General features: G+C 39.9%; 1 protein-coding gene across 1 annotated transcript; it reads right to left on the minus strand.

Moving 5' to 3' along the window:
- Positions 1–10,376: 10,376 nt before the first annotated feature.
- Positions 10,377–40,960, minus strand: LRRC8C (leucine rich repeat containing 8 VRAC subunit C; the record flags this gene model as incomplete). The annotated part of the gene is made up of 2 exons (XM_082659627.1): positions 10,377–13,574; positions 40,823–40,960. The coding sequence occupies 2 exons, from the start codon at positions 40,958–40,960 to the stop codon at positions 11,304–11,306; spliced, it is 2,409 nt and encodes an 802-aa protein (XP_082515753.1). The 3' UTR covers positions 10,377–11,303.
- Between the last annotated feature and the right edge of the window lie 31,129 nt (positions 40,961–72,089).

The following is a 72,089-nucleotide window of genomic DNA, read 5'->3' on the forward strand; positions in this document are numbered from 1 at the left end:
CGTTAAACTGCCCGGTGCTGGAAGTGAGGAACTTGAGATTAGGGCTGTGGTGGAGCAAAGACCAGAGGGCTGGGGAGAGGGAACGATGGGTGTGGGGAGGGGGCAGGGGGAGGGGTGATAAGGGAGGTAGAGGGGATGGCCAAATCTCTTCGTAGACCGGCTGAAGGGCTGTTACAAAATTAGGGCCCTAAAGTGGCTTTCATGAATGCTCTGCATCTCTCCAAACCTTCCTTAAAATCTGAAATGCACCGAAGCCTGGTGTGTGCACTGGGGGAAATGAAGGAAAGTGCAGATTGTCTTTCAGGTGCAGGACAGGGATCAAACAGGGGGAACAGTGAGTACGAGTGGAAGACATTCTATAGAAACAGAGGTTCAGAGCCAGTGGCCTGAATCCATAACCATACCAGAAATTTGTGAACTTTGGGGAGGACACTGGACTTCCAAAGGGCATGGAATGGGGGCATAGCCAATTTCATCTAAATCTTGAGACATTCAGACTCCAGCTGACACCTGTGGTACAACCTTATGGTGGAAGACATGCCCTTCAATAGTTATTCCTTCTGAATGAACTAAATATGCTGGTGGATTTTAGAGAGTGAACCTGAGCGAGGAGAGCCCTCAGGGAACTGGTTTGGAGATTAAGTAGGATGCAGGGAGAACACAGATCTTAAGGCAGCATTACATAGACAGCTCACATCAGCTGTAGCAGGCAGGCTGCCCAGCTGTGAGTCATTAGTTTAAATTGTCTGCTGGAGAACATCTCTGGGACTTTTCTGGTCCATTTGCTCATGAGTAATTGTTTCCTAGAAAACTTTTCCAGCCCCCAAATGTTCTTCCTGAGCTAGAAGGATAGGACCTAACAGATAAGGCTGCTGCAAGCAAGGGGTCAGAGGCTTCAGAGATCTGTTCTTGCTGCCTGTCCTGCAGTCTCTGTGAGGGTTTGTCAGGAAGGGAGCTAGGGAAGGAGACAGCTTCTGTGCCTGGAAAAAACGGAAGCTGAGGAACTTGGCTAAGGGACCATGGCAGGGCTCTGCACTTTTCCCCACAGACACTGATAAGACTTTTCCTCTTATTAATCTGTGTAAGTAACAGACCCAGGGTGTATGCCTGTTTGTGTCCACATGCATCCCTGAGCAACTGAGGAAATTTTGGCTAACACTGGGAGAAACATATGATAATCAAATAAAATTTCTGAAAGCACCTTACTTATACCCTGTCAAAAAGTTGACGATTTTTAAGATGTGATTCAATAAAATGATATGATGGCTTTCTTCCAGTTATTTCATAATAGTTATTCTACCAGGCTCTCCCAGCTTGCCCAAAGAAATTAGGAACAAAAGGAGTGAAGAAAAGACTAGCTTTCTCAATTCTCTGGTTTTTTACAGTAATCACCAGATATGCTGAAAGATTGTATGAAGTTTGTGAGTGTACTTGGCCTTTATGGATTTTGTGTTTCTTAGCTACAATTGCTCGTGAACATCAGTTATGGAGAGGTGCTGCCCAGTGGTTGAAGAGGATGGTGTATATAGTGTGACAGATGATATTTTTCACAGGTGCCTCAACACTATCTCCGGCTCCACATATGCTTCTTACAATGTGACACGGACACTCCTCCCATTGAAAGGTGGGGGTCCGTGTCCCCTCTCCTCTGCCCTTGAACTGGACAAGATTTATGGCTATTTCAACCAATGGCAGAAGTGATATCATAAAGTGTGAGGCAGTGTACTTTCTGGCTGTTGGAATAGTCGCCTCGGAACCCTAAGCTATCATCTAAGATCTCTGACTACCCTGAAGCTGACATCCTGTGAGGAAGCCCAGGCCGTATGGAGAGGCCCATCTGAGGTTCCAGCCAACAGCGAGAATCAAATGCCAGACATGGGAGTGAAGATGTCTCCAGAAGATTCTAGCTTCCAGTCACCGAGTCTTCCCAACTGAGGTCCCAGACATCATGGAGCAGAGATAAGCTGCCTTTGCTGTGCCCTTTCCGAATTCCCTATCCACAGAATCTGGGAGTGTAATAAAATAATTGTTTCACCCTATTAAGTTTTGGGGTGGTTTGTTACAAGGCAATAGTAATTGGTACAGATATGAAACCAGGAGCCCTATGTGGTCCCCGAGTCCTCCTGAGATAGAGATCTGGGAGTGGCTACTTTGTGGAAGAGTTAGAGCTTCTTGGAATACTATTTGAAAACCTCTGGACTAACCAAGGGCTCCAAATTCTGTGTTTCTAAGAAACCTGGAATTTAATAGCTTTATCAAGAAAGAGAATTGTCTCGTTCAGTGTTATGAACTGAATTGTGTCCCCCTAAAAGATGAAGTCCTAACCCCCGGTACCTGTGAATGTGAACTTATTTGGAAATAAGGTATTTGCAGACTATCGACTTAAGATGGCAGCATCAGGGTGAGCTCTGATCCAATATTCTGTATCCTTATAAAAAGGAGAAGTTTGGACACAGAGACAACACACACAGAGATAACGCCATATGAAGATGAAGGTAGAGATTGGGTGCTGCATCTATCAGCCAACGATTACCAAAGATTGCCAACAAACCATAGACTTATGGAACAGATTCTCCCTCACAGCCCTCAGAAGGAACCAACCCTGCTTTCACTTTGATCTAGAACTGTGAGACAATAATTTTGTTTGTTTAAGCCACCCAGTATGTGGTAGTTTGTCACGGCAGCTCTGGGAAAATAATACATTCGAGAACCAGTTTGAACAGGAGTGATAGCCCTTTATAGCTCCAAGGTCCTCAGCTAATGCAAGTTAGGCCTCTTGATTCATTCAGCAATATCTTTTCAAGGTCCATCTCATAGAAGTCACAATGGGAAGCACTTTAGAAAAATACAAAGATAAATTAAGTCTTGGTTTCCACAATCATTGGAACACCAACTCTGGAAGGAGAGATATGATAAGTCCTAAAATAACCATAGTACAAGTGATAAGTGCCCTAGATGATGAGGCATGTAGAAAGTGTTAAGAGAAATTCTAAATAAGCCTTAAAATTCTTTTAAAAAGTCTCAGTGATCTTAGTATAAGTAGAGCCAAAATTAGATTTGGATGGACAGAGTTGAAGGTAGAAGGGGCATTTCTATGAATGTCTAACACTCAGTGGGTCCCTGGCTAATCGATTAAAGTACATAGGTAAAGTATAACTCCTTTATTGTCAGGTCTATTTAAAGCATTTATAGAGTCCTAGATACATTTTTGTATAATGATTGTTTCCTCCCTGTACACATGAGAAAAAAAATGTGTATGAGTCTAAACATTTTAAAACAACCTAGAATGCAACTTCTGTCTTACAAGCATTTACTACAAGGTTTTAGAGTCAACTTTCAGGCATTTTTGATGCAAGTTCTTTTTTTTTTTTTTTTTTTTTTAGTTTTTATTGGAGTATAGTTGATTTACAATGTTGTGTTAGTTTCAAGTGTACAGCAAAGTGACTCAGTTATACATATACATATATCCACTCTTTTATTTAGATTCTTTTCCCATATAGGTCATTACAGAGTACTGAGTTGAGTTCCCTGTGCTGTACAGTAGGTTCTTATTAGTTATCTTATATATAACAGTGTGTATACGTCAATCCCAATCTCCCAGTTTATCCCTTCCTCCATCTATCCCCTGATGCAAGTTCTTGATCAGATTTATAACTAATGCTCTCAAGAGTCACTAGTAGTGTCTTTTTTTTTTTTTTTTTTTCGCGGTAGGCGGGCCTCTCGTTGCTGTGGCCTCTCCCGTTGCGGACGTGCAGGCTCAGCGGCCATGGCTCACGGGCCCAGCCGCTCCCCGGCATGTGGGACCCTCCCAAACCGGGGCACGAACCCACGTCCCCTGCATCGGCAAGCGGACTCTCAACCACTGTGCCACCAGGGAAGCCAGTAGTGTCTTTTTAAAAAATTATTTTTATTTGTTTTATTATATCAGTTTCTGAGTTAGGAAAAGTTATTTGAAAATAATGGTCTAGTTAGTTTTCCATACTTGAGATTTGATTGTTTTCACATTGTTGGTAGAACTGAAGGGCAACAAATCAGCCTGAAGTTTAGAAAGTGCACTGAGCATCCTTTATCAGGAGGTTCCCCGTTGACTCACACCTCTACTCCCCATACTACCCCGCAACAAACAAAAGCCTTATGTAATATAAATCAGGTATTTAATCCCTCTGACATTTTTCATATTTCCCATTTGAAACCAATTCAGTTTCTTTAAGAGGTTATCTGGACTTAAAATATTTATGTAGCTAAATGTTTTGACTGAGTAGTTTCGACTGAAGCTGAATCTCTAGTTTTCAATTTCACAAGCAGAAACTCATTTTAAACACTTCCTCACTTCTCGTAATAACCTAGAATGGAAAATAATCTTAAAATTTTATATATATATATATATATATATATAAAGTACTTTCCTGTACACATGAAGCTAACACTACAACGTAAATCAACTATACTTCAATTAAAAAAAAAGCAAACGGGAAAAATACTAAAGTTAGGGCAGTCAACATCCTGTCTTTGTTTCTGGATGCATAAAACAACTACACCTGTTAGCCTGCTGATACTGTTAAGGCTTAGAATGTGACTCCCAAGAAAATTGCAAGTTGCATGACCAGAGGCTAGAACCTGGGGAGAATTAAGAAGAAACCCTGAATAAATAATAAGTCCTGAATAAAGTCTTCCTTACCATTCTAACAAGTATCAGATTAATTTTTTCTTTAACATCACTTAGAGGTCATTAATGTACATGGCCTCAGGTTTTTGTTGAGATTGGCTACATCATAAAGTATTTTTCATAAAGCAATTTAAATCATTAAGAAATATAATTTATACATACAACTCAATGGGCATAAATGGAACACATCAACTATTTCATAAACTTGTGGACATTTATTTCTCAAACTTACAATGATTGTAGCTTCATATTTTGCATTGATTTTATCTATACTTGGACTGAATCAGCCTGAGATGTTGAAAGCTGTTCAAATGTTACATATTTATTTTTTTTTTTTTTGCGGTATGCGGGCCTCTCAATGTTGTGGCCTCTCCCGTTGCGGAGCACAGGCTCCGGACGCACAGGCTCAGCGGCCATGGCTCACGGGCCCAGCCGCTCCGCGGCATGTGGGATCTTCCCGGCCCGGGGCACGAACCCGTGTCCCCTGCATCGGCAGGCGGACTCTCAACCACTGCACCACCAGGGAAGCCCCTAGAGTATGATTTTAACAAAATTATTCCACATAATCTATGTGAAATTAAAATGGAATCCCAAGAACCTTGTAATTCAGATTGAAGAAATGCAATTTTTTCCTATAACAAAATCTCTGCTGAATAGTTGATTTTTTTTTCTTAGAAGAACTATGGAGGAGATATAAAATGCAAAACTTGCATGTTGCCTCTTTGTGTCACTTTCCCCAAGATCTGTATTACATGAAACTAATAAGAATGGAACTAAATACTTTTTTAATGGTGCTGTCTAAATGTAACCTGAGTTGAAATAAAATTAATTCCACAACAAGGACCTACTGTATAGCACAGAGAATTATATTCAATATCTTGTAATAACCTATAACATAAAAGAATCTGAAAAAGAATATATCTGTATATATTTATATCTGTATATCTGAATCACTTTGCTATATACTGAAACTATCACAACATTGTATATTAACTATTCTTCAATTAAAAAAATTAATTCCGTAAGTGTTTAAAAAAATAAAGTCCATCTTCTAATTGTTCCCAAACTTTACAAAAGAAGAATCCCTGAATCAAAATAATCAGAATGGTCATTTCCGTTCAGATGTCTGGTAATAAAATCTTTGCCTAATGTTGTGTTTTTTATGCAAAATCTCCAAACTCTGAAAATACTTCATCACTTATGGTACGCCTGATCACATAAATGTTTACTTGTACCTTGCTTTGTTCAAAAATGTTTAAATATGAAATCTAAAGTATAGCCTGTATTCAAAGATTTACACACAAAAATAATGTAGCTTATGAAGAGCTTTTCACTTTTTCCTACTTGGATATTTAGGATGACATTCAAATGTATATTCAGAAATACGCAGGCCTTATGCTATGGCTATTTAAGTATCCCACTGAGTCTAAAATTGGCTTTAGTGACTACTCTCTTCATATACTTCTCCATCCAAATCAAAGTGCTTATCTTATATCTTGCTAGGCAACAATAATGAATAACTGAATCAAGCTAGTTAATTTCAGTGTTTATCTCAATATTCTGTACAAATGAAAGGACTGGAAGATGGGGCAGTGGAAGGTGGCAGTGGACAAGAGACTTTTTCTTATGTGCATATTACACTGAAATCACCAGATGTCTCTAATCTGCTGCCCATCTCAGTTCTTGTCTCCATAGTTTCTCCAGAGCTCTCACATACTCCCTCCTAAGTTTCTGATACACACATTCGCAAGGCCTCTCTCACCACACTCACAATCTTTCCTCATCTCAACAGTTCTTCTCCAAAGGATTATCAGTAAAATAACTGAGTCATAAATAACTATAGAAAAATATGTAAAGTGACAATTTAGCTTCGAAATTTACCCATCACAATTTTCTTATGCATAAGTGGTACATAAAGTTTTCTTATAAAGGGCTTCCCTAAGCCTGGGGTGTATGTGTTTAACTAGGGGAGGCCTTCTGGTTGTACAGAACCATTCTGATTTCTTTAATGACAATCATTACCATAAAAGTATTTACCGAAAGCTGGGCTGGACAGCCATGGTACAATGTGATCTGGCAAACGCACAGAAACTGCGCTCCAGATTACACAGTAAGGCACTAATTACCCAAATGAAACTCCAGGGGCACCTTGGGGAGATGCAGTACAGAGAATTAAGGAAGGAAATAATTAGTCACAATTGCAGAAACTAGCTAAATACAAAGTGAAAGAATGCATGCAGCCTATTTCCTGCAGAGTACAGGAAGCCTTAATAACAGAATATGCAAAAATACAAGAGAAATCCAAAAGAGAAACATGATTTCTACAAATGAATAAGAAAGGGACCAATCTCAATTTTAAATTACAAAAATGACTTTATTTTCTGTTCCTATGTACTACATAGCCAAATAACCTTAAGACATTGTATCATGAGTTTACACTGTGACAAATCAACTTTCAAGCATTTTCTTGACAGTCTTAGAGGTTTTGCCAGCATTTGACACAATCTGAACACATAAAGCGAGAGAAAACAAGCAGAAGGAAAACTAAGTAACCACGTAAGGCATTGAGTTTCAACCCTAGTAAAAATGTTCATTAAACAGGCAGAATCGTATGGGAGAGGGAATGGTATTCAGCAGAAAGCAAATTTATTCCACATCCGAAACCACACATAGGGACTGTTATTTAACATGGCCGAGAAATTAAGTTGTTCGAAGTTATATACCCCTTTTTAAGGTCTTCTAAATAAAAAAAAATTCCTTGGGGTGGGAGGAGACCCTCTTCCCTCACCCCAAAAGGAATTCAAGGATGTTACCTTTATCAGTGAAAGGCTCTGGGAAGATGGAGTAAGAGTGGACAGCTAGTTTGGAAGGATGGTATGTAACTGTATTAGAAGCATGTCACTGAGGCCTAAATCTGAAAAATCAATGGCACGTCTGGTCGAGACTGTCCAGGCTTTCTTACAATGTATCTGAATAGACAAGAAAGAAAGTGAGAAAATCTTACCGACCCTTGAGGCATTCCCCTCACTAATAACTGTGCTGTTTTGCTATGGAACCCTATGTACCCTGAGTTCTGGAGATCCTACCAAAAATGTGAATTGCTTGAATGGCATTATCACATTCAGGATTTATAGGAGAATGTAAATTGAATCTTACTTTAGTCTCTAAACACAAATGGAAATTGTTTTGAGGTTTATCTTATCTATTCACTACTACATATTGCTGACAGTTTTCATAAAGATGGATCATGAGTGTTCACTGTTTTAGTAAATATATCATTACTACTGATCAGGTGTTTGGTATGAAATTAGATTAGAGAGTAAAATACTCCTTAAAAAATGGACTTTTCTTAGAATTAGGAACATAAACAACAGCAAAACCCTTGGGGGAAATGATAACAAGAGATGTAAAGATTTTTTCTTCTCTTTCTTATAACAGAAATCATAAGATAGCATATTGCAGAAATGTGGACTTTCCTCATCCCAAGTAACCCAAGGAAGATTCCAGGTTGCTTAAGCCCCTCTCTATAAAGATGGCTTCAGAGGCAGATAAGGAGGCACCTCTAAATGACCAAAGTATTCACAGCAGGCTCATGTCCCAAGCCTTTCTGAAAAAGCAGTGCCTGCACACAGGATGCCATGGAAATTGTTAGAACTCATTACAATAGCTACATCGGAAACCTAAGGCAGAGAAAGTGGGTGAATGAACAATCAGAAAATTTACCAGTGTAAATAACAGGTTTCACTGTATCAAGAACATTTATATTAAAAGTGTTGTATTAAAAACAAAACAAAGTGAAAACCCAACATATAACTAGTTTTCTGAGATGTGGTCTTCTTAGGTGAGTTCCACTGGGATATACTTAGATGCTCTGTTTCAACCAGATCATCTCCGGACAACTGTCTGTTCTACACTTAACCATTAAAACTGACCAGAAAGCATACTCACTATGGGTGTCCAATAGCCATAGGATTTAAGAGTACATATGATGCTTTTATATTTACATAAGCTGTTTCTCATGAGTCTTATAGAAGTTGGAGAAATAGAGCTAGTTGTTCCTTTTTAGCAAGAGCACTTGTAAAAATACGAAAAGGATTGGGTTAATACCCCTTTTAACACTGAGTTGATTCATTAAGGAACTTTAGAAAAGTCAGCAGTTCATTTACCTGAGTTTCCCAGTTAAAGGCTAAAGAGTAATTTAATGCTTTTCACTTAAGAATGTGAACAAAAATATACAATATTAAAAAGGGTCAGGGTCAGAAAATTTAGACTCAAGATGAAGTTTGAACATTTTGAATTTTTATAAAATCTAACAGAAACATCTATGAATTTTCCTTCCTAGTTAAACCATAAAGTCATAGAACTATACTGATTTACTGGATGTTATTTAGAACTTAGGTTAGGGGTCAGCCTGTGAAATCATTAAGAAAGCGAATCAAATTCTTTTGGCATTTTGAGCAAACTGTCACAAAGACTAATTATTAGTTACTTCAGTTATGAACACATATGAGATTATGCGTTAACACCAGATAAAGATTTCAGCATAAATATGATTTTTAACCTGAATAGGTCCCTTTTAAGGGTGATACAGAAAACAACTATAAATTTTATCCAGAAAAATAGTGCACCTAGTGTTTTACCAGTAGTTATCAAAGCTCACCTTGCAACAGGGTCATGCTCAGCCATGGACAACCTTCCAGGTTTGTTTGTTTGTTTAAAACAGGTAGCGCTATGTTTCTAAATATAACACATCGTTCATAATCAGGATCCTAACAACATTCTAGAATTGAATATTTTATCCTACAAGAAATACAACCATGTTACTATTTTAAACATTTTGTTTCAATTCCAGGGCAAAATAAACCAGCTATACAAAATCACCATTGTAACACTTAAACACAGAGCAGAGACAGCAAAGCATTTTGGTCTACATGATTCAATTATTAAATAAATGAAAAGCATCTCTTCCCCAATCCTTTACCCCACGAAGTATCATAACATTTAAAACACAGTTGAGGTACATATATCTGCTGAGTAGTTCCCATAGCTGTGTTCCATGTATGACTCAAAGTAGCATTAAACAAAAGTCACCAGGATCAAGGGGTAGATTTTAAAAGCAGCATCTTGAAACCCCAAACCATCTTTCTATTTTTCTTCGTTAAGTCACAGAACTTCCTTAGGTCAGACTAGGGTTCCGAAAACAGTGTGAATTTGGAGCATAAAACAAAATTCCCATGATAGGTAGCACTGGTCCTGGATTGAGGGCACAAATAGTGCTTTCATTTTCCTGTTCTATACAGCTTAATAGTCAGTGAAAACTTGTGCCCAAGACCCATACTATGTTGGATGTTTAAGTACAGAGATAAATAAAACTTGGCTAACCACCAGGCAAAAATTATTTCTATCTACTTAGCAATTTATTCACACTTAAAAAAGAAAAAAAAAAAGGAACAGAACCATTTTAGATGAGATACTTTTTTTTAAGCCAAAGAGAGCAGACTTTCTGTGCTTGCATCACTAGCATTTGCAGCAAGGACAGGCTTGAGGGAGATAGATTTACATACGTACATATACGTGGATTATTTCGTGTAACAGGCAGAATTTGAATAGAGATCCCCACTTCCACACTACCCAGAGGAACCAGTGTGCCTGCCTGGAGTGCATCAGCTCTTTAGCAGAATGCTTTAGTAGCACATTTTTTTTTCTTCCATCGGATGTATTCACATATCAAGATATCAAAGATGATTGTTACTAAAAAACAGGCTTCTGATTTTTAAATTTAATTACCTATTTTAATTAAAATAAATTAGCATTTCTAAGGTTGTTCACCAGTACTACATACAATATTGATATTAAATGGGAGGAACCTCTGTATTTCCTTTTCAATGATATTTTTTAAATGTTGGTAAAAATGTAAATCAGTTAAATTATAAACGACCAATTCAAGCAAGCTGACCACGGGAGATTATTGTCTTTACTCACTTACAAAATCCTTGCCTAAGGATAAATAACTGTCAGGTATGTGAAAGAATAGAATTTAGGGTTCTGTTGGAGGCAAGGGGAAATTTCGAAAATAATAGTCTATGACAATGCCCTTATGTGAGTTTACACTCCAGAGAAGTGTTTCTATAGAATGAAATACTTGGCCAATGGAGAAGGCAGCTGGAATTAAAATAACTAGCACAGATTCCTTGGTACACATACAATGAAAACAAAAATAAGGACCCTGTACACGTGTAAACAAGCTAAAAATGACCTTGGCAAAATATCTTCATGGATTTAAAAAACACCAAAAGCATGCAACTTAAAGTTCCCTTCCCTTCACAAGAATGAACTGAAAAACCAAAACAAACAAAACAACCAAAACAAAAAAACAGACGGAACCATCTGTTTCTGTCAGTAGAAAACAGTAATAGATACATTAGGTTCCAGGACAAATAAACTTTAAAATATTAATATTGAAAAAATACAATTAACTTTTTATTAAAAATACATACTCCTTACTCAGTCTTTGTGTACATTTTGTTTTGTGTGAAAAAGAAAAAAATAATAAAATAGGAAAGGCATTAAGACTACCTAATTATTTATACTGTATTTGGTAGAAGCATGTTTCAGTCAAACTTTAAACAAAAATAAGTTATTCTGTTTTCATTTGCTCCCGGACATCAGAAGGCAGGGTTTCAAACAGAGCATCTTCTACAACTAAACCAGCTCGCTTCAGAGCCCGACAGTCGCCCAGTTCGGGAGGGAGAATTTCAAAGTGATTGCCTTTGACATCTAAATAGGAGAGAAACAGTAAATTTCCAATTTTTGGTGAAAGTACTGATAGGCTGTTTTTCCCAATCTTCAGAGTTTTGAGTTTCTTACAGAAATAGAGTTCATCTGGAAGGCTCTCCACTTTGTTACAAGTGATGGAAAAATACTGTAAACTTTGTAGAACTCCGATCTCAGGCGGGATAAATCTAATGTCATTGTAGGACAAGTCCAGGTATCGGATCTTGTTGCATAGGAAGAGGTGGGAAGGCAGCACCTCTATTTTATTGTGACTAAAGAAGAGGCGCTCCAGGCTGGTGAGTTTCTTTATGTGCTCTGGGATGTAGGTGATGCTGTTATGCCACAGTTTTAGCACTGTCAACTTTCTCAAGTGCTGGAAGCTAACGATCTCCTCTATAGACTTCAGATTATTTTCCTTGAGGTCCAATTCCTGGAGGCTCAGCAGGCTGAACACGGCGTGAGGAATGCGCTCCAGGTCACAGTGGACCAGCTCCAGCTCTGTCAGGTTGGTCATCTTCTTCAGATTGTTAAGCATCACCAGCTTGGTGCCATCGTTGTGTATGCACATCTTCTGGAGATGGCTGGAAACGTCAACCACTGCCTGTGGGATTTTGGAAACATTGCTTTTGATAGAGAGAATTTTAAGGCTTTTGAGATCCCGCAGAGACTCAAGGGTGATATTTTTGGAAATATCGTGACTTAGAGAGCCAACCAGGTAGAGCTCCTCCAGGTTCCGGAGGCCATACATCCAGGGGGGCAGCTCCCTCATATCATCAAACTTGACGCTCAAGACCTTGAGGTTCTCCTTCAGGAAGGAGAGCGCCGCGCTGTGGATTTTGACCGAGCACTGGTGCAGAGAGAGCTCCTGGAGATTGTCTAGCTGTGCGATGGTGGCTGGTATCATGACATTCTTAATGATTTCAAGTTTTAGAGACTGCAACTCCGTGATTTCAAAAACAGTGTCTGGAAGGCCAGAGAGCATGATGAGAGGCAACTCCAGGCGGTTATGGGCATTCGTCTGCAGCTTCTGCCTCAGTTTATCCGGAGTCCACTCGTTGTTTAAGTTCAGCTGCTTTAATTTGTTTTCACTCACTTCAGATAGGAACACTGCAAATCTCTTGGAATACAGAGGGTCGTACTGATCTATCATATGAAGCATAAAAGCAAAGTCATTTTTCACGTCTGGAATATCATCAATTCCAGTTTCCTGCCGGACGTACTCAAAAGAGTACTCCCTCAGAGAACGGTAGAACAGCCAGTATAAGGTATAAAGGCACGTCAATCCGTAGATACTTACAAAGCACAAGTAGCAAAAGGAGAGTTTCGAGAACAAGTGTGCCATGGTGTGATTGCAGGAAAAGTTCTTATATCCAGTCATGTCCTGAATGTCAACATTGCAGTCCACTGTAAATTGGACTTTGGAAACCAGGGCGCTATTATATGCAATGATGATTAGGAATTTTATAACCTTAAGTACAGTCTGACGAACATACATGGCGTATAATATATCACCTTCTTCTACGTGCAGCCTGAACTTCTTCACCTTCTCAAATAAAGCCTTCGCTTGCTCACCCTCCTTCTTATCTAGAGCCCCTGCAGTGGATTTGTCAACCACAAACTTCTCAGGAATTGACTTTAAAGACTGAGAGTTGACCAGGCCGCCTTCCGGACCAGACGGGGTGGCGTTGGACCTGCTCACGTTCTTCCTGTTGTCCTTTTCTTCTGAGTCCTCCCCAGACACTTCAGATAAAGCCCGTGTGGTCCAGGGAGAGTCAAAACACTTCCCCAGGATCGAGATGAAATGTTCTATTTTGGAGCTGGAACCGGGGAATTTGAACCAAAAGTTGCTACAGAGCATGAAGACCAGGGTATGGATGAGGACAAGGTAAGGGAAATACTTGGCGTACCAGTGGAGGGCTCGCTCATAGCACATCTGGTTAATGAAGCTGTACTGCTGAAGGTCCAAATCTGTCTTCAGTCCTTTCATTTCCACAGTGACTGGGTTAGTGGGAGACGGTTTCGGTGGAGGCAGTGGGGTGGTACTGGCCACTGCTTGAGAGACATTCGAAACGGAAGACTGGTTCTGAGAAGCCTGCACTCTTTTTGGAAGGCAGATTATCTTGTCTTGCATGACCTGAAACAAAGAAAGAATATTTTCAAATTATATTACTCAAAGAGCTTTCATAATGTCATTAGTGCGAAGAAAGCAGCAATACCATCCAATAAATGTCCATTTCCTTTGCCTGGAGAATACAATGTTCAATTCCAGCACCGAGATTTTTATTCCTAGCCCACATGTTGGAAAAATGAATTGTATCGATATATCTTTGTTCACCATGTCTAACTCAGGACACAAAACGCAGCAGTTTTTTAGGACACAGAACGATTCACAACAAAATAAATAGTTAAAGAACATTCATGTATTTAAAAAAATTTGCATTTCTTCTCTCACTGAAGCCTGGGAGAATCAGTCATTGGTCTGGGAAATACATCTTCTTATCAGACTCAGTCTTGAATTGGATGGCTCCCAAGACTGATATTAGTTTCTGTACGAGAAGCATTAAAAGGAGGAAATACGGGAGAAATTCCCGTCTTTATTGTTTCCTCTTTTCTTTCTATCCATATCTTAGACATGCATAGATGAACGTGAATGGCTTTAATAAAATGGGAATTTACTAAGCTTTTGTAAAAACTATTTCTTCAGAGAGAGATGAAAAAACACAGAAATGTTCGATAGTAAAATAGTTATGTCTAAACTTGCTGCTTTTCACACAAAATATTACATCAACTTCTATCCCTCTACCAATGCTTCAATTTGTTGAAAAGAATATTAAGCCCTAAAAATGTCCAGCAGTCTCATAAGATTGCAGTTTGGGTAAGAGAGAACACATTCTTTCTGAAGATGAGGTAGGATGAGGCAAAATACTCCTTGAATCAACCTGGAGGAATCATCCCCAGGAAGAAGTACACGTAAGTGGAATCATCTGGACAATAAGCAAACAGTTCAGAGAAAGAATAATAACCAAGAAATTGATGGTAATAACATGGAACTGATAATGCAGGGGAAGTCTATTTGTACCTTATTAGGTCAAATGGCTGAAAATCCATAGAGTATCATGATTTTGCAACAGCAAAGCTCTTTATGTTGATTCTAGAAGTAGAAACTGACTCTATTACAAAGTAGACTGCTATGGCATGAGAATATGACCATAACCTGGTGACATGGGAGATATAGCCCCATAGAGAATAGTATTTACAAGGTTTGACAATGCAGTGGAGCACCCAACCCTTAGTTGAGTGTCTGATACATAGGAGACCATCAGTATTTGCTGAGAAAGTGAATGAATGTAGAACTGACACTAGTCCTTCCAATTCAGAGTTGCATAGGTCTGGGTGTAGATCACACGTCTCCTAGGGATGAAGATAAGGATGGTGATTATAGTGATGACAGCAACAAACTTTCTGTTGTATTTAATATGCAATCCTGTTCCAATAATGTCATGGGTATTAATTATTTTAATTGTCACCTTCACCTGATAAGGCAGGCACTCCTTTTATCCCAATTTCACAGATGAGGAGACCAAGCCACAGAAAGGTTAAGTAACTTGCTTAATGTTATCAAGCCCAGGCCACCTGGACCCAGAGCCCACATTCTTATTTTATTTTATTGAATTTCTAGGATTAAACCAAAAAGATCTCAATTTGACTTTATCCTAAGTAACAAATTACCTTATATAAATTATACATATTTTAGGGAAAAGCTTATCTCTCCCCATATCCTATGCAGATAACAATGAAAGAATGAGGTTAGGGGAAGAGAGGAAGTTTCATTTATAAAGATTTATAAAGGCTCCAGCCTAAAAGATATAGCAGGGGGCTACTACTTACCATGTAAATCAAAAGAAGGCAGGGAAGAAAAACAAATGTAATTGCATTCAGAGGGTTCAGTGGCTACAGAGGTGTGAGAATGTTTGAGAATGCCTTCAAACATTTTAATCACTTACCTGATGTTAAACATGCCCACGTTTGTGGGCATATATATGTCTACTTATAATTATACCCATAAAGTATTGCCAATCCATATGTCAAATATTAGAAAACTTAATTATTTTTCCTTTAAGTTTAAAATAAACATAAAGCTTTCATTTTAATCTCATCTCAATGGGGCATCCTTTATATTTCTTGGAGGTCAAGCACTCTACCTTGGTAGTAAATAGTAAGGGAATAGTAAGAGAAAGTCTTGACAGATGCCGGATTATCCTGAAGAAATATCAAAGAGAAAAAGTAAGAAAGTCAGTGTTTGGGGCCATATTCTAGATGTTTTCTCATTCGTGGTCTCATTTAATGCCCCCAATAATCTGTGAAGTAGGCATAAGGTAGGGGCTAGAGACCAGCATGGAAAGAAATGCTTCCCCAGCACCTTCTCCAAGAGTGACACCTTTGAGCTAGTATGTGAATATGACATTGTTAATGGTGTGATGAAAATAGAGACGACCTAGAAGGTAAAAAGGCAGGCACCTTCTGGAGGTGCTACGTCCCTGCCAAGCAACCAGGCGGCCCCATTACTGCCCCCTGCCCAGCCCTTCTCCAGGCTTGCTCCTCATGGGGAAAGACGATAAACCTCTGGAGCTTGGCTGCTACAGAGGATTTAAGGTTATGTCCTGCACCAGGGTGCCCAGCTGAGGGGCAAGTGTGGGCTGAAATCCTGCTTCTGCCCCCCTCGGTCAGCTGTTCACCCTCATGGGATGCCTTTTTATATTCTGCACAAAGGCACCTGACTGTCTCGCATCTGCCACGCTAGAGAGGTAGGTCATTTTCTCCCCATTCTACAGAAGAACCCAACTAAAGTTCAGAGAAGTTCAATCACTTGCCCACGTTCACGTAGCTAGGAAACAGCAGAGCAGACTAGTATATTTCCACCATTCCAGATAGTCTCTGCATTCCTCCGAGTTTCTGCTACGATGGCTTTAAGAGAACAGTCCAACGTAGGAGGGGAACACGTAGACAATCTCCAGAAGTTCCTCTCCGCCTTCTGATGTCATATTTCTTTCAATCTTCACAAAGATGTAATTTTTAAAATGTGCCTATTTAAATCCCAGGAAGGTAAAGACAGTGCTCTATTTTCCAGAAGCTGTTAACTACTCAGAAATGAGCACAGAGTAGAAAAAGATGCTGGAATTTAGTCACCACGAACAATTGCTGCTCATGCTGCCAAGAGAACACATCCTAAGAAGACTCCAGCAGAGATACAGCTCATAGTTGAAGTCCCAAAGAATGTGATGGCTGGTTGTCTCTCCAGGACTACGAAAAGGAAGAGGGCAGGTTACGGAGTCCAACAGTAAAGAGTGTGAGGACTTAAACAGTGAAATAGCCACAGGAGAGAGGAAGGAAGTTATCTTCCGTGGTTAATGGAAACTTTGCAACACTGAGAAGAATTGGGAGAAGCATCAATATTTTCAAAGGTAGAGTAAAAAAGAGAAAGAAGACAGAAAAAAATAAGGCAGATAGGTTTCTTTTAAAAAAAGAAAAGGGTAAAGGGTGTTTCTGGGGGATATCTGTAAATAGCAGCTTGTAAGAACTTGAAAGTTTCTGCTTCACCTTTTCTGCTCTTTTGAGAAGCTTGTCTAATTAAACCTATACCTCACTTCTTTTTGCCTTTACCCAGAAATTTAAAGATTAAAGTACAAAACAAGCCTTAAGGAAAGGCTGCAAAACAAATTGCAAAGGCATAATGGTAGGGTTCCAGGCTGCCGGTGCAGGGCTAAGGGAGAGTGCTTGGGGTAAGACCAGGGAGAAAGCCACCGCCCACATCCCATCCTACAAACCATCGAGGCTCAGACCATCACCACCAGCTCATACACACACATGTCATTATGACGAGGAATCCCATCCTTTTCTTCTAGGGACAGCCCTCAGACTGCCTTTGGATGAAAAGGCATTGAGACTAGAGATACACAGAGTCTTTATATAGAGGGAGGGCGAGAAAGAGGGGAAAGAAATGAGGGTAGGGGGAAGAGAAAAAAATTTAAAAAACAAGATGAACAAGAGAATCTGATCCACAATATAGCAAGGTGAGAACGTTACTCTCCTAAAAGCAGATACGAGAATAATTCTTTAAAAAAAAATTTTTTTTTTTTGATGTGGACCATTTTTAAAGTCTTTATTGAATTTGTTACAATATTGCTTCTGTTTTATGTTTTGGTTTTTTGGCCACTGAGGCATGTGGGATCTTAGCTCCCCAACCAGGTGTCAAACCCACAGCCCCTGCATTGGAAGGTGAAGTCTTAACCACTGGACCACCAGGGAAGTCCTCCATGAGAATAATTCTTGAACGAAATCATCTACTTTCAAGAAAACATCTCAGTTTGGGAATGAGGAAGATAGGGATATAGAAGGAGGTGAGTCACTGAGGGCAAAGGTCAGGTGAAGCCAGGCAACAAAGATGCTAACCGCCCCCCACCCCCACCCCGCGCTGTATTGGGATGAACAGGCTTGGAGGTAGGAGGAGTGAGTCAGCAGAGCAGAGAGGGGCTAGAATCGAAGGAAATAGCTCAAGCAACATGGTAGGAGGCTGGGGTGTACACTCATTATTTCTATTTTGAGATGTAAATACCTTTCACTCTTCCCTAAACCTTTGGTAAAATCGGCTAAATGCACACATACACCCCTATTATGAATGAATTTTGTGGAAATCACAGCAAAAATAGGACTAAATTTCATGCTTGGATCAAAACTGAACAGACAAGGAGAGTTTGCCTGGGATGCTAAAAATCTATAAACTGTTTCCATGGAAGCAGGAACTGGGACCATGAGAACCTAATTCTTCTATGAGTCCGTCAGAACTTAGGCCATGGACTGGAATTTGATCCAATATCCTCTAGGTCCTACGGAGCTGCTGACATCCAGTAACATAAGTATATAAAATGCTCCTCAAGACTTTACAGTGAAAGTTCCTAGAGGAATAAAAAATATACATGTAAAATTGTTCCATGTCTGTCATAATATCTAGGTAATATCTCTGGAAAAGAAACACAAGGGTTGCAGTGATTGGAGAAATGGGCTCACTAAAGTTGGATTCATGAATTCCCATTTGCAAATTATTTTGAGATAACACCACAGCTGTTTTTGAAAAAAAATTCTAAGGTCAATGAAATCAACTGAAGTTCTTGCTTTTACTTTCTACAGGGGGATGTCTTTCAAGAGAAACGAAGTAAAATTCAAACTTCTTTAAAAAAGGAAGCAACCCATCCAAACTATGCCCTGAAACGCTGCTCAGATCTAGGAAAAGAAATCAAATATTTAAAATTGTAATTATCACATTTATACTAGCACAGAGATGCATTTTTAAGTAGAGTATGTACACTCTTGATCACATATTGAAATACCTCGCATGGTCAATGTAAACTTAGGGCCTTTTAATAGTAATCTTCACAGTTTTAAATCATTACTGTTCGTCTACATCTTTGATTGTTTATCTTTGATGATGGTTATTTGATTCTCAGTCCCTTTGTTAGAATCATAACACCCATTATTATAATGTAAAACTAAGATCTACTTAATTTAGGCAGTTTCCAGAAAAGGACTGCGGTGAGAAGCAGCAGGGAACAGTGGTAACATGTTGAAACAGTTTCACATTTGCATGAATGAGACACCAAAGGGCTGAGGTTCAAACCAAACCAAACCAAACCAAACCACTTAGCTTCAGAGAAACGGCTTGATATAACAAAAAGAGAGCAACATAAATAAAGGCCAGCTTATCTGTTACATGAGGGAGACATAAATGACATTGATGGCGGTGGTGTAGGATGTGTAGAACACAAGTGCTGAGTAGTTCTGCGTGTGCCTCAGGAAAAGTCAACCATTGTGGAGGCTCTGCTGTACGTCAGATATGTTAGAGATACCAAGAGCAATGTGCCCTTCCAGGTCAAGCACAGGAGAAAGACAACTGAATCAGTCATGAGTGTTGCAAGTGCTCAAATTCATGCTCGTCTTTCACAATGAACTTTATAATCAACTTTATAGTCTAGATCCAGAAAAAAAAAAAAACAACTTGGTGGTATTTTTATTGGGATTACATTACATTTATAAATTAATTTAAGAAGCACTGACATCTTTATGGTGTTGATTCTTCCTCTCCATGGTGTGTGTTTCCACTTGTTCAATCTAATTTTCTGTCTCCCAAGAGTGTTTCATAGCTTTCCCCAAATAGATTTTGGACATTTATTGTTAAGTTATGCTTAAACATTTTATTTTTTGCTATTATAAATCTTTTTTAAAAAACACACATTAAGCACAGAAGGGAGCATCCTCCCTTCACCTTTCCTACTCCCTTGCCATTCCTTAGGAAGCCCTGATAAGCTTGGTGCGCACTCTTCTAGATCTATATCTGTGCATTTACAGAAACATGACATATAAACACATGGGATCTTCCTACATGAGTTGTTCTTGCACCTTGAGTTTTTCACTCTCATAGTATGTCTTGGAGACCTTAACACATCGGCACATAGGGATCTACTTCATTCTAAGGGCCACATTATTACATGGTGTGGATGTGCTATAATTTATTAAAAACATTCCAACGACAATGTGCATTTAGGCAATTTATTAAAAACATTCCAACGACAGTGCCAGTCTCAAAAAAGTACATGCTGCCTGATTTTACATGGCATTCTGCAAATCAGGCCAGAGAACAGATCAGCGGTTGCCAGAGGTTCACTGCAAAGGTTCAGAACCAGGGAATTCCTTGGGGTGTTGAGATTCTTTTGTATCCTGCGTGGTGTTACAAGAATTTATGCATGTTTTAAAATTTAAATAGATACCTTGTTTTGATAAAGAGTGCATTTTAGAAATGTTGTCTAATATTAACAGAGCTCCACTGGCTTTTTTCTGTTTTTTAAATATCCTTCTTTAATCTCTATTTTGCACCTTTGTCTGTGATTTTGTTTTATTTTTTTAGGTGTCTGTTTTATGTATTTTTTAAAAAATCTAAACTAATCACCTCTTTCTCTTACAACTGAATTTAATCTATTACATTATTTTGCTAACCTCACTCATATTGGGATATTTACTGATATTTGGATTTATTTCCATAATTTTATTTTATTTTTTTAACATGTTCATTGGAGTATAATTGCTTTACCATGGTGTGCTGTATAACAAAGTGAATCAGCTATACATATACATATATCCCCATATCCCCTCCCTCTTGTGCCTCCCTCTCCACATTTTTATTTTTATATATACCATTTCTTCCTTCTTCCTGTTTTCTGTTGCATTGATAACATCTTCCACATCTCCTGTTTTCCATCCTGCTTCAGCTGGTTGGGAAGGTGAAGATTAAATTTCTGTAATAAAGGTTATCTATAATTTCTCAAAACGTATACACTTAAAGCTTTTCAGAATCCCTACCTCCCCTTCCAAGCATGTTTTAACTACCCGCTGAACCATCCCGTTTTGTTGCTCCCAGAGTTTGTTTTACCTTTCCTTTGAAACACACAATTAAAAAAAATAATCTACAGTTGCTTGTGATTATTTACATATTTATCATGTGCTCACCAATTTTCTTAGATCCTTTATCTTGCCCCTGGGTTCCTTTTCCTTTTGATTAAAGTATCTCCCTTAATAATTCTCTAGGGTAGCTTTGAAGATTTTACCTTTAACCCCAGATCTTCTATAGTTTCACTTTAATTTTAAGTGTATGTAGATGAACACTGCTTGGTATCTGTAGCTAAGGATTTGACTTTCTTCAATTTTGGAAAACTTTAGCAAAATCTCCTTAAATAATTGCTTCAAAACTTGCTTCATCATTTCTTCCATTTGTTTCTGCAATTCCTATTAGATGTACGTTAGAGTCTCTCAACTGATCTTCCACGGGTGTGTGTTTGTGCTTTTTAATACCTGTCTCTCTCTGTGCTGGCCTCTGGGTAACTCAGAACTCTTATCTAATTTATTACATCTTTCTACAACTGAGTACAGTGTCATTATTCTACCTATTGATATTTTAAAGTTCAGTGGCTTTTTTTTTTTTTTTTTTTTTTTTGCTGTACTTGGGCCTCTCACTGTTGTGGCCTCTCCCGTTGCGGAGCACAAGCTCCGGACGCGCAGGCTCAGCGGCCATGGCTCACGGGCCCAGCCACTCCGCGGCATGTGGGATCTTCCCGGACCGGGGCACGAACCCACGTCCCCTGCATCGGCAGGCGGACTCTCAACCACTGCACCACCAGGGAAGCCCCTCAGTGGCTTTTTTATTTCCACGATTTCTAAATTTTTTATATCCATTTGATCTTATGTCATATCTACCTACTTTTTAATGTTATTTCTTTGATCACTCTAAATCTATTTTTTCTGCTTTTTATTTTATTTTTTTTGAACTTTTTTTTTTTTTTTTTTTGGTACGCGGGCCTCTCACTGTTGTGGCCTCTCCCGTTGTGGAGCACAGGCTCCGGACGCGCAGGCCCAGCGGCCATGGCTCACGGGCCCAGCCGCTCCACGGCATGTGGGATCTTCCCGGACTGGGGCACGAACCCGTGTCCCCTGCATCGGCAGGCGGACTCTCAACCACTGCGCCACCAGGGAAGCCCTTTTCTGAACTTTTTAAAGTAAATGTATTTATTTTAACTTCACTGCTTGTTTTAAAACTTAGTTTCATCTCAAGTGGAGAGTATCAATATTCCAACTGTCAGTTCTGCTGAGAGAGTTTCTTAGCATAATTTTCTTCACGTGTTCTGGGTGGTAGGCTTGTTCTGAGATTGTTTTCTCTTGCGCACTCTTTTGTGGTTTCCTGCACCCAGCTCCCCAGTCCACCATTAGGGCTCGTCATGGTGTTTTGATGTTCCACTGTGATGTCAGGATCTCACAGTTCCAGTCAGGGAGACATGGGCAGGCTGACTCAGTTCCTGGTTGGGAGGCACCCCAGATGCACGGTTTCCTCTGAAGTACCAGCTCCAGCGGCCAGTTAATTGCCATTCTTTTTAGCTTCCTTTTGGGAGTGAGGACCTTTGGCTCCAAACAGTGACCAGGCTCCGGTCTCTTATCTTGCTTGGTGCATTTTTAGTTCCTTTACTGGCAGGAGCTGAGCTCCTGGCCGCTACTGCCTGCGTTTGGATGACAGCCCAGCTGTTGCTTCAGCCCCACTCAGTATTCCATTTGTGCTCCGCAGAAGTGTTTATCTTGTTTTTGAGTCCATGTATGCATTTTTGGTACCTCCTTTTATATTTTATCATGGCTATACCCGTTGAACACGGGGAGTGTTTTCAAGCATAACTCTTGCTTTACTATCTCTTCATAAGAGAGAGACAGTGTGCTGTAATATAAAACTAGTCTCAAGACTACCATTATGAAGAATCAACATTGCTTGGGTAGCGCCAAACAAGGTAAACCTGCAATGTCAAATTCCTCTCCCCACAAGAAAAGGCTGGATTTCTTTATACATCTCCCCCTAACAGCATATGAGAGTACTTATTTTCCTACAACCTCAACAATTAAGTACAATATTTTTTCTATGAACTGTAACCCCCAAATTATTTCTCTGGTTTAGACTTTAAATCTTAGTTATGACTCTATTATCACTGAAAGGAGTGAGAAAACTTGCTGCATATGGTGAAACAGCAGGCGTCGTTCCAATATGTTAATGTGTGACCCAGGGGTATTCTTTAGATTGTGATCTGTTCGTTTAAAAGATGGTGCTTTAACTTGGTTATGGCAAGTTGGATACAGACATGTAGACTGGAGCCACAAAGTGGCAGGTGGGCCAACAGGAAGGTGATTATCTTTTACCCTCCCTCCACTCCATAGATTCAAATACAACTGGTTCCAAAGGGTTGCACCCTGAAGCTGATTGTCCAGATTTGTCCACAGTCTGATAGAACAAAACAAGCTATCTCTGCTGATCTGAGAGTGACCTAGCAAGAAACAGATCCCAAAGACCTATTCCCCAGGGCTTGTTCGGAGAGATACTAAGGACAGACTATCCATATAGTCTAAAACTATAAGGACAGTTTATAACTTATTGAATATCTACTTTATGCTAACCATTATAGGAAAATCAAGGAGGCATAACTAACGTTCTAAAACTTACTGAATATCTACTTTATTGAATATCTACTAAAACTTATTGAATATTTACTTTATGCTAACCATTATAGGAAAATCAAGGAGGCATAACTAAAAGCACTTACAGTCTCGTTGGAGAGACATAAATAGCCACATGAAAAGTCAAACAACAGTGCACGCAAGGCTGTATATATACCATGTGAATGATGTGGTAAATGAAATAAAAGCTAAGGCTTGCAGTGAGCGGAGAAGGATTCATGCAGTAGGAGCAACTTCATTTGGGCCTTGAAGCTGCTGGACTTAGATAGGTTTTGCGGGGAGGGTAAGGTCAGAACCTTGTGGGTTCCAGAGACAGGAGGCAAAGGGCTGCATTTGGGAAGAACAAGGAATAAGATTAAAAAGATGGGACCTCCCTGGCGGTCCAGTGGTTAGGATTCCGAGCTTCCACTGCAGAGGGTGCAGGTTCGACCCTTGGAAGGGGAACTAGGATCCTGCATACTGCGCGGCGTGGCCAAAAAAAATTTTTTTAAAATAAATAAATAAAAAGATGGACTGTTGCTCTTCCTTTCTGAGGTAGACCCATTTCTCCTGGGAAAAGAGATGGAGATACAAGGGAAGGGAATTAACTTTCATGTCACTAAGTTATCAGTTAATGTACAAACTAATTATGTTCTCTCAGAAATAAGATGCTAGAAGACAAAGCATCTATCCTCAAGAGATGTGAGATTTACCTTCATCAGTGATAGGATTAACTCTGAGAATGCAGAATCTGTTTTAAGGCTAACTACTGAAAATATTTTAAGTACCAAAAAATCTTGTTGAGAAAGAAGGAACTGAAAAGGCAGGGAAGATGGTTTTAAAAGGGCGAAGATTTAAGTGATTTCATTCTCAGCAAATGTCATATTCAAAAGGCTTACTATTCTCCAAGTCCAATACATGTGTATTTGGGGGCAATCACCACTGGAGCACAAAAACAGGCATCCATGATCACCACACACACTGCATCACTCTCACTAACACAAACGAGTCCTTGTCTCCAGGGGAAATGGAAAAGCATAACTGCAAGGGTGTGGCATCATTTCCTGCCTGCTGTGCACATGGTATCTTTCTTCTTTAATGACAATGTTTAAAACTCATGTGTTGGTCAGGAAATAACACCCTGCGTATGGAGGAAGTTTAGACCCAGAGAGTAAAGAGAGAAAGAGAGCGAGCAGTCTAGAGATAATTGACAAACTTTCAGATGTATATTAATAAACACAAGGGCTGAGTAAAAAGTCTGTTTTTATTGGTTGCTCATTTCCTCAATAGCAACAGGAAAAGGAGAGGCACAAGATCATACCCTGGCACCTCTGGGGCATGAAGGCAATGTCCTAGGGGAAAAAATCGAAGGGGTTGGAGGGGTGAGCTGATTAAAACTTAGATTTTTGAATTAACGAATTCTCTTGGTGATAAGGTATAACAACACTACACTTGCTATAGGATTCATCTGTACATGATTAAAAACCAGACATCAAGCAAATCTTCTCTAGTGAAGCATCATCAGAAATTTCTCTGCTTGAGGAACATAAAATGCCACCAGTCTGGTGGAAGAATTAAACATTGAAAAAGTTAAAGCATAATTACCCGAGTCATTACTATACATTAACAGAACAAAAGTATACAGTTAACTGGAGCAGTTTTTAAGTACTGATTTTCCCTCTATCGTAGTACCTGTGGAAACACAGTGTAATTGGCTATTATCATTTTACCTCCTAGACCAATAAGCTCTCTAAAGGCAAGCTCCAACCTTGTTGACGCTGCCTGGCACAAAGTAAGTATGTACTAAATATGAGGCGAATAAACACATACTGTGCCCCCTCCCCAAAGGAAAACAAACCGCAACAACGGCAAGTACACACATGTATAAAATCAGATGCCAGTGAACATCTGGAAAAATTGGCCTTAGCTACCTTCCTCTGAGATGAAACAGCTCACTTCACACAACCTCCAAATTGCCAAGTGATGTCAGCCTAGTGATTCCTAAAGCCGGAGCTAAGTGCTGACTCATTGAAGGTACACAAAGAGAGTGCCAGATTTGGGAGGCACAACCTATTCATTTCATTTCCAAGTGAAAGAAGAAACCATCACACCTACTTTAGGATCCTGTATGCATTTTGATACCTCTCTTAATAAAGGCAATTCTCCTACCACTATGAATATACAGACACTGACTTTTCGAGGGTAAGGATGACTATACATACTATGAATGTGAATTTTTTTTAAACCCTTGGTCAGCCTGAGACTTTCCAGCCATCAAGGATGCTTTCGTTTCCTGTAGCTTGTATTTTAGTTGTATCTATGTTATGTTTTCGTCTCCTTTCTTTTGAGAAAAGCTTCTCCAGGACACAAAAAAAGAAAAGAAAAATGAAGGAGTGGATGAGATTCAAAACTGTCTTCATTTTGCTTCATGGCATTTTCCCATAAGCCAAGTAGACTAATGAATTATTTAATCCATGGCAATTTTTTTTTTTTTTTTTTTCGGTACGCGGGCCTCTCACTGTTCCGGCCTCTCCCGTTGCGGAGCACACGCTCCGGACGCGCAGGCCCAGCGGCCATGGCTCACGGGCCCAGCCGCTCCGCGGCATGTGGGATCTTCCCGGACCGGGGCACGAACCCGTGTCCCCTGCATCAGCAGGCGGACTCTCAACCACTGCGCCACCAGGGAAGCCCGATCCATGGCAATATAAGATCTAAGTGGAAAGCATCCATTTCAAAGTCAAACCATGCGAGAAAATTCAGTGCATATACAAAAACTATGGATAAACATTAGGAACATATTGTTAGTGATTCATAACCAAGACAATTTGTTTCTGGTGCTTAAAATTTTGAAATATTTATAATTATGCTCTTGAAATAAGAAAAAGCTCTGAAGCAACCCCCAGGGACTGAAACCATAGTTCTATACTCAACTGACTTATCTCTGGACACCCTGCAGTTCACTGATAAATCTGTGAGCAGTAGTAAGATAAAAGAAATTGGGAGAGTCCCGGAGAAACATAAATCCTCTGGACTATCCACACCAATGTACAAACAGCACAAAGATACAGAATTCTAACACTGGAATCACACAAATAAACAAAAAAGTATTAAAAGAATCTTTTTAAAAAAAGATCATTTATTTTAGAAATTTTCTATAGTAATCAAAGAATAATTTGCTCTAGTACTCGGCAAGTGAATGATGTCAACTGCCAGGCTGTGGTAGCTGTACCTTGTTATGACAAGAAGACTTGTAGGTAAGGTAAGAGTCATGACAATTTATCATTTAGGTGTGGTGGAAGGTAGGAGAATTTTTTTCCCAGCCATTATGCTTTTTGGAAGTTAAGCTATTCTGGACTGCAGAAATACCATTAATTTGGTTCCACACATTCCAAGCGAATAGATCTTTTACCATATAAGGTGAATTTCAGTTATGGATTTTTCCTTTTTTCTGACTCATCTAGATGGCTGATCTCTGGGCAGGACTCAAGACTCTTCTTTGTTCCTCCTTACTTCTTTCTAGAAGGAGGGCTAGTAGACATGGCAACATTTAAGGAGTAGTATTAAACCTCGGTGCTCATAAGGGGTTAAGGCTCTGAGTTCAAGCAGGGGATCTCTTGGAATTAGTTTGTTTGGAGTCTCTTTTTAGAGCTCCTCTTAGAAGCCATCACTTTGAAGTCTCTCTTCTTCCTTGAAGTTGATGTGATAGGGTGGGTCTGGAGCTGCCCCTCTCTTGGAAGTGGATTATACCCTAGGAGGGCCAGGGGCGGATAGCTCACATAAGCTCTCCTCTTGGCTTTAGGGAGAATCAATAGTCAATTTCCTCCTCCCCACCCCTTCCTCACCCTGTCTCTTCCTTGCCCAGGTTTCCCTTTTCTTCATCTGGGCAAACAGAGATTAAAGTACAGGGAAAGAGGGTAAGGAGGCTTCCTGTGCTTCCTCCAGCTTCTGGTCCAGGTCTTCAGCACTTAGGCAGAGGAAGTCCTTGTGACTTAAGCGAGTTCTGGCCTAGCTCACCAGGAGAGTGATAGTGAGGTTTGGGGCCAGAGCTTAGTTTTCATTAAATGTGCTTTTGCCTGTCTTGTCCTCTGTCTATATAGCTCCTGCAGATCCTCTGGGAGAGGAAGGCAGATAGCTGTGGGAGGGAAGAATTGGGCATGTGGACCTTGATCTCAGACTTCTCTCAATCAGAGGCCCAACTCATCACACCTGTGACATATGGAAATGCCCCAGATGAAGAGAAGGCATTTGAAGTCTGTAGTTTAAAAGACTAAAAATAATAAATTTCTATTTTACCATCATTTTTTTTCTTATCTGTGAAGTGGAAATGATGCCAAGCCTGCTCCTTTAATAAAACTGGCTCAGAAAGGCCATGTATTTTACCCAAAATCACATGGCAGAGTCCATGCTTTCTGCTTGAAGCTCTGGGGAAAGATTTAACTCTTCTCTTTAATTTACTTGACCTAGCTGAAGTTATAAAAATTAACCAAGATTTTATATTTCCGCTGAGCATATGAGGTTCCTTACAAGGTAAAATGATGATGTAGCTGATGGCCTGCTTATTAGACAAAAGATTTGTGGCGGATACTGCAGAATTTCTAAAAATATTAAGTTAAGAAACTGACCAGTACAATGATACACAAAAGTGATTCAGAAAGGGATCTCTACAACATTGTCTCGTCATGCATTAGGTATTTTCTGAGTCCAGTATCCAGCACCAACATTTTAAAACTTAACATCAACATCCCAAAACATAAGCTAATGTATTGGAATTTAAGATTACACAGCCTTAGCTTTAGGTATCGGTGCAAAGAATCTCACTAGCTCTTAAGACTAATATACCTTGAGTAGGGAGATGCCAACTCAAATTTAAAGTAGCTAACTCTAATATTGCCAGTTAGCATAGTTTATTTCTTAGGAGGGCTAAAGATTTAAACTTGCTGTTACATGATGAACAGTCATGTGTACATTTAAAAGCCTTTACTCCTTTATTCTTAGAAATAAAGTGCTGTTACATCTAAAAAGCTGAAAGTCTTATTTGCTAGACACGTCCATGTGGACATTTGCCCCACAAGTCTTATTCTTTGTAACACACCACAACACATTTTTTTTTTCAGGAATATAATTTAAACCATCCTACCTAGAATATCAAGAAACGTGATTTCCCCAGGTAGACTTCACTATCCTTCCTCTTTTGCAGCTATTGCAATATATGGTCATTGCAATATGAACACACACACACACACACACACACATACACACACACACACACACACCCCCCGCAGCAATTATCTTCTGTTTTAGAAGGATGTATGTGAATGTCCATCTTTGCAACAGTTTAAACAACTTCAGGTCCAAGACCAAGTTTTGTGTTGTCAGAACTTAGCACAGTGCCTATAACATCGCATACTGAATAAACTGGTACAATGAATGCATGTGTTATTTTGCTTCTCCAACTATTCCTTAAGCTCCTTTGGGGCAGAGATGGAGCCTTAAATTATTTTTTATTCCCAATAATACCTAACAGTGCTGGGAACCTAGTCAACATTCAATAAATATGCACTGATTTATCTGCAGTTTCATAGTAAAAATTTCATTAAACAGAACACTTCTTGCTATCACCAAATACACTCAGGTAGAAACTAGATATTAATCCGTCAAGGAACTATAAAAGATTTCTATACTGGATGAGAACTTATACTAAATCACCTCTAAATTCTTTTCCAATTCTGAAATTCTATTATTTTTATTTTTAAAAGACATTTAACTAGTGCAGGATTATAACCTTCTTAGATTAGAATAAACAAATATCATGAAAATATCACCATGACTCAGAAACCACTAAATTTTAAACGAATTTTTAAAAATCTCCAAAAGACTAAAGTATACTAAATAGTTAATGAACATTAGCAAGCCCTCAAAAGTTCATTTGAAAACTCATTGTTTAGAAAGAAGAAACCATTTTCCCACAAAACAACATGGAGGTTTTTAGACTCTCAGGGCAGTTCATAAAATCTATTCCATGGGTACAAGATCAAGTACTAATACTGTTACAGAACTCAATCAACACTCATAATGTGGTTTATTTGGGGATGCCCGAAATATTCTTCTCCATACGACATCTGTATGAATGGGCAATCATCTGGGTAAGAAAAACCTGGTTTTCACCATGGCATTCAACTTTATTATAAAACAACCACGTATGGCCAAAACATAAATTCTCAGTTCTGTAAAAATATACTTCATTGGTCTCACTGAAATGATTCTGTAACTTGCTCTACTGAGGTGCCTCAATGTCTATCGTTTCTTAAGTTTCTCTGTCACAACAGCATGATTTTTTTTTATACACAGATTTTGGCTGTAGTTTTCTAACATGTGAGGGCATATAACATATACAAGTCAGGAATTGTTGATCTATTATTAGCACATTTTTGCGGTACATTCTCAAAGGACTTTTTCTTTCAAGTTTATTGCTCAAGCATAAGGGCCTGTCTCCCTTCTCTGGCACTAGGTTTATGCTAATTATTCTAGAGAGGATGCTCCTAGTATTCCTGTCCAGCTCTGCAGAGTGCTGTGGTTAATCTCTGATGCTACTAAAGAGAGATCATTTGCTGCTGGCCGCTTTTTCTACTTTTTGCAGGGGAGATCTGATTTTTATCACCTTGTCGTTAATTATCCCACACAAAGCTTTCCTCCATCAGTTTATGATCCAGTTTTAAATGACAGTTTGTACAATTGTTTTTATTATTAAAAGAGTCAATGAATTCTTAGAGCTGCTGAAGCACATTGATGCATTCACTCAACACACATTTCTTGAGCATTAGGTCTAAGACACAAAGGTGGGTACAAAGATGTCTCACACACAGATCCTGCCTTTTAGCAACCTGAAGTCTTGAATGGGCCATGAGATATGTTCTTAACATTTGCTTCCACACACTGTGGTTAGTTAAGTGTCAACAAAGAGGTAATACTAATTGTTTTGGTAGTTCATAAGGTCCCAGGTTCCAGATACCGCAGGATTAAATTCTTTTTCTTAACTCTGGCAAGTCTGAAGCTTAAATTTCAGAAGGCTGACATTTGCAGTAATGCTCAATTTAGGTCAATACTGACTTCAAGTCTTACACAGTGGATCCTAGCAAGAAAACACTGCAAGGGGCTACACTCCCCCGTGCTGTCTCTATATCTGCCACACTGGCCTCTTGTGATTCCTTTGCCTGGAATGTTCTTCTCCCAGATACCCACATACCTCCCTCTCTCAGTTCCTTTAGTTCTGCTCCAATGTGACTTTTTCAGAGAGGACAACCCTACTTAAAGTAGGACCCCTGTCCCTCTCTCTCCTTACACTGCTTTTTCCTTACAAAGCACTTACATCTGACATTATATTTTAAATGTATCTTTATTTTTTTGGCAGGGCCTTGTCATTTTTATCACTGCCTAACCCCATTGCCTGGAACTATTTATTATATGTTAAAGACAAATGCGCATGGTTCTCTCTGAGGACACAGGGATTCTCCTTGTAGCCTCCCCTCCACCAGGCTATTCACTCTCTACAATGGGCATCTGCAATAATAGGAATCTCACTACCTAACATGACATTTTCAGAAAGTTGTTAACTTTTTGAAAGTTGAGTTTATATTGAGCGAAAATCTTCTCTCCTAAGACTTCTGTTGTTGATTCTATTTGGGGTTCTAGGACACGTGGAATCAGTTTAAAACATCTACACTTTCCACATGGCAGCTCTCTGAGCATCTCCTGTCTGTTTTCATAGTCCCATCAATCTTCTCAACTTTAGGCTATATATACCTTCAGCCAGGTCTCATATAAGGGTTTTTGGTCTCTCTTTTATGCTGGTCACAATCTCTTAAGTTATGGTGTAAAATACCCAGAAATTAGCACAGTATCTCTGTAATTCAAAGGTCTCAGTCCCTTTCCACAGCCGTTAAATGCTCACTGTACATTAGCACATGCCAAAAATGTCTCATCCACTTTTCCTCACTCACTCGTCCCTTCATTCCACAGAATGAACTCTGGTGAGCGCTTACACATGACCCACAGGACTGCTATTGTCTTTCATTCTGGGGATGTGGGAATGAACCCTACAGACGAGGCCTGGCCTTATAAAGTTTCTATTCCTAACAATTAGAGGTAATTCTTCCAACTAGAGTTTTGTTCTTGAAACAGACGGATGCTAAATCTTAGAGCTAACAATTTACCCACTTGTGAAATCTAGAGTTAGGAAATTTCCTGCTTGTGAAAGAGAATATTTGCACAGAGATTTATAAATTTACAACTGGAAAAGGGATGAGAATTAGATGGAGCTTCTGAAGAAATTAGTTCATATAGTCAAAGTGTTTTGTTGTGTGTGCGGTGGGATTGGGGACCCTCGGGGCAGAGGGCTGAACTCTCCATATTTCTCAAGGTACAGTATGTTATCAGGTCCTGCAAAACCCCTCCCTCCCCATCTCCTTCATCTCCTCTTCCTCCTCTGTTTCTTTTCTTTCCTTTTATCACCTTACACCATTCTATTCCTCTTCACCACCATAAGTGAGCACTCTTCAAATAAATTTTGGTATATGTTCACCAAGTTGCTTTTTCTTAAAAAAAAATCTAACTAGACTTTTCTTAATATTGCTTTGAATTTATAAACTAATTTGTGAGGACTGAACATCTTTGTAATATCAAGTTTGTGCCATCCAAAGACATACAATGTCTTTCCATTTATTCAAATTGTCTTATATGTCATTGACTAGGCATTTAAAAGTTTTTAAGTTCTTGTGTATTCTTTTTTTTTTTTTACTTTATAAACTTATTTATTTATTTATTTTTGGCTGCGTTGGGTCTTTGTTGCTGCGCGCGGGCTTTCTCTACTTGCGGTGAGCGGGGGCTACTCTTCGTTATGTGCGCGGGCTTCTCACTGCCGTGGCTTCTCTTGTTGCGGAGCGTGGGCTCTAGGTGCGCGGGCTTCAGTAGTTGGGGTGCACAGGCTCAGCAGTTGTGGCCCGTGGGCTCTAGAGCGCAGGCTCAGTAGCTGTGGCGCACAGGCTTAGTTGCTCCACGGCATGTGGGATCTTCTCAGACCAGGGCTCGAACCCGTGTCCCCTGCATTGGCAGGCGGATTCTTAACCACTGTGCCACCAGGGAAGTCTCTGTGTATTCTTGATTAGCTTAATTCCTAGATATCTGATAGTTTTTGTTGCCATTCTGAGTGGTATCTTATTTTTTGTTAAATCTTTTAGTTGGTATGTATCTTTCTAGTTGGGAGTGTTTTATTTCATAGTTTAAAAATTAGACACAAAACAATAACACTAGATTTAAAGAAAAACTATATGAAGGCCAGATGTCCCAAAACAATAGGGATTATAAAATAATAAAAATGCAGAATTTTACAAGAAAACAGTAGTATAGGGGACAAAGGAGCAGCGCTCATTATTTATATTAAATAGAAGACTCCAGATATAACCTAGAAACTTACTAGCCTTGTAATTAAAATGCAGTGCCAGTGTTGGCCTAATCCTTAGCACAGGGTCACTGTATGGTTGGGAGGATCCAGATGTGGTCAGTGTTCTCAGCGAAATGGGAAAGAAGGGCCTTGGAGAGGAACCAAGCGAGGACAGAAGAATTCAAGTGGATCTGTTCGCCTGATAGGATGAGAGGATCGGGGAGGGTCTCCAAATCAGGGGTCCTGATTAGAAATACAAGATTATCTCCCTCCATATCATGATAAACCCACTTAATAGAGATTTTTAAACATGGATTTTGGTGATTTACAGTACAGGATCCACAACAGAGACTAAATATACAGTAAATCTCATTTGCTTCACGTAGGAAAAAAATCCAGTACTCTGTCAGTGCTTTATTATTTGAGGGAAAAGATGTATTATTAAGCAATCAATGGCAACATGGTCATAACAATCCATAATAGTGAAATAAAAGGAAATGTTCCCCATTCACTGACTGGCATTGGACGGCATCCGATGATCTAAGAAAAGCATTTAGATTCATGCCCTGTGTTAAACCCAAGCAAGCGAGGTGAAAGGCACTCATATATTATTCTTGTGGCCAGGAATTCACTGCACATTAAGTTGTCAAGGTGATAGATGACAAGAAATAAAGTTCTAGGGAAGAAAAAAGTATCAGTTTGAATAAACCACCATAACAAGGAAGTCCTAACCGAGGCATATTTTTGTTACTAGATGTAACAGGGATTCTGAAGTAGTGTTTCTCTCACAGCATCTACCACCATCCCTACAGAGATGCGAAAGGTTTTCTTTAAAATTATGTTCACCATCAAGTGATTTTTGTTTCATATTCCCCAAAGACTGAAGTAGAATATTGACATGTCGTGGGTACACAGAAACTTTATAAAACATATCGTAGATGAGGTCTTCATTTTAAGCCTACCCATTGGTGCTATCTGCTGTTTCATTAGCATTCTGAATTTCACCTTAAACAACAGGCTAATCTAAGTACGAATTTCTGAGTCTCCATCTGTAAATTCGGATCTGGCAAAAGAAAAAGATCTACTAGAGATCCCGGTTAGTATGGGACAGGGGACTGGGGGAGAGAGGTATTATAGAAGCAAGGATTCAGGGCACATTATCAAAATGAACTACTCTGAAATCCCTGTGTGGTCTATAATTTTTACCACCTGTGCTTTCCAGTGAACTGCCTGTGAGCATTATCGGCTGAAGGCCATGTGCCATGGCGTTGATGCTGATGGTTCTAAATCAGAGAAGCAGTTGAGTATGTACCAAAAATAAAAGTGGGGATTAACTCCAACCAAGCAGCTCAGATGCACCAAACTCTTGTCCAGTGTGATCCTGCTGGCGCCAGCCAGTTTGCTCCTGGTGACTAGCTTAGTCCACAAGGAATTTTTTTTTTGGTAGGTGGTTTCAAGTCATTGAAATCATTCCCTTGGCTTCCCCCCCCACCCAATTCAGAAAGCAGGAAATATCTTTCCTGTGTAGCAGTCACAGAGCAGTCCCCTAGGGTTTTGAGGGGGCTTGTCTTCCAGTTCCTGCTTCTGGTTTCTAACTGTTAACTCTATATTTGGTAATGGCCTGACGATGGGCTGTTGTGGATTTGGTCATCATAAGATAACCTGGAGTCACGGAGCAGAGATCTAAAGCAATCTTATTTCTCCAGGAAGCAACGTGTTGACCTTTCAGGATTTCGTCTATTTTATTGAGTGTTTTGAGTAGCTGAATAATGTTGTCTATTTATAGCACAAGATTGGGTGTTTACGCTATGGGTCCTTGAGGGTCTGTGACTGTACAGAAATAGGATACGTACACTCTCCTGGTTTACAATGAGTTTATATTTGTTTCTTTGTTTCTTTCTGATGTAATCTAAGGAATGCTCTTTATGCATGCTCTTATCCCATGGCAGCCTTGAAAATAGCTACTTGCTCAGAAACGAATAAATATTTGTCAGATGAGTAAGACAAGTGTTGACTTTAATCCTTTTACATCAGGGCAAGAAAGAATCAACATCCCATTGACAGTCGATGACTTCCTCCTTCCCCCAGTATCTTTAAAGCTACATAGTGTTAAACCTATAGGCACACAATCTTTTAGGAATAAAGAGATAATGAAATAGTGTTTGCCATTGGAAGAAGCCATTTAGAAAAGAGTCAAAAACGATTGGATTTCTATTTTACCACCAGAGTGCTCTTCTAACCCTACTTAGATTTTGCTTTGTCGTGTTTTCAAACCCCAAGCGTTAACTTGTTTTGTAAGTAAGATCAGAATGACTGCACTTTCATTTCACAAAAGGAAAATCAAGGCATAAAAACATATTTTGATTATTGTAAGATCACCTTGGAAATGGGAAAGGATTTTGAGCTTCACAGAGAACCTTTTGTTTATGAAGTTATCAGTCATTAAACCAATTTCAGAGGATTATCATAAGAGAGCTAAAATAAGAGATTAAATTCTCCCCCTTGGAAACATTACTTTCGTTTGTAATATGAATACTGAGTGGTTTTACTTTCTTTAGTAATTTATATCTTATTTCTTGTCTCTTCAATGTTCACTATAGGTTGGAAGTTTTTTTTTTTTTTAATAGCAGGTGTATAGTGAATAATCTTTTAGAGAATCTAAGCTGTAATTCAGAAAATCAATTCTTTTTATAACTTCCTATTTTCTCTTTTAGTCATTTTGCACTTGTTTTTATACTTAAAATCCTGTTTTACGAGCCAAAATTTGGCCACAGGATCTGTGCAACTGTAATGATTCCATAATATCCCACAGCAGGGTGCACAGGGGTGAAAGCCACATGCTGGAGAACTGACCTGAGATCTGAACGCTCGCTGCATCCCTCTTGGCTTTGGGGGCATTGCGTAACCTTTCAGATGAGAATTCTCACCTGAAAGATGGGACTAATCTACTCCCCAAGGGTCCTTCTGGGAGCTAAATAAAGTACATAAGGATTCTACACACAGGTAGCACAGGTTCCTTACCAGTATCACTCAATGCGAGTGCTATTGGCATCCTGGATTCTGTGGGAATGCCCCACCCAGTGCAGGATGCCCCCGAAAATGCCATGAGGACCCATAATGAGGGCTTTGTGAAATGATCACACTAAATCTATTGCTGATTTTTTCTTCCATTCCTCTTTTTTAAAAATGTATATTTTGGATTTGTATACTCATTCTTTGAGAATTAGCTCAAATTCACCTCCTCAAGTCCCTAACTTCCAGTAGCTGAGATGACATCATATTTAATGCTCTTGAAATCTATCACCATAAAGGCGCTTACACACCAAATGGCACTGCTTCTGTATTTGTACAGTCTGTAGACTATTAGCAGTCTGACGGCAGGGGCTGTACTGTATTTCTCTTTCAGTGTTTCGAGCACCCCACATAATGCCTGACATATCTCGGGTGCTTAGGGATGTTTGTTGAACAAATGGTCCATCCCATATGAATTCTGAGCCTGGTAATCTTCATATTCTGATGGAATCTTCCTTTGGGGTATCTCACATTTTTTAGAATCTTGACATCTCATACTACACTTCCTGTACCCAGTCAACTGGCGTCCATATTCTTCTTAAAGGCTGTAAGGATAAAACAGGCCTGTGTGTGAGGTGTCCAGATTAGGTCACCCATCTGAGGAGCAGGTACTAAGCGTGCTGGGCAGGGTGCTAAGTGGGATGCTTCTGTGCAGCAGAGAGACATGATGGGGGCTGTGCTCCAGGAAGAGGGTTCTGACCAGGGCTCAGGAAGAGATGCTTAAGTTGTTCTTGAATCCCCTTCTGAACTCACTGTGGCCACATCCCTAAATGATGTTCATCATAGACATTTTCATAGGTCCACACTACCATTTTCATTTATTTTGTTCCAAGTTAGCTACTAGTTCTTATAGATTCTCTGTGTGGTTTCTCTTTTCTGCATTTCATCCTGCTATGAAATAAGTAAACAAGAGAAACGACTACATACTCCAATATAAAATTAAAAATTTAAAAAAAAAAAGGAGAAACGACTCCTGTGCTTGTTCATAAGCAGGTCCTGTGGCAGTGCTGGTGCTGCGCGTGGCACAGTAATAAAGACAGACACAGAGTCCTCCTGCAGATCTATGTCACCTCCCTCTGCTATTTCCCAAACTTGCCACTCCAAACTTCGCCCTTCTCTACTACCTACCTTGTTGCCCCATCCTGCTACCTCCCTTACCTCACAATCTCTCAGCAGATGTGTCACTTACTATTTCACAGAAGCTACAAGGCACACACTCCCGTCTTACTGTGCCTCTCCTCTCCTGCAATAAAATGCATCTGTAGCCATCGTTACTATTCTTGTGGAAGGTACACCCTCCACCCAAATCAAGGATAATCCCACCTGGATCCTGGATCCATCACATCCTTCCTCCTGACCATTCTTCTCTTACCCTGAACTACCGGGTCTTATATCCAACTGCTCACTTCTCCACTTGGATATCTAACATATTTCAAACTCAACAGGCTCAAAAACAAACTTTTTCCAAGTGGCTCAGGCCCCAAAATCTTAAGAGTCATTCTTGATTTCTCTTTTTCTCTCATACATATCACTCACGCTCAGTTCAATCTTCTAGCAAGTCTTAATGTTTTTTCCTTCAAAATATATCCAGAACCACAGCTTCAGTCCTGGTCCAAGCCATCTGATTCATATCTTCCCTGGATTATTGCACTAGCCTTCTCAGTAATCTCCCTGCTTCAGCTCTTGCCCCCCCCCCCCCCATACTGTATTCTCAACACCTAGAGTGGTCTTGTCAAAACCTAAGTCAGATAATGCCAACCCTCCAAACATGTCCCACCCTTGTCAGAGCAAGGACAGAACCTTTACAGGGGCCTCCAGGCCCTACATGATCCGGCAGCTGTTACCTCTCAGGCCTCATTCTTCTACCACTCTTCTCCTCACTCTGCTGTAGCCCACTGGCCACCTGGCTTTTCCCTCAACATGCGAGGAATACCCATGCTTCAGGCCTGCAACATCACCAGGGGTCTTCCTAGGATCATCTCAACATTCAAACTTATAGTATTATCATAAACCTCATTTGGTAACAGAATCATTGGAAAGAAACAGGATTGGAGTCACAGCTTGTCAGCCAGGCAGCATCAGACTCTCTCCCTTTGGGGGAATCTTCACAACTGCCTGTGTGGTGGTCCACACCGCTGCCCAGGAGCTAGTCTCTCCCTAAGCTTCTCCACGATCATCTCAGATGCAAGAAAAAGAGATCCACTGTAGGCAGATTCCGGATTTACTCTGGCTTTGATGCCTTATGCTCCAAAGGAGCCAATAGCTCTTGTAACTCAGCAGATACACCTTCCATATATCAAGGGACATGCCCAGTTACAAGTGTCACCACAGTCACAGAAATCCCATCTATGGCTTCCTACCAGGCGCTTATCATTCTCCCAGCCCAGATGCAGTTGACCAATCAGCAGCCATTTATGCCATAAGCAATGTTGCCTAGTAACACAGTTAACATTCTACCTTTATCAGGCTCCCAGGGAAGCTGAGCTAGAAAGCTGAGAAAGCCAAATGTCAAATTCTCCTGCAGAAGGGGAGGGGTCCTGTGACTGCTTTGTTCATCGTGTCTCTTACTCTTTCTGTTCCCTCTGTCTGGATGGCTCCTCCTGGGACATCTGCAAGGCCCGCTTCCGTGACATCTGCAAGGCCCGCTGCCGCACCGACTTCAGTTCCCTCCTCAAAAGTCACCTCCCAGTGAGGCCACCCTATTTGAGAACCACAACTCTTAATCTCACCTGCTGTGATCTCCTACCATCCTCGTATGCTTTATTTTCTTTTTCATTGTCCTTATTACCTTCTAACATATATAATTTACCAACTGATTTTGCTTATTTTGCTTGTTTTTTCCCCCACAGAATTTAAGTTCTTTAAGGCTGGGATATTTGTCTTTTATTTCTTTCCTCCGGCACTGATAATGCTTGGCCCCTAGAACAGTGCCTGGCACACAGTAGATTCTTCAACAACTATTTGTTTTATTTATGAATGAATTAATGCCCTTTCTCTCTTTCAAACTCTAGTTTTTCATTGGCATCCTTTTTTTTGGTGGGGGGAGGAGGGCAAGATATTTTCAGCCCACAAATAAAAAGCAGCATGGTGTTAGGGATTAAGGATAGGGACTTTGGGGCCAAACTGCTTGGACTTCAGTAAGGGTTTTGCTACTCACCTTGGAAGTTTCTCTAATCTCTCTGTGCCTTAGTTTTGCATCTATAAACGGGGATGATAATAGTATATCCTAGGGTTGGCATGAGGATGAAATGATTTAAAACATGTGTAAAGTGTTCAGAAGAGTGCCTGACACGTAGGAAGCACTAGATGTTAACTATTATTAAAATCAACATTAAAAAGGTCTTTATTTCTCCTCTGCACCACTTCTAGCTATTTCCCTCTCTCCTGGCTCTCCTTCCTCTCAGATGATCTACTTGAAAGTTCCATAAGCCTTTAACTCCAATTCACTTTTCCAACCAGTGACACTAAGATTTCTAATGCCCTATTTACTGCTTTTCTCCCCTTAGCCCGTGAGTTAGTTGAACCACCTGCCATCACTGACCACACCTGAGCCCCTCCTCTCTCTTGGTTTCCCCCCATCCTTATGGCTGCCCCTACTCAGCCTTCTCCAGAGGAGTCTCCTTTTCATTCATTCACTCTTTACTGTTATTCCTGACATCATCTCACCAACCACATTCTCCTGGGGTGACTCCATTCCCGGGCATGGCTTCAACTCTCATGCTGATGACACCCAAAGGGTGTCAATCCTAATGACTGTTTCCTAGAGACGTCATGTCCTTTCTCATAACCATGACTTGGAGCTTTCCTTCCTCTTCCTGGCACTTTCTTCATCCCCAGCTCCCTTTTCCTGACTGGTTCTCAAGTTTTAATATACCATTTCTCTTGTTCCTCTCCTTTGGACTTGCATAGAGCTTTTCAGAAAAAAAAAAAACAACTCTAGCACAGTATAACCTTTTCTGTTGTTTGTTTATTTAGTTTCCCCCTAGAAATGAACTGCTTACAGGTATATATGTCCTCAAAGTATGGTGCCTGATACATAGGTTTGCAAAAAATCTGGATTCAATATATGAATATACAGTATCTATATAGAACAATTTATGATTCAGGTACAATTTAACTCAAAACTAAGCATTGGGTAAGATAATATCTCATCAAAATGTCAGTCCTCCCAGAAAATCTTATCAGGGGTAAATATAAGAGATAAAGAAAAACATTCCATTTTAACAATATAAATGGCACTCTGGCTATACATAATATATTTTGCTATATTCTATATTTTGCTGTGGGTATAAAACCAACTTTGAAAGATAAAGGGCTCCCTTTGATGTTTGTGACATCAAATATTACTTGACTATAGTCAACTGCTCTTTGAGCTCTGTTAAATCTTACAAGTACCGTATTTACCTAATTAGGAAAGTTTGGGAAATCAGGCTTCAGGCTCCCTGCCATGATTACAAACACCATGCATAAGTACAGAAGAGCAACTAATACATACATGGTTAAAAATCACACACTCTTTTTAAAGAGGTTTCAACGGCTTAGTGACTTGCTCTGGCTCTGTTTTTTTTTTTTTTTTTTTTCGGTACGCGGGCCTCTCACTGTTGTGGCCTCTCCCGTTGCGGAGCACAGGCTCCGGACACGCAGGCTCAGCGGCCATGGTTCACGGGCCCAGCCAATCCGCGGCATGTGGGATCTTCCCGGACCGGGGCACGAACTCGCGTCCCCTGCATCGGCAGGCGGACTCTCAACCACTGCGCCACCAGGGAAGCCCCTGGCTCTGTTTTGACATGAGTCTAGGGACCTACCTGCAAAGTGCATCCGAACACACCGATCATCAGCATGGCCACGGACAAGTAATCGGTAAATACATCCCACCATGGCTTCAGAACCCGGAAGGCAGGCTGCTGCTCAGAGAACTGCCGGAACTCTGTCACCGGAATCATGTTTCTGAGAAAAGAGAGATTACTGGTGAATTAATTTATCCTTATGCACAACATACTGCATTGTTAACAGCATTTGAAATTCTGCTTCAACTCGTCGGATTCAGTGGTCGGAATCAGTCCAGGAGCTGTCACAGCACCTCAGAGTTTGAACAAGCTATTGAGAAATCCACCAATTGAGGAAATAAGGAGCCCCATGTCGAAAAATCAAGTACCTTTGCTAACTCTTGTCTAACCAGTGGGTGCCCTTTAGCTCCACATGGACCAGAGAGAGCATGACCAGAGCCACCCGTTATTTCCTGGTCTCCCTCCCCCTAAACAGAGCACAAAGATGGCAGAAAGAGCAGAGCCCATCCTTTAAAATGTTTTTGCTATTTATCTTATCATCTTGGGTTTTTGCTTCAAACTATTTTTTTAAGTGTATCCTCAGCATTGGTTTGTATTAATTATTTACTAAGCCCTATTTGTAAAGCCTTTTGCTTGCTCCCTGGGGAAGGCAAACGACTTTGCCACTGGTCCTCTTCTTGTAAAAGGGACAATCTCATTGTGGGGAGGAGGTGTTGGGGAGAACTTCAATTTTTTTTTTTGCCCTCCCTCTTTTTTTGGTTCCTGTGCTTTTGACTTGATTTTTTTCTCTATTTCCTAAATTTCACTGTGAACCTCAAACTTATCCTCTGACAGTTTTCTCTGGAAACACCAACTCTATCTAAATGACAGAGGATAAATGAATAAGGTGCACTGAGGCTCTGGGAAAAGGGGAAAAGAGACACATCCTTTTCTTAGCCTGTGTTGTCCTTTCTTATCGCTCAGTCCCACTGCCTGTATTATGATCTAAGACTTGAAGGTAACCATCCAGCTACAGGGAGAAGGAATATTCTTTCCTTATCTCATGGCAAGGAATAAGGATGGCCAGTGAGGGCCAAAAAGACAGTTTCTCTCCCTTTTGCCATCTTTGGATCCAATAATCTTGCTCTTTCCACCTGCCCTTGTTATTTAGTCTGATTAAAGGCAGGGAAAAGCTACATTTGGTGCTCATTCTTCCAAGCCTTTTTGTTTCCTGGATCTTCTCTTCCCTAATAGTGAATTAAAGGCTGTACAATAAACAGCCTAAAGAAAACCAGAGCCTCTTCTTTGAGTTCACTGCTGTTTATCTTTGGAAACTATTATAATGTGTTCCATTCCATCTCACTGCTTTATCTGACTTTTTCTTAAGCAGTCTTCCTTAACATGACGTTGAAAATTCAACCCTTCATGCTGCTTTCACCTATGACCTACCTACTCAACATCTTTGCAGCATTTGATATGATTGCCTCATTTTATTGAAACACAACTTTCCTTTTCTTCTTTTTTTTTTTTTTTTTTTTTTTGCAGTACGTGGGCCTCTCACTGTTGTGGCCCCTCCCGTTGCAGAGCACAGGCTCCGGACGTGCAGGCTCAGCGGCCATGGCTCACGAGCTCAGCCGCTCCGCGGCATGTGGGATCTTCCCGGACCGGGGCACGAACCCGCGTCCCCTGCATCGACAGGTGGACTCTCAACCACTGCGCCACCAGGGAAGCCCCCCTTTTCTTCTTTTTTTTTTTTAATGTTTATTTATTTTTGGCTGTGCCAGGTCTTAGTTGTGGCACTCGGGCTTTTCGTTGTTGTGGCATGAGGACTTCTTAGTTGTGGCACGCAAACTCTTAGTTGCAGCATGCACGCGGGATCTAGTTCTCCAACCAGGGATGGAACCAGGGTCCCCTGCATTGGGAGTGCGGAGTCCTACCCACTGGACCACCATGAAAAGTCCCAAAACACAACTTTCTTAACTCTACTTTGTTACCACCACTGGGCTGGAAGTTTCTTGAAGGGGGAAAACCTATATGTTATGCATATGTGTGTTCTCAAAACATATGTTGCAGGCAAGCCACCCAAGCTAAATGAAAAACTTCACTTATTCCTAGTGTTATTAGCATTTCAGATTAGTCCAAAGTTTGATTTTCCTGACCTTTCACGACCTTTTTCTTCTCAATGGATCATTATAATCTCATGGCCCCAAATGTTTTCTCGTCACAGCTATCCAGTGGCGGTCACAGACAGGCACGAACTCATCTTAACTTCCACATTCTGCCTAAAAGCTACTGTCTTGTTCTATTTTGCACCTCTACCACTTACCACAGTGCCTGGAAAACAAGAGGCCCTGAACAACTGTCTGTTAAATTGATGGGTGAATTCGGATGCTTGTTCGTGGAGCAATGCTCACTCAATCAGATTGAGGGGGACCCTAGCCAGCTACAGTGACAGCACTAACAAGTATGGTGCCTGTGCTGTAGTCTACATCCTTTGATAGATTTAGTTATTGTCTCCTTCATGATAACTTCCTGTACATCTTGGAGGGAATTGGGCTTGTTCTTTGAAGCAAGGAACAATTTCAGGAATAAAATATACCAATGTGTATTTTATTGAGAGCTGTGTTCTCAAACTTTTTGACCTCAGGATCCTTTCATGTTCTAAAATGTAGTGAGGAGGACCTCAAAGAGCACTTTTTAGGTGGGTGATACCTATCAATACTGGCCACATGAGAAATTAAAACCAAGAAATTTCAAAAATATATATTAACTCACTTAAAAATAACAAAACCATTACAAGTTAACATAAATTGTTATTACAAAAAATAAATATATTCTCCAACACAAAAACAATTAATGAGAATAATAGCATTGTTTTATATTTTTGTAAATCTCTTTAAAAGCTGGCTTAATAGAATATAGCTGGATTCTCATATCTGCTTATTCAATCTGCTGAGATTTTTTTTTTTTTTTTTGCTGTACGCGGGCCTCTCACTGTTGTGGCTTCTCCCGTTGTGCAGCACAGGATCCGGATGCGCAGGCTCAGCGGCCATGGCTCACGGGCCCAGCCGCTCCGCGGCATGTGGGATCTTCCCGGACCGAGGCACGAACCCGTGTCCTCTGTATCAGCAGGTGGACTCTCAACCACTGTGTCACCAGGGAAGCCCGAGATATGTTGTTTTGATTGAAATTTATGAATCAAATATATGTGCAGTTAGCAAAAGGAGGACTTCCTTAACAGACTTTTTATATAATTGGGGATATTAACTTTTGATAATATATCAAACTAACCTGGTTAGTTGCAATATGGAATCTGAAAACTATATCAATGAACTTTTCAAACTCCTTGATGTTAAAACTCATTCGTCAGGGAGGACCTTCAAGATGGTGGAGAAGTAAGACATGGAGATCACCTTCCCCCCCACAACTACATCAAAAATACATCTACATGTGGAACCACTCCTATAGAACACCTACTGAACGCTGGCAGTAGACCTCAGACTTCCCAAAAGGCAAGAAACTCCACAAGTACCTGGGTACGGAAAAAGAAAAAAGGAAAAACAGAGACAAAAGAATAGGGACAGGACCTGCACCAGTGGGAAGGAGCTGTGAAGGAGGAAAGGTTTCCACACACTAGGAAGCTCCTTCGCGGGCAGAGACTGCGGGTGGCGGAGGGGGACAGCTTCGGAGCCACGGAGGAGAGCACAGCAACAGGGGTGCGGAGGGCAAAGCGAAGAGATTCCCGCACAGAGGATCGGTGCCGACCGGCACTCACCAGCCTGAGAGGCTTGTCTGCTCACCCGCCAGGGCGGGCGGGGCTGGGAGCTGAGGCTCGGGCTTCGGTTGGAGCGCAGGGAGAGGGCTGGGGTTGGCAGCGTAAACACAGCCTGCAGGGGGCTAGTGCGCTACAGCTAGCAGGGAGGGAGTCCGGGAGAAAGTCTGGACTTACAGAAGAGGCAAGAGACCATTGTTTCCGGGTTCGCGAGGAGAGGGGATTAAAAGCGCCACTTGAAGGCGCAACAGAAACGGATGCGAGCCGCGGCTAGCAGCCGGGACCCCACAGACGGGCATGAGATGCTAAGGCCGCTGCTGCCGCCACCAAGAAGCCTGTGTGCGAGCACAGGTCACTATCCACACCTCCCCTCCTGGGAGCCTGTGCAGCCCGCCACTGCAGGGTCCCGTGATCCAGGGACAACTTCCCCGGGAGAACGCACGGCGTGCCTCAGGCTGGTGCAACGTCACAGTGGCCTCTGCCGCCGCAGGCCCGCCCCGCAATCCGTACCCCTCCCTCCCCCCGTCTTGAGTGAGCCAGAGCCCCCGAATCAGCGGCTCCTTTAACTCCGTCCTGTCTGAGCGAAGAACAGACGCCCTCAGGCGACCTACACGCAGAGGCGTGGCCAAATCCAAAGCTGAGCCCCAGGAGCTGTGCGGAAAAAGAAGAGAAAGGGAAATCTCTCCCAGCAGCCTCAGGAGCAGCGGATTAAATCTCCACAATCAGCTTCATGTACCCTGCATCTGTGGAATACCTGAATAGACAACGAATCATCCCAAATTGAGGAGGTGGACTTTGGGAGCAACTGTAGACTTGGGGTTTGCTGTCTGCGACTTATTTGTTTCTAATTTTTATGTTTATCTCAGTATAGATTATAGCACTTGTTATCATTGGTGGATTTGTTTATTGGTTTGGTTGCTCTCTTCTTTTTTTTATTTATTTAAATAATTTTTTTCATCTATTATTATTCTCTTTTTCATTCTTTTTTTCTCCCTTTTTTCTGAGCCATGTGGCTGACAGGGTCTTGGTGCTCTGACCTGGTGTCAGGCCTGAGCCTCTGAGGTGGGAGAGCTGAGTTAATGACATTGGACCACCAGTGACCTCCCAGCGCCACGTAATATAAATCAGCGAGAGCTCTCCCACAGATCTCCATCTCAATGCTAAGACCCAGCTCCACCCAACTGCCAGCAAGCTCCAGTGCTGGACGCCCCACGCCAATCAACTAGCAAGACAGGAGCACAACCCTGCCCATTAGCAGAGAGGCTGCCTAAAGCCATACTCAGTTCACAGACACCCCGAAACACACCACCGGATGCGGCCCTGCCCACAAGAAAGACAAGATCCAGCCCCACCCACCAGAACAGAGGCACCAGTCCCCTCTACCAAGAAGCCTACACAAGCCACTGAACCAACCTCAGCCACTGGGGGGCAGACACCAAAAACAACGGAAACTAGGAACCTGCAGCCTGCGAAAAGGAGACCCCAAACACAGGAAATTAAACAAAATGAGAAAACAGAGAAATATGCAGCAGACGAAGGAGCAAGGTAAAAACCCACCAGACCAAACAAATGAAGAGGAAATAGGCAGTCTACCTGAAAAAGAATTCAGAATAATGGTAGTAAAGATGATCCAAATTCTTGGAAATAGAATAGACAAAATGCAAGAAACATTTAACAAGGACCTAGAAGAGCTAAAGAGGAAACAAGCAACAATGAACAACACAATAAATGAAATTAAAAATACTCTAGATGGGATCAATACCAGAATAACTGAGGCAGAAGAACGGATAAGTGACCTGGAAGATAAAATAATGGAAATAACTACTGCAGAGCAGAATAAAGAAAAAAGAATGAAAAGAATTGAGAACAGTCTCAGAACTCTGGGACAACATTAAATGCACCAACATTCAAATTATAGGGGTCCCAGAAGAAGAAGAGAAAAAGAAAGGGTCTGAGAAAATATTTGAAGAGATTATGGTTGAAAACTTCCCTAACATGGGAAAGGAAATAGTCAATCAAGCCCAAGAAGGGCAGAAAGTCCCATACAGGATAAACACAAAGAGAAACATAACAAGACACATATTAATCAAACTATCAAAAATTAAATAAAAGAAAAAATATTAAAAGCAGCAAGGGAAAAGCAACAAATAACATACAGGGGAAACCCCATAAGGTTAACAGCTGATCTTTCAGCAGAAACTCTGCAAGCTAGAAGGGAGTGGCAGGACATATTTAAAGTGATGAAAGGGAAAAACATACAACCAAGATTACTCTACCCAGCAAGGATCTCATTCAGATTCGATGGAGAAATTAAAACCTTTACAGACAAGCAAAAGCTAAGAGAATTCAGCACCACCAAACCAGCTTTACAACAAATGCTAAAGGAACTTCTCTGAGCGAGAAACACAAGAGAAGGAAGAGACATACAAAAACAAACTCAAAACAATTAAGAAAATGGTAATAGGAACATACAAATTGATAATTACTTAAATGTAAATGGATTAAATGCTCCAACCAAAAGACACAGACTGGCTGAATGGATAAAAAACAAGACCTGTATACATGCTGTCTAAAGAAACCCACTTCAGACCTAGGGACACATACAGACTGAATGTGATGGGATGGAAAAAGATATTCCATGCAAATGGAAATCAGAAGAAAGCTGGAGTAGCAATTCTCATATCAGACAAAATAGACTTTAAGATAAAGACTATTACAAGAGACAAGGAAGGACACTACATAATGATCAAGGGATCAATCCAGAAGAAGATATAACAATGGTAAATATTTATGTACCCAACATAGGAGCACCACAATACATAAGGCAAATGCTAACAGCCATAAAAGGGGAAATCGACAGTAACAAAATCATAATAGGGGACTTTAACACCCCACTTTCACCAATGGACAGATCATCCAAAATGGAAATAAATAAGGAAACACAAGCTTTAAATGATACATTAAACAAGATGGACTTAATTGATATTTATAGGACATTCCATCCAAAAACAACAGAATAAACTTTCTTCTCAAGTGCTCATGGAACATTCTCCAGGATAGATCATATCTTGAGTCACAAATCAAGCCTTGGTAAATTGAAGAAAATTGAAATTGTATCAAGTATCTTTTCTGACCACAGCGCTGTGAGACTAGATATCAATTACAGGAAAAAACTGTAAAAAATACAAACACATGGAGGCTAAACAATATGCTACTAAATAACCAAGAGATCACTGAAGAAATTAAAGAGGAGATAAAAAAATACCTCGAAACAATGACAATGAAAACACGATGACCCAAAACCTATGTGATGCAGCAAAAGCAGTTCTAAGAGGGAAGTTTAGAGCAAAACAATCCTACTTCAAGAAACAAGAAACATCTCAAATCAACAACCTAACCTTACACCTAAAGCAATCAGAGAAAGAAGAACAGAAAAAACCCTAAGTTAGCAGAAGGAAAGAAATCATAAAGATCAGATCAGAAATAAATGAAACAGAAATGAAGGAAGCAATAGCAAAGATCAGTAAAACTAAAAGCTGGTTCTTTGAGAAGTTAAACAAAATTGATAAACCATTAGCCAGACTTACCAAGAAATAAAAGCGAGAAAACTCAAATCAACAGAATTAGAAAGGAAAAAGGAGAAGTAAAAACTGACACTGCAGAAGTACAAAGGATCATGAGATATTACTATAAGCAACTATATGCCAATAAAATGGACAACGTGGAAGAAATGGACAAATTCTTAGAAAATCAAAACCTTCCAAGACTGAACCAAGAAGATATAGAAAATATAAACAGACAAATCACAAGCACTGAAGTTGAAACTGTGATTAAAAATCTTCCAACAAACAAAAGCCCAGGAGCAGACAGATTCACAGGCGAATTCTATCAGACATTTAGAGAGGAGCTAACACCTATCCTTCTCAAACTCGTGCAAAATATAGCAGAGGGAGGAACATTCCCAAACTCATTCTACGAGGTCACCATCACCCTGATATCAAAACCAGACTAAGACGTCACAAAAAAAGAAAATTACAGGCCAATATCACTGATAAACATAGATGTAAAAATCCTCAACAAAATACTAGAAAACAGAATCCAACAGCACATTAAAAGGATCATACACCATGATCAAGTGGGGTTTATCCCAGGAATACAAGGTTTCTTCAAGATATGCAAGTCAATCAATGTGATAAACCATCTTAACAAATTGAAGGATAGAAACCATATGATAATCTGAATAGATGCAGAAAAAGCTTTTGACAAAGTTCAACACCAATTTATGATAAAAACCCTCCAGAAAGTAGGCATAGAGGGAACTTACCTCAACATAATAAAGACTATATATGAGAAACCCACAGCCAACATTGTTCTCAATGGGGAAAAACTGAAACCATTTCCTCTAAGATCAAGGAAAAGACAAGGTTGCCCACTCTCACCGCTGTTATTCAACATATTTCTGGAAGTTTTAGCCAAAGCAATCAAAGGAGAAAGAGAAATAAAAGGAATCCAAATCAGAAAAGAAGAAGTAAAATTGTCATTGTTTGCAGATGACATGATACTATACATAGAGAATGCTAAAGATGCTACCAGAAAACTACTAGAGCTAATCAATGGATTTGGTAAAGTAGCAGCATACTAAATTAATGCACAGAAATGTCTTGCATTCCTATACACTAATGATGAAAAATTTGAAAAAGAAATTAAGGAAACACTCCCATTTACCACTGCAACAAAAAGAATAAAATACCTAGGAATAAACCTACCTAAGGAGACAAACTACCTGTATACAGAAAACTATAAGACAGTGATGAAAGAAATTAGAAACGACAAAAACAGATGGAGAGATATACCATGTTCTTGGATTGGAAGAATCAATATTGTGAAAATGATTATACTACACAAAACAATCTACATATTCAATGCAATCTCTATCAAACTACCAATGGCATTCTTCACAGAACTAGAACAAAAAATTGCACAATTTGTATGGAAACACAAAAGACCCCGAATAGCCAAAGCAATCTTGAGAAAGAAAAACGGAGCTGGAGGAATCAGGCTCCCAGACTTCAGACTATATTACAAAGCTACAGTAATCAAGACAGTATGGTACTGGCACAAAAACAGAAATATAGATCAATGGAACAGGATAGAAAGCCCAGATAAACCCACACACATATGGTCACCGTATCTTTGATAAACAATGCAAGAATATACAATGGAGAAAAGACAGCCTCTTCAATAAGTGGTGCTGGGAAAACTGGACAGCTACCTGTAAAAGAATGAAATTAGAACACTCCCTAACACAGTATACAAAAATAAACTCAAAATGGATAAAGACCTACATGTAAGGCCAGACACTATCAAACTCTTAGAGGAAAACATAGGCAGAACACTTTATTACATAAATCACAGCAAAATCCCTTTTACCCACCTCCTAGAGTAATGGAAATAACAACAAAAATAAACAAATGGTCGGGCTTCCCTGGTGGCGCAGTGGTTGGGAGTCCGCCTGCCAATGCAGGGGACACGGGTTCGTGCCCCGGTCCGGGAAGGTCCCACATGCCGCGGAGCGGCTGGGCCCGTGAGCCATGGCCGCTGAGCCTGCGCGTCCGGAGCCTGTGCTCCGCGACGGGAGAGGCCACAGCAGTGAGAGGCCCGCGTACCACAAAAAAAAAAATAAATAAATAAAATAAAATAAAATAAACAAATGGTACCTAATGAAACTTAAAAGCCTTTGCACAGCAAAGGAAACCATAAACAAGATGGAAAGACAACCTTCAGAATGTGAGAAAATATTTGCAAATGAAGCAACTGCCAAAGGATTAATCTCCAAAATATACAAGCAGCTCATGCTGCTCAATATCAAAAAAACAAATAACCCAATCCAAAAATGGGCAGAAGACCTAAATAGACATTTCTCCAAAGAAGATATACAGATTGCCAACAAACATATGAAAGGATGTTCAACATCACTAATCATTAGAGAAATGCAAATTAAAACTACAATGAGGTATCACCTCACACCAATCAGTATGGCCATCATCAAAAAATCTACAAACAGGGGGCTTCCCTGGTGGCGGAGTGGTTGAGAGTCTGCCTCCCGATGCAGGGGACATGGGTTCGTGCCCCGGTCCGGGAAGATCCCACATGCCACGGAGCGGCTAGGCCCGTGAGCCATGGCCGCTGAGCCTGTGCGTCCGGAGCCTGTGCTCTGCAACGGGAGAGCCCACAACAGTGAGAGGCCCGCGTACCGCAAAAAAAAAAAAAAAGTCTACAAACAATAAATGCTGGAGAGGGTGTGGAGAAAAGGGAACCCTCTGGCACTGTTGGTGGGAAAGTTAATTGATACAGCCACTATGGAGAACAGTATAGAGGTTCCTTAAAAAACTAAAAATAGAACTACCATACGACCCAGCAATCCCACTACTGGGTATATACCCTGAGAAAACCATAATTCAAAAGGAATCATGTATCACAATGTTCATTGCAGCTCTATTTACAGTAGCCAGGATATGGAAGCAACCTAAGTGTCCATCGACATATGAATGGATAAAGAAGATGTGTCACATATATACTATGGAATATTACTTAGCCATAAAAAAAACCGAAATTGAACTATTTGCAGTGAGGTGGAAGGACCTAGAGTCTGTCATACAGAGTGAAGTAAGTCAGAAAAACAAATGCCATATGCTAACACCTATATATGGAATCTAAAAAAAAAAAAATGGTTCTCATGAACCTAGGGGCAGGACAGTAATAAAAACGGAGACCTAGAAAATGGACTTGAGGACACGGGGAGAGGGAAGGGTAAGCTGGGATGAAGTGAGAGAGTAGCATTGACATATATACACTATCAAATGTAAAACAAATAGCTAGTGGGAAGCAGCTGCATAGCACAGGGAGATCAGTTCGGTGCTTTGTGACCACCTAGAGGGGTGGGATAGGGAGAGTGGGAGGGAGATGCAAGAGGGAGGGGATATGGGGATATATGTATACATATGGCTGATTCACTGTTATACAGCAGAAGCTACAGAACATTGTAAAACAATGATACTCCAATAAAGATGTTAAAAAAAACAACAACTCATTCGTCTATCTTTCACTTTGAATGGATCTTTTATCTGTGCATGATTTATAAAAACATGTGTTGGTCATCTGGAAAATACTGGATCACTTAGTTATGGAGATCTTCCAAATGTTACAAATCATACCTAAAAATCACATTCATTAATATCACTACTGCTTTCATCAGAAAATTTTTTAAGTAATTGGAGGCTATCCAACTCATGGTGGTGGACACAAATTTTCCAAAATTCTATTCCTCACTTGAAAGTTTGAATTTTATTTGTGGCAGCAAATATTATCAGTTGTTTGCCTTGAGATGTCAAGTTCGCTTCAATCATTTTGAGAAAGTATCTTCCACATAGTCAGGTCTGAATAATCAGTTGTTTTATTCAATTAAAAATGGTATGTTATGATAAAGTGGCTAATTCAACTTTCAACTCCAATAAGGATTTCCCTTGAGACACCCACTGTACTTTGAATTCAGCAGAAGTGCTTTATGTATTCTTCCCTTTCATCACACTGTATATTATTACAATACGTAGTCAAAGGTCGAGAGCTATTAACATAATAATTTTTACTGATTCAATGAGGACATTAGATGAAACTGGCTTTTTTCTTCCTTTAAGTTGTAAAAGTGTGCCAATGAAGAATACTGTACAGTAGAATTTGGTGCCTCTATTTTGATTCACGCTAAGATGACTTACCCACCATTGCTTTTGTACCATCAGTGAAAAAGGCAAAAAAATATCTTAGCATTAAAAATTAGTTTTGATCTTGTGGACCCCCTAAAAATGTTTAGGTGACTGGTGTTCCATGAGTCACACTTTGAGAACCACTGAGGTAGAGGCTCACTGTTCCTTCCTTTATCTATGGCTCACCTTGAAAAAGCAAAGGCCTGGGCACTTAATCATGAGATTCTCCGAGTCCTTGGCTGAGTTGTTTCATTGGCATCATTCTCTTAATATGGAAAATAAAGACAAACTGAGGAATCTAAGAAACTTAAGTATTATCTACTGCTTCCTAATACTGGTACAGCCTAGTTAAGACGGACTGTCAGAGAAACAAACAGTCAAGATGAAACAGACTTTCAGCATTATAACTCTACTCAATGTACTTAACCTCTTTTGGGTAAGTGTGTGTATGTGCTCGTGTATGTACATGCCCTTATATGTACGTACATATATAATACATATAAATGTATGCAGACATACGTATAATACACACACAGATGTATAATACACATACACATAGACTTTATTGTTTTTACATATCACAAGGCTCAAAGCCAATATCTAGCACAGATTTAATCCTTGGAATTATTTTTGATGCAAAAAAAAAGGAGGAAGTAAAGGAGAAGTTGACTTAAAAACGCCAAAACTAAACAGAGGGTAGATGAACCTTGTGCTTGCTTAATTGAAAAACAATTTTGTATTCTTTCACAAATTTCAGCATCTCTTAAAGTTGTGTATTACAGTGATGACACAATTTCTCTTTCACTATTATTGTAGTTTCCACACGATTTGTGACCATTTCAAGCTGAAGAAGCCACTTCTGAATAAACTGCTGAGTTTATAGTTTTTTCCCCTAAAGATCAATTAGGATAATTATACTTATATTTAATTTTTTTTTCTATTTTAGAAATATAAATGGTTATCTTTATATTTCTTCCAGCTCTAATTTCCAACCATTATGTAAGATTTTAGCTTACCTAATAATGTCTTTGGAAACATGGCATTTCACATTCAATCAAGAGATTCTGGTATCCTATACCAAGGTGAGGGGGGGCTAGGATGAATTGGTAGATTGGGATTGACATATATACACTATTGATACTCTGTATAAAATTGAAAACTAATGAGAACCTACTGTATACCACAGGGAACTCAATGCTCTGTGGTGACCTAAATGGGAAGGAAATCCAAAAAAGAGGGGATATATGTATACGTATAGCTGTTTCACTTTGCTGTACAGTAGAAACTAAGACAACATTGTAAAGCAACTATACTCCAATAAAAATTTTTTTAAAAATTTTTAAAAAAGAAATTCTGGTATCCTAATTAAAGATATATAAACTTTTATATTATGTTATATATTTGCCTCTGTATCCTTTTGCAGAAATCTATTTGCATTACTTTTATTAAAAATACTTATTACCAAAAGTCATTTTAATGGCCTCATTGTCTATAAAATTTTACCTCTCAAAAATATCACATAATATAATCCTTTGGTAAAGAATATTGGTAAAGTTAGTTGCAAACTCAGAGTTTTTTATTTCTTTCATTTATCTGGTTCTTCCTGAAACAATCTGTCTTCCTCCCTCTCAGAAGTTTAATATCTTCTCCAGAATTAATTACAGAACAAATTCTACTCTATTTGTTAACCCATGACTTTAAGAATACCAAACATATTCTACTTTGATTCAAATCTGATTGCTAACACTGTTTTCCAACGGCTATCAGGTGGGTATATATGGCTAACAGTGCTTTGTTCCACATTTTTCTGGCAGATGGAGAATGGCATCACCTTTAGACAGTACAATCATATACCACTCAAGGAAACAAGGGCCAATTCCAAGTGATAATAGTAATCATATCAGTAACATAGTGAGTGTCCCCTTACAAAAATGAATTTTAAAAATTCAGTAATTCCTGAGCATCAAGTGTGAATTCTACAGGAAAGAAACCCACATATATTATTCATCTACGTGGCTAAATCTAATGGTCAATCCTCAGCCCTCACCTTACCTGCTCTATCTTCAGCATTTGGCATAAAGTGACCATTCTCTACTTGGCTTTCAGGATGTCACAGCCTTTAGGTTTTCCTCCTGTTTTCCATGCTGTTCCTTCTTTAACTACTTGTCTGCTACCTCATCTTCCCCCTGACCTCTGACTTTGGTGTGCCCAATGCTTAGTCTTCGATGCAGTTCTCTCCCCTAACTCACTCCCCTGTGAGCATAGTGCTTTAAATGGCAGACCCAACTGCCTACTCGGTATCTCCATCTGGACATCCAGCAGACACATGAAACTCACTACGTGCCACACTAACTCCAGTTCCATTCCCTTATCTCCACCTCTCCCATCCCTGGCAAAGCCCTGTTGCTCTTGCAACTTTTCCCCCTTGATGGCAACTCCATCTTTCCAGGTGCTCAGACCAACGTTTCTGGAGTTATCTGTGAGTCTTCTTTGTCTCTTACATCCCACATCCCATCTGTCAAAAAATACTTATATTCCTTATTGTCTGTCCCCCCTAAAAGAATGAAAGTTTCTTGAGGACAGGAACTTTCTTTTCAATTCTATTTTGTATTTTGACGTGTCCCTGTACCTAGAAAATAATGCTTGGCATAGAGTAGGCACTCAATATTTGCTGAATAAATCAGTGAATAACTAGTAATTTTAATAAAGATAGGGGGTGCAATTGCCTTTCGTTTTGGAAAGAATGATTATGAAAGCAAAGCGTGTGTCTGAGTAATGTCATGGGAGGAAGATCCCACAGTGCAGGGCCGGGACATTGGCAGAGCCAAGGCCAGTGCAGAAAAGCAGTGTAAAAGAGGAAGGGCACAGAAATACCATGATTTATTTATGGGTCCTTCTCAGTGGTACCAATCAAAATAAAGTCATCAGAACATGCTCCAAACATCAATTATAAAACAAATTACGTTTCCTCTAGCAGCACAAAGATGGAAATAAAAAACAGGACAAAAGCCGAAGTTTCTAATTTTATAAAAATATCTTTCTTTCTTAGGAGAGTGTGACTCTGGATTGTGTTTTACTCTGTAGTTGTGGTATATGTGACAAAATTATTTTTAGAAAAATCCACTATAGAAGACCATAATTATATGGTTCTATAGACATATACTTAATTTAAAGAAACTCATAAATGGGTTATAACAGTTCAGAACCCCAAAGGCACTTTCAGAAGTCATCCACTCCATAACTGTCATTTTATGAGTGAACAACCTGAACCAAGAGAGATTATGTGACTTACCCAAGGAACACAGCTAGCGGTGAGCCTTGACTTCTGGTCAAATCTTACCTCTTACTATACGGCTCCTGGTTAACTACATCATGCTGATCTGAATGTACAGAATCTAAAATATACTAGGAAACAAATGGTTTAAATAGAATTTCTCTTTTCATGTCCTTCTTTGAAAATAAAATGAAAAATAAACTATTATTAATACATTTAAATGATTCTTAAGCTATAGTGCTCTTATAGTCCCACAAATGAGAACTTTAGACTCAGAAGGAATCACGAGGCAAGTTGAACTTGCAACCCAGTGGATACTTCTGTACTATCATCTCCTTGAATATTTCCGCTATGCCGTGTGTTAAATTAATGGCCCAATCACATTATTTGAAAAGTATTCAAAATGAGCTTAACCTGTTTTTCTAAGACAGGTGGGGAACAAAAATCATGCCTACCTGGCAATTTTAGTTATCTTTTAATCAGTAAAGATAGAATACCTCTTTCTCATTATACCCTTCCCATATTTAAAGAAAACCCCTTTAGTCACCGTGCTTCAGGTCACACATCTCAAGGCTGCTGCTTTACATACTAGTTTCCACAGTTATCTTTAACATAGTCATAAGCTTTTTTTAAAAAATTAATTTAATTTTTTATACGGCAGGTCCTTATTAGTTATCTATTTTATACATATTAGTGTATAGATGTCAATCCCAATCTCCCAATTCATCCCACCACGACCAAAAATTTGTTATGTACTATTATCAGTAGCTGATTTTTCTCTCTCACAAGCATAATTCATTTACTCATGCACTTGCTATAAATAATTATAGCATTATAATAAATATGTATTAAAATGTATATTAAAATGTACATTAAAAATATATATTTTAAGATATGTCACGCACCGTGCTAGGTGCTGGTGGAATGGAAGTGAACAAAATAGACAAAGTGCCTGCCTCACCCCTGTGTACTCTACTAGGAGAATGTGCCTGAAAGAAATTCCTATAAAAGCATGAATTGTAACTGCTCTTCTTTGTACATGTGATTGATTATTGTTTCTGGTGCCAATGGTGCATTTAAAGAGGTTGTTGTTTTCATTTCATTGAGGACAAGGTTTATATCTTGTTTAACTTTGTATCTTCTAGAAAACAGCACAATGCCTTAGAATAGACCCTCAATACATATTTGTTAAATTCAAAGAGGCCTAAACATATACACACCCAATTGAGCATTTTGTAGTAAAGACCAAATTCTTCTATTATGTTATTATCCTCTGTTATAGTTTGATACTACAATAAATAAGAGAGTAACTATTACCACACAGCTTCACACTGTAAATAGTGATTATTCAAAGAACATCCACTACTGAAGAGACAGTTTGAGAAGAGGACAAGAGTCAGGAATAATTTATAATTTCAAAGTTAAGGGTCATTGAAATTTTTTTTTTTTTTTTTGCGGTACGCGGGCCTCTCACTGTTGTGGCCTCTCCCGTTGTGGAGCACAGGCTCCGGACGCGCAGGCTCAGCGGCCATGGCTCACGGGCCCAGCCGCTCCGTGGCACGTGGGATCTTCCCGGACTGGGGCACGAACCCGTGTCCCCTGCATAGGCAGGTGGACTCTCAACCACTGCAAAACCAGGGAAGCCCGGGTCACTGAAATTTCAATGTACAATGTCTGTCACCAGTTATAAAAAGGGTGTGTCATTCGATGACGACTTCTTAGGCACCAACCTGTACCCAATGGCCACATTTTGTGACTCCCTTATCAAAACATTACCCTATTAAGAAACAAGTGGCAGAAAACAGATCCAAACAAAGAAGTGTTATTTATAATATAATGGTCTGGAATACTGCATTTATAAATCTTAGTGAGATCTTGATTTCTTTAGAATTTTTGTCAAAGAGCTTCAGCTACATGTATATGACACTAATAATTACGTATTGCTTATTCTATACATTTTAAGTAAATTTCAACTCAGAAATCTTTTTGAGAATGAGGCTAAATTGTGATCTAATCGTTTTTTAAACCCTGACCATAAAAGATTATCATAAAATCATAAAATGTTACTCATTCCCTCAGCTCTCTGCACCCCACTGGTCTTCTTGGTCACCTCTTCATTCCACACTGTTTCTACCTCCTTTAAACCAGGAACAATCTTCCAGGAATTAGTGGATACTCAACCCCCCGCCCCCCAACCCCATAAGATTCTAAACTCTTGAAAAGACTGTGTGTTTCCCCTTATGTGATTTAGACGAGGTTTCGGTTCTTACCAGTCTTCACATCCAAAGACTAAGTCTAGATTTCAATTTAGTAAATCTGTAATGATTGTTTTGAGGATGATTTATTTCTTCCTTTAATGGACAAAAAAAGACTGAGGCTTATCTTTAGTCCAGTTTTCCCCCTTGAACAAAGAGAGCATAATAGTTCTAAGCAGCTGACACACCATGAATATACAGTGCAGGCCGGAAGATTTAAACAAGTGCAGGAAGCCATCTACCTGGAAGGCAACTTTCTTTCTGAGGAAGGGACAGGGAGGAGAGGTAGGTGGAGAAGACGGGAATATTCCTGCTCTCTAGAACATTAAAACTAAAAAGTTTTTGTGTTTTTTTTTTGCGGTACGCAGGCCTCTCACTGTTGTGGCCTCTCCTGTTGCGGAGCACAGGCTCCGGACGCGCAGGCTCAGCGGCCATGGCTCACGGGCCCAGCCGCTCCGCGGCATGTGAGATCTTCGCGGACTGGGGAACGAACCCGTGTCCCCTGCATCGGCAGGCGGACTCTCAACCACTGCGCCACCAGGGAAGCCCTAAAAAGTTTTTTGTTTATTTTTCACAAAATAGAGCAGTCTGAAAAGGCAGGGATCACCTTTTCTTTCATATTGCATGCTATGGGGCCTAAAATGCTCAATAGTTTGTTGAATCGAATTCCTAATGATTCTGTGGGGGGAACGTTGCCTTTTCTGTTCCAACAGAAAGTTTGGTGTGTTTTACAAACACCTTTTCACACACATAAGTAGACTGGTATGTATGAAAACAGAGCACCAACCAAAAGAGTGACAGGGAAGTTAAAGCAACTTGTTATCAAAACTTTGCTACTAAGCTTTCTTTTTCAATGGGGTAAAATTTCAAATTTCCAGCCGTGTTAAATACAGTAGGAGACAAAAGTAACCCTCCTCAGGAAACAAGAGATTGGCGGTTAAAGTGAGAGATTGAAAGACTAATGGATTTATAGTATGACTATTTTTATCATCCTTTAACTCATCTTTATAAGAATCTGACATTCACAATTTCTCTTTTAAGATCAGGGACCATGGTAGGGTTGTTAATAGCAGAAAAATATTAAATGCTGAATAAATTTCTTTGGGGCTTTTCAAGAAGGTTATTCTCAAGAAGTTAGCTCTTGGTCTGTCTTTTCTGTTGGCTGTGCTCGGTAAAATCCATGATGGAAGGAAGAAGTTCAGATCCTCCAGTCTCCAAGAAAAAGAAAAAAAAACTACAGGAGAAAATCAACAATGACCAGAATTTTACTGTCAGAATATTAAAACTGACATGAATGTACCTGAAAATTGGAATATTAGGTTTTTGTCCATCCAACCAATAAATATTTAACGCAAGTCTTTGTGCCTAAAAGAAAAATATTTGTTGGGTTTGGCTCTAAAGTTAACATATTGATTTAATGGCCCATCTCTTCCAAGTTAGACATTATATGAGCTCCCTCTTCCAACTCTTATTTTCTCACAGCAAAGCTAAATAAAATCTAACATGATGATATTCAGTTCTCCTAGAGTCTCACATCCTAAAGGCTGGCAAAGGGCATAAGAAGCTTCCGTATATGAAGGCTCCAGGAGAACATGGTCAAAGCCTACTTGCCTCTCACACCTAGACTGTGCCAAGAATCTAAATGAAAAAATCCTTGGAAAATATAAATCAATTCATTAAAATACATCTGTTTCTGAAGATAATTATTCTTTTCCAAAAACACATAATAAGACCCTATTTCCCGCCCTCCAGAAAAAGGAAAGAAACTAGGTGATGCACATGATTGCAAAGGTTGAGTGATCTCTGGGGCTCTCATAAAGTCACTACAAAGAAGATACAAGCAATAGTAGCAGGTCCTTGTGGTGCTAACCCTACGATAGGAATGTTCTTTCAATCTCTCCTCACTTTTCAGACTCCTATGTACCCTGCAGAGCTTGGCTTTAGTACCACTTACTCAGAGAAGCTGTCCTTGATCTCACTGACTAGGGCAAATCCAACACTGCAGGCTCTCACAGCACTGTGGACCTCTCTTGGTTGTCCCTGTCATAGACACCATTTTCCATTCATTTGTGTGGTTCTGGGTGAATGTTGGTCTCCATTGTCTTCCCAACACCTAACAGTCTTGGCACATAACAGGTGCTCAATATATATCAATCAAACAAATTAATAATTCATTCAAAACAAAGTTCCAAGAACAGTTCCAAAAACAGTTCCAAGTGTGAGATCTCAGACTTATTAATTTGAATACGTTGTCAGCAAAAAGAAAATAGAGGGAAAAATTTAGAGCCCATCAGCTAACTTGGAATAAGACCCCAAACAGTGCCATCTTTATAGACAAACTGTATAGCAATATTTTGAAATTGTTTACTTGCAGTTGCTATTATTAGTAAGAAAGATGGCTTGGGGCCAGATGAGGTCTTCCTGAGAAAACTATTTCAAAGATATTGAGCTCTGCCAAATGTATTTTTAAATGGTTCAAAGACCTAGAAGACAAGATACTAAAGCCCAGTAATATATCAACTTGCATGGTGACATCCAGTTATCTAAAGCAGTTTTATTCAACAGCTTCATCAGTAGGATGAAAAGGCAGATTGAGGATGCTTGAAAGGAATAAAACTGATTCAAGAGTTGTTAAATTGGGAGGTTTTAATTATTAATCACAAATACTGAAAAACTATGCAGAAAGGTAACAGACATTTAAAAACAGATTTAGAAGGAAAAAGTGAGGAAGAAACAAGTAAAATTTCTTTTTAAAAGTCGAACATTTCAAAGCTGAGAGATCCTTGGAAGTTCTGAAGTAAAATGGGATTTAGGAACGAGTGAATAATCTTTTGGGTGGCTTACGGCCAAGGGAAAAGACAAGGTTTACGGAACAACTGTGGGGATTTATTTGTTTTTACTTATCCTGTAATGTTTAATCCTATTTCAGATGACCCATGTTAAAAACTTAACAGACCAATGTTGTAGGGCCCTAAAAATTGGTTATACAGACATAAGTTAAAATTGTTTCTGGAAAAACAAAGTAAATGTCTACTCAACAAAGGAATAGAAATTGGTAAGAGATAAGTTGGTTCATTTCTACTCAATGTTCTTAGATATGAAAAGTGTTGGTATTCTTGTGGGAAAGAAGTGTGACCTAGGGAAATGAGGTGTAGAAGGCCAGGATTTTGATTCATCCTTGGTCTTTCCTTTCTGGAGGCTGAGAGAGGGATATATTATCATTAGAGATAGCTACTCTAGAGGCACAAAGTTTTTCAAGGATAGATTCGGTGCCATTGAAAAGCTCTATATTCCTAGCACCTACCACGGTGCCTGGCAGCTTTATTCATTCTTTCTACAAGTACTAGAGTAGCTTTTATCTGCAAGGTATTGAGCTCACTAATGTGGATATACCAATGATTAAGACAGATATAACTCCTGTCCTTATGAACCTTATATCATGATGAAAAGACATAGTAAATAACGACACACAACCATTTAATCACAATTGTGACAGGTGTGATGAAGTGGAAGTTTTGGGTACTCTGGTAGTATACTGTAAGTCCCCTACATACGAACCTTCAGGTTGCAAACTTTCAAAGGTACAAACGTGTTTGCATGTCCAATCACGTAAGTTAGTTCACGTGTCTGGCGTACACTGTCACGTGCGTGCATCCTCTACAAGTGGTTGTGTTTTTGTGTACTTACATTGTGTAGCTTACTGATGAAGACCTGATGGAATTGGAAGCCCAGAAAAAGGACGAAGAGAGACAAGAGGCAGAAGTAGTAACTGAAGAGGTTCACGATGCAGGAGATGGCAAGGGGATTTTCTTTATTTGAGAAGGTACTATTAGTTTTTGAGGCACAGGACCCGAACGTAGAACGGTACACGAAGGCTGCGGCAGCCGTTCGGAATGCAATCCAGTGCTACCGTGTCATCCATGATGAGATAAAAAGAGCTCCTACCCAGATATCACTGGGTCATTTTTTCAAGAGGGTAGATAGAACTGAATCCAGCAAGGAACCAGAACCTGCGCCATCAACGTCAAGCATGAGTGAAATTGCAGCTTGCCCTCCGTCCCCTATTGCTGACGATCCTTCAGCTCTACCACCTCCCACCTCCTCTCCCTCCTCCAGTCAGTAACTCTTCTTGCCTGTTCACTCGATGCCAGATGCTGTACTGTACTACTGTACTTTTCAAGGAACTGTACTGTAAGATTAAAAATGTTTTATTTTTTGTGTTTGTTTTTTTATGTATTACTTGTGTGAAAAGTATTATAAACCTATTACAGCACAGTACCATATAGCCGATTGTGTTAGTTGGGGACCCTGGCTAACTTTGTTGGACTTACCAACAAACTGGACTTATGAATGTGCTCTCAGAACAGAACTCGTTCGTATGTAGGGGACTTACTATACTGAGGTACCTGAGCTACAGGGGGTTTAGGAAGTGATGCCTACATGAAAATAGGAAGTATAGGTAGGAATAGTTACTTTGATAAAGTTGGAGCCCAGGAACAGAACATTCTGGGCAGAATGAAAGGGCTGAAATGTGACGGCTTTTGGTTTCCCCTTTGAAACATATCATTTTGCCCTCCATCACTCATTAGAAAGGTTTTGGTTCTGTTTATTCGAATAAGGTTGGACTTGATATCTTCTGTCTCTGGAGACATGAGGGAAGGGGTAGCCTGAGCTCGTTCAGATTCCATGAGACAGAGGGTGCCTCAAGTTACATGTTCTTAGACTGAAAGGACAAAAAGTCACCGGGACTCACCAGCAGTCTTTTTCTAAGGTGGCAGCTATGAAGGCCAAAGGCTGCTCTTCTCTCCTGCATCCGTCCAAATGTGTACCAGCCTGCAGAGTAGTCATCTCACTCAGAATCTGTCTAGAATTCCTCCTTCGGAACTGACTTCTGAGTTACACACAGGAAATTCAGTCTTTGGTCAGAGGACAGTCTCCTTTAGTCTGTTTTATTTATGTTTTTTTCTTTTCCTCCCTTGGGTAGAACCTTCTTCCTTCCATTTCTTTCTTCCTCTTTCCCTTCCTCTTTCCTCCATCCCTCCCATTCTTCCTCTTTCAACATTTGTTATCCAACCACTCTGTGTCAAGTACTGGGGATAAAAGATAAATAAAAAGCGATAGTTGACTATGTGGGCAGCAGATCTATAAGCAAGGAGACTCAAAATGTGTTATCCCTTCTTTTTGCTTCTCATCTATTTGTATGGATTCAAACCCAAAGGGTTTATGTGAGCCAGACCAGCACTAGGAAAGAAGCACACCAACTAGCCCTTTAACCTCTGCAGGCAGTTTGCCAAGAGCCCTGTCAGAGAAGGACAGAGATATAAAAGCAAGCATGAAATTGTCCTGGGATGAAGTAAAAATAAAAATGGGAATAGGGGCTTCCTTGGTGGCGCAGTGGTTAAGAATCTGCCTGCCAATGCAGCAGACACGGGTTCGAGCCCTCGTCTGGGAAGATCCCACATGCTGCAGAGCAACTAAGCCCATGCGCCATGACTACTGAGCCTGTGCACCTAGAGCCTGTGCACCGCAACGAAGAGTAGCCCCTGCTCGCCGCAACTAGAGAAAGCTTGTGCGCAGCAACAAAGACCCAAATGCAGCCAAAAATAAATAAATAAAATAAAATAAAAAATAGAAATAAATAGGTACCTTAACTTTCACAATCTGAACTGGAATAGACTGGGATAGATTTTTTGTTACACAAACTCTTGCAACTTGCTATTCAAAACCCAAGAACCAAATAAATTTGGATAAGAGAGACTATTTATTCAGTATTTCCATCCATTATTTCTTTTTGTAATTGAGATATAACTGACATATAACATTGTATTATTTTTAACTGTACAACATAATGATTTGACATACTATGTATTGTGAAATGATTACCAGAACAAGTTTAGTTAATATCCATCACCACACAGTTACAAATTTTTTTCTTATGATGAGAACTTTTAAGATCTACTCTCTTAGCAACTTTCTAATATACAATACAGCATTGTTAACTATAGTCATCATGTTGTCCATTACATCCCCAGAATTCATTTATCTTATAACTGGAAGTTTGTACCTTTCAACCGCCTTCACCCATTTCAGCCATGACCCCCATGCCCACCCCCCACCCAGCCTCTGGTAACCACCAGTCTCTTCTCTGTATCTATGAGTTTTTTTTGTTTGTTTTAAGATTCCACATACAAGTGAGATCACATAGTATTTGTCTTTCTCTGTCTCACTTATTTTACCTAGCATAATGCCCTCAAAGTCCATCCATGTTGTTGAAAATGGCAGGATTTCCTCCTTTTTCATGACTCAGTAATATTCCATTGTATACAGACACCACGTTTACTTTATTCATTCATCCATCAGAGGACACTTCAGTTGTTTCTATGTTTTGGCTGTTGTAAATAATGCTGCAATGAACATGGGGGTGCACACATCTTTTCCAGTTAGTGTTTTTGTTTCCTTTGGATAAATGCACAGAAGTGGAATTGCTAGATCATGTGGTAGTTCTATTTTTAATTTTTTGAGGAAACACCACACTGTTTTCTATAGTGGCTACACCAATTTACATTCCTACCAACAGTGCACAAGGGTTCCCCTTTTTCTATATCCTCACCAACACTTGTTATTTCTTCTTTTTGATGATAGCCATTGATTTGCATTTCCCTGATGATTAGTGACGTTGAGCACATTTTCATGTGCTTCTTGGCGATTTGTATGTCTTCTTTGGAAAAATATCTATTCAAATCCTCTGCCTATTTTTAAAAATTGGATTGTTTGGGTTTTTTATTTTCCTATTGAGTTGCATGAGTTCTTCATATTTTTTGGATATTAACCATTTATCAGATATATGACTTGCAAATAATTTCTCCCATACCATATGTTGCCTTTTCATTTCCTTGATGGTTTCCCTTCCTGTACAGAAGCTTTTTAGTTTGATGTAATCTCACTTGTTTATTTTTGATTTTGTTGCCTTTGTTTTGGGTCTCAAGAGCTCACTGCTAAAAACACTGTCAATGATCTTACCCTCTATGTTTTCTTCTAGGAGTTTTATGGTTTCAGGTCTTTAACTCATTTTGAATTGATTTTTGTGTATGGTATATGATAGTGTTCCAGTTTCATTCTTTTGCATGTGGTTGTCCAGTTTTCCCAGCACCATTTATTAAAGAGACAATCCTTTCCCCATTGTATATTCATCCTTTTTTCTTAAACTGGTGCTTCTTTCTGGTGAGAAAGTCCATAGCTCTTTTCTAATCCTCAGTGGGATTTGTAATCCCCCAAATACTTAACCACTACACTGCAGTACATCAGCTGTTATGACTACAGAAGAGCAGAAAAACGTGTGTGGAAAGAAAGTAGCTGCAGGAATTAAACTAGAAAAAAGTGGTAAGAACATGAATGAGTCAGCATAAGGGTATAAGAGCTTTAAAAGGTATCAACTTCAAAGAGAAAATGAAATTATTTGGGTTGCCCTAGTAACACCAAGATAAAAATGTGGAAGTGAAAATGCAGGATTTAACACTAGGAAAACCTTTGGCACCAAGATCTCTCCTATCATGGAATGAGCTTTACCATGGCAACAGGCAAAAAACATGTAAACGGATTAAAGAAAAAATATCCAAGGGAGTGGAAGCATGGTAATAAAGACAAAGCTGATCTAATAAATAAACTGTACCTTTCTTTTCTTTTAATTCACAGAATTAAATAGGGGGAAGGCAAAGGGTCTGCAGGGATCAAATGAGACTTTCCTCAGTGACATGTGGTCTTAAATGATTTTAAAAGTTCAGCTTAATGTATTATTTTCACACACTTATTTTTCCCCAAATGGTATAGAATCTCTACTCAGTCTAGACCTCTGGTTTTATTATAGGAAAAGGCAAAAGAAATAAAAACAGAAGGAATAGGTTAAATTTTCCATGCCCAATCTCTACTTTTTTGGAGGAGTTATATCCCTGGCGATTAAGGCAAGAAGAGACATTCATATTAATGTACTACTGCAGTATTAAAGGATTACTCTAGTATTATAGTATTCAGGACACAGCACTGAAGTCAAAGCGTCCAGGTGTGAATCCTGGCTCTGCCACTTGTGAGCTGGGTGGCCATGAACAGGTTACTCAATCCTTCTGTTTCCTCATTTTTAAAATGGGCAAAAGGATGGTATCTTCCTTCACTGGGTTTCTGGGAAGTGTATAAGAGGTAATTCTGGCAAACACTAATTGCTGTACTAGGCAGGAAGTTAGCACTCATATATGACAACTACTAATATTATCAATAGAGCTAACAATCCAATTTGATAAGTATGATAGGGAGTTTACTATTAAGAATAAGAATTTCTTGGTGTTTAGGGCCTTCAGCTCTAACTTGAGGTATCAAACTAAAAACAATTCTTTATAAAACAAAAGAAACAAGCTTTGAAAGATCGTTTTTGTTAAAAGGGAGAGGAAAGATCTAACAATGAATATTTAATATTATTATACCTACTAAATACCAGGCATTAAACAAGTTATCTGTTAAGCTTCCACATGAAACCCATGAGGCAGGTATGATCTTAGCTCTTCAGAAGAAGAAATGTACAAGAGAGACGAATGATTTCTCCAAGGTTACAAAGCCTGTGACTGGCACACCAAAACTTCCCACTCCGCTCTGTCAGATTCCAATGCTCAAACTCATTCTACTTCATGAGAGAAATTATTTTAGTCTCTAACAACCTCCTTTATGGGAAATTCAGCCTTGTCATCCATTGGCCAAAAAGCCTATTTGGGGAGTTAGCTATCTGAGGACTGAATTCAGGGCAATCAAATCTCTAGCCTAAAATCTGGCACTGAGAGAGAAATCCAGTCTGAGGAAAGATCTTTTAAAAGTTTACAAAGGACTCAGCTTCTCTCTACGAGGGGGTAACTGGTATCGCACTTACACTTCTGTTGTAAGTAGAGAGAAAAACACAATTTTACCAGAACCACAGAATATCTTTTATGTTATACTCTTGGTTACATCTATTTTTCGTTTGATGGTAAACCCTTGGGTGGAGAATGCAATCCCCCAATTTCGCACTGTTCCAATCTCCTTTAGGGGGACCTGCATGTGACTTTCAGGAACTCAGTGCAGCAAAACAGCGAGAACCTTCTGTACTGAGAATTTGAATACTGGGAAACATATACCAAATGAAAATAGAAGGACAGTGACTACTTACTTCCTTTACATTGTTCTTATTCAAGTTAATTTGGTCAAGACACTTAACTATTAACCATCTCTTGCCCCTAGAAAATTATCAGATCCTCCCTTTCTTGATGTTTCAGCAGTGTTTTGCTTTATTGCAGATATGTCTACAGAGGATTTGTTTTTCTAAAAAAATGGTTCAAATGTTCAAATGGTTCAATTGTCTTTTTTTTCAAATTAATTAATTAATTAATTTGGGAGGGGGCTGTGTTGGGTCTTCGTTTCTGTGGGAGGGCTTTCTCTAGTTGCGGCAAGCGGGGGCCACTCTTCATCGCGGTGCGCGGGCCTCTCACTATCGCGGCCTCTCTTGCTGCAGAGCACAGGCTCCAGACGCGCAGGCTCAGTAGTTGTGGCTCACAGGCCTAGTTGCTCCGCGGCATGTGGGATCTTCCCAGACCAGGGCTCGAACCCGTGTCCCCTGCATCGGCAGGCAGACTCTCAACCACTGCACGACCAAGGAAGCCCCATTGTCTTTTTAAAATTATGATTCTCAATTTCTTGCTTCCAGTTTCAGATCAGACAATGTTTCCAGAAGCAGGGGACAGAAAATGCTTCAGGTGCACTTTATGTAAAAAATTCCCATAGGTACCTGAAGTCTCTTCCCAATCCCTGGGTTGATTGGGAAGAACTAAGGTTGGCAGCCTTAGTTCTGCCAACTAATTCTTTTTTTTTTTTTAATCTTTATTGGAGTACAATTGCTTTACAATGGTGTGTTAGTTTCTGCTTTATATCAAAGTGAACCTGCTATACATATACATATATCCCTATATCTCCTCCCTCTTGCGTCTCCCTCCCACCCTCCCTATCCCACCTTCTAGGTGGTCACAAAGCACCGAGCTGATCTCCCTGTGCTATGCAGCTGCTTCCCACTAGCTATCTATTTTACATTTGGTAGTGTACATATGTCCATGCCACTCTCTCACTTCGTCCCAGTTTACCCTTCCCACTCCCCGTGCCCTCAAGTCCATTCTCTACATTTGCGTCTTTATTCCTGTCCTGCCCCTAGGTTCTTCAGAACCACTTTTTTTTTTTTTAGATTCCATATATATGTGTTAGCATACGGTATTTGTTTTTCTCTTTCTGACTTACTTCACTCTGTATGACAGACTCTAGGCCCACCCATCTCACTACAAATAACTCAATTTTGTTCCTTTATATGGCTGAGTGATATTCCATTGCATATATGTGCCACATCTTTATCCATTCATCTGTTGATGGACACTTAGGTTGTTTCCATGTCCTGGTTATTGTAATTAGAGCTGCAATGAACATTGTGGTACATGACGCTTTTTGAATGATGGTTTTCTCAGGGTATATGCCCATCAGTGGGATTGCTGGGTCAATATGGTGGTTCTATTTTTAGTTTTTTAAGGAACCTCCATACTGTTCTCCCTAGTGGCTGTATCAATTTACATTCCCACCAACAGTGCAAGAGGGCTCCCTTTTCTCCACACCCTCTCCAGCATTTATTGTTTGTAGACTTTTTTTTTTTTTTCGGTACGCGGGCCTCTCACTGTTGTGGCCTCTCCCGTTGCGGAGCACAGGCTCTGGACGTGTAGGCTCAGTGGCCATGGCTCACGTGCCCAGCCGCTCCGCGGCATGTGGGATCTTCCCAAACAGGGGCACGAACCTGTGTCCCCTGCATCGGCAGGCGGACTCATAACCACTGCGCCACCAGGGAAGCCCTGTTTGTAGATTTTTTGATGATGGCCATTCTGACTGGTGTGAGGTGATACCTCATTGTAGTTTTGATTTGCATTTCTCTAATGATTAGTGATGTTGAGCATCCTTTCATGTGTTTGCTGGCAATCTGTATATCTTCTTTGGAGAAATGTCTATTTAGGTCTTCAGCTCATGCAGCTCAATACGAAAAAGACAAACAACTAATTCTTGATGTTAAGACATACCCAAACATGTAGACCATTCTGAAATTGTAGCTCTTTTAGGGGAATCTGACTTATGATATGATTTCATGTCAACCTGAGTTCTAGGGTACATGTTCCCTTAGCTTCAATTTTTCTTCATATCATCAAATACAACCTGCAGATATTTCTATTAGTGCTCTGCTTTCTATTTATATTTAACCTTAATGTTTTCATCCCAACTCCCCAAGTTTCCTCCTTTTCTTGTTTTCCCCAATATAAGTGACTCATGATGTATCTAATGGATCAGATGTATGGTTTGAGAGAGAAAAAGATGACACCAAGATTTTTGACTTGAGGAACAGAAAGGATGGAGGTGACATTTTCTGAAGGGAGAAGGAAACGACAGAAAGAGCAAATTTGGGGAGGAGGGGATGAGGAATTTGGTTAGAGACATGTTAAATATGAGACATCTATTAAGACGAACAAGTGGAGGGACTCCAGAAACAGTTGGCTATACTAGGCTAGAGTTAGGCAAGATCTGGGCTGGAGATATAAATTTGGGGGTCATCAGGGTATAGGAAGTGATTAAAGCCATGGGACAGTATGAAGTCACTTTGGAAGTATACAGAGAGAAGAAAACTACCTAAGGACTTCTACAGCAAGGAGCATTTTCCCACCAGATGTGGGATTGAATTACTCTCTCACTTGTTTAGGTTACCGTGAAAATGTCATATTATCATTAACATGATAATGGAACACTGTCTCTGGTGACCCTCTTTAAAATATTAATACTAACTTGTCACCACCAGTGGCACACTATCCAAGCATTCCAGTTTTTCATTCTCCTAAGTGACTTTTATCAACAGCATTATCTTTATCAGATGTACTACATACGTGTCTACTAGTGTTTTTGTCTGTCTCCTGCATTATAAGGTACATTCCATAAGAAACAGGGACTTTGTTTTGTTCACTCGTACCTCCCAGTGTGCAGAACAGTGTCTGGCACATAAAAAGGACTCGGTAAATAGTTGCTGAATGAATGAATGATGAAGAATGAGTATACACGTATTCTGAAAATCTCTCAGTTGTTAAAAATGAATAACTATCATACCTGTTTTATTGCTCTTCACAAATTGAAGGTTTGTGGCCACCCTACATTGTCAGATAACGGTTAACATTTTTTAGCAATAAAGTACTTTAAAATTAAGGTATGTACATTGTTTTTTAGATATAATGCTATTATTGCACACAATAGACTACAGTGTACTATAAACATAACTTCTGTATGCACTGGGAAACCAAAATTTGGTGTGATTTGATTTATTGAAATATTTGCTTTATTGTGGTGGTCTGGAATCAAACACACAACACCTGTGAGGTATGCCTGTATAACAGAAATATTTCTGTAAATACCAGAATTTAGAGTTAGGTGCACTTAGTTTTGAAGAAGAGAACCACCAGATTTGTTTTTGCAACACTCTGCATCTTCTCATGATACCCACACTCTGCTTCAGGGCAGAGGAGAAGCAAAGAAGGTATAAAAGGCCACCTGCGAGATTTATGCGGAGGTTGAAAAGGAAAATCTTTCTCTGCCTTGTTCAGGGAGTTGGGAGAGGGAAGATAGGAGAGGAGTGGGAAAAGAGAGGTTCTCGGCCTGATTTATTTTGAACTTGGGCTCCTAGATAATAACTGTAGCAGTATCATATTCTTTCCTCTACTTCCATTGCCTGTCTAAATCACCTTCCAGGGACCTACCATAGAATAAGGTAAAGACTGCAAGAAGGGAAGGACAGGTACTTACTAAGCAACGGCAGGCAAGAGTGATCATTGACAGTTTGGGTCAGAATTCTCAATGGTAAATGACTGGCAAAGCACAAGTGCAGGAGGATGGGAGAGTCAGGACTGTGGGAAGCCATGGTGAATCTACCATCATTCTGCAAAAAACATGATACTAAACTGGTGGTAAGAAGAGCCTGTAAGTCAGCCTTTTGCTATAACTAGCATTATTCAGTCCCTTACTGGAGTCTGAGTTCCATCTTTCAAGAGGAATGTGGAAAAATATTAGATAGACAGTTATTTAAGAGCAAGTTCCACCTGCAAAAATATATCCAGATTTCAATATTTCCAACTCAGCTCTATTGCTATTACCCTGGTCCAAGCCATCATCATCTCTCAGCTAGATTACTGCAATAGCCTCACAACTGGTCTCCCTGCTTCTACCACTGACCCGTATAGATTTGTCTCAACTGAGCGGCAGAATGATCCTATTAAAATATTGGGTTTCTCCTGTGCTCAAAACCTTCTGACAACTCCGTCTCACTCAGAAAAAGCCAAAATGTTTACAAAAATCCTACTAGGCCCTATGTAGTCTGCACTCTTCCCACGCTCAGCGCCAGTGTCATAGCCTCCTTCACTCTGGCTAGCTCCAGCCACACTGGTCTTTCCTGCAGTTTTTTCAACATCCCAGGTTCACTCCTGCTCCAGGGCCTTTGCATGTGCAGTACCCTCTGCCTGGAATTCTCCTCTTCCTGATACCAGAACTTATCTGCATTCCAACCACTTTTCACCATTTCTGTCTCTACCACTCTGGGCCAAGCCTTCACCAGCTCTCGTGTGGATAATACAGCAAAGCTGATTTCATGTATTACAACCGCAGCCCCGGCACTCCCTTTCTTCCTGCCCTGCCTTACTTTTCTCCATAGCATTTGGCACCTTTGAACACGCTACACATTTTAGTTACTTATGTGTTTCTCTTGTCTCCTCCCCCTTGACCATAAGTCCCATGAAGGCAGGAATTTTTGTCAGATTTGGACACTATTTTGTCTCTAATGTCCAGGAGAGTGTCTGACCCATATTTGTCATTCAGTAGGTATTTTTTGATTGAAAGAATAAAGCAAGAGAAACAGAATTTAAGGAGACAGCTTACCTAAATCGAGACAAGCAAAGGAATATATAAGTCTAACAGATGATTCAAGAACCTAGAAGTATATGGATAGACTAAGGTACCGACTACAAAGTGCTTCAATTTCAGATGTAAAAACAGGCCCTCAAACGGCGGCATGAGAGGTTTAGGGTAGACAGGAAGAACCTGTTGTTATATTATTCAATAGACGGTTCTAGAACAAAACCTGTGGGATGGTCATGCCACTGAGATGTGCAAAATGGGCGCG

This window comes from Grampus griseus (assembly GCF_964374135.1).
Source record: "Grampus griseus genome assembly, chromosome: 1".
NCBI lineage: Eukaryota > Metazoa > Chordata > Mammalia > Artiodactyla > Delphinidae > Grampus > Grampus griseus.